The sequence below is a fragment of the Triticum dicoccoides genome, chromosome 4A, assembly GCF_002162155.2.
Source record: "Triticum dicoccoides isolate Atlit2015 ecotype Zavitan chromosome 4A, WEW_v2.0, whole genome shotgun sequence".
In the NCBI taxonomy this organism is placed as follows: Eukaryota; Viridiplantae; Streptophyta; class Magnoliopsida; order Poales; family Poaceae; genus Triticum; species Triticum dicoccoides.
The window spans coordinates 87,308,473-87,380,561 of NC_041386.1; the positions used below are offsets into that span (position 1 = coordinate 87,308,473).

At 47.3% G+C, this 72,089-nt stretch overlaps 2 protein-coding genes across 2 annotated transcripts; one reads left to right on the forward strand and one right to left on the reverse strand.

The window, feature by feature from the left end:
• The first annotated feature begins 10,179 nt into the window (after positions 1-10,179).
• LOC119285145 (type II inositol polyphosphate 5-phosphatase 15-like) lies at positions 10,180-25,627 on the forward strand. Its single transcript, XM_037564369.1, has 11 exons — positions 10,180-11,011; positions 18,451-18,703; positions 18,808-19,615; positions 20,366-20,487; positions 20,578-20,662; positions 22,569-22,734; positions 22,889-22,923; positions 23,025-23,274; positions 23,944-24,067; positions 24,676-25,006; positions 25,156-25,627. Exons 1-11 carry the CDS (start codon positions 10,180-10,182, stop codon positions 25,381-25,383), a joined length of 3,234 nt encoding a protein of 1,077 aa, XP_037420266.1. The 3' UTR covers positions 25,384-25,627.
• A 786-nt stretch (positions 25,628-26,413) lies between these two features.
• Positions 26,414-31,318, reverse strand: LOC119285146 (probable disease resistance protein At1g61300). Its single transcript, XM_037564370.1, has 2 exons — positions 29,961-31,318; positions 26,414-28,415 (listed from the first exon to the last, which is right to left on the reverse strand). The coding sequence occupies exons 1-2, from the start codon at positions 30,978-30,980 to the stop codon at positions 26,685-26,687; spliced, it is 2,751 nt and encodes a 916-aa protein (XP_037420267.1). The 5' UTR covers positions 30,981-31,318; the 3' UTR covers positions 26,414-26,684.
• Positions 31,319-72,089: the final 40,771 nt, after the last annotated feature.

The window sequence follows — 72,089 nt, forward strand, 5'->3', positions numbered from 1 at the left end:
GAGAAATAATATAGATGCACGTAGTTCTTCTAAAAGGAAGAAAAAGAAATATGATAGAACTTTGCATGCTTCTAGAGAACCTATTATTGACACACCTGAGAATCCAAATGATATTTCTATTTCTGATGCTGAAACACAATCTAGTAATGAACCTAAAACTAGTGATAATAATAATGTTCATGATGATGCTCAACCTAGTAATGATAATGATATAGAAATTGAACCTATTGTTGATCTTGATAACCCACAATCAAAGAATCAACGTTATGATAAGAAAGACTTTGTTGCTAGGAAACACGGTAAAGAAAGAGAACCATGGGTTCAGAAACCCATGCCTTTTCCTCCCAAACCATCCAAGAAAAAGCATGATGAGGATTTTGAGCGCTTCACTGAAATGATTAGACCTATCTTTTTGCGTATGCGATTAACTGATATGCTTAAAATGAATCCTTATGCTAAGTATATGAAAGAAATTGTTACAAATAAGAGAAAGATACCGGAAGCTGAAATTTCCACCATGCTTGCTAATTATACTTTTAAAGGTGGAATACAAAAGAAACTATGAGATCCCGGAGTACCAACTATACCATGCTCCATTAAAAGAAACTATGTTAAAACTGCTTTATGTGATCTTGGAGCCGGTGTTAGTGTTATGCCTCTCTCTTTATATCGTAGACTCGATTTGAATAAGTTGACACCCACTGAAATATCTTTGCAAATGGCTGATAAATTAACTGCTATACCTGTCGGTATTTGTGAGGATGTGCCTGTTGTAGTTGCAAATGTTACTATTTTAACGGACTTTGTTATTCTTGATATTCCCGAGGATGATAGTATGTCTATTATTCTTGGAAGACCCTTTTTGAATACTGCAGGGGCTGTTATTGATTGCACTAAAGGCAATGTCACTTTTCATGTTAATGCTAATGAGCATACAGTACACTTTCCGAGGAAACAACCTCAAGTTCATAGTAACAACTCTATTGGAAAAATTCCATCGATTATATTTGGAGGTTTTGAATTTCCTCTTCCTACTATCAAGAAGAAATATGATATTCTTATTGTTGGGGATGTGCATATCCCCGTTGAGGTAACATAGTGTTATTCAAAATTTCTCCGGTTTCATGTTATTCGGAATGAGTTCGTTAACAAGACTTGATCAACCTTGTTAGAGGATTCCTTTTGATGATCATGAGATGGATGAAACTAGAAGCCACAACTCTCTGTACCCTCCTTTTACTTTCTGTTATTTATATTAAATAAAATAAAAATAAGTATTTTCCGTCTGTTATCTGAATTATCCGTGCAATATAAAAATACCTCGAAAATAAAAGTTCTCCAAATGCCCTGAAATTTAAATATGATTTTTTCTGGAATATTTGAGAATATTTGGCACCAAGAACACAGCACGGGGGACATTCACCTGGCCACGAGGGTGGAGGGCGCGCCCTACCCCCTAGGCGTGCCCCCTACCTCGTGGGCCCACGGTGGCCCTCCTCCACTTATTCCTGCACCCACACACTTCTTCTTCCTCCCACAAACACGAATATCTAGCTCAAGCACGAGTTCAAGCTCATTTGCTGCCATTTTCGATCTCCTTGCTCAAAGCACCTCTCACAAAACTGCTTGGGGAGATTGTTCCTTGGTATGTGACTCCTCCATTGGTCCAATTAGTTTTTGTTCTAGTGCTTTATTCATTGCAAATTTGTGCTACCTAGGTGACCATGTTCTTGAGCTTGCATGTCAAATTTATATGGTCAAAAGTAGTTCTAATGCATGATATAGGCTCTAGGCACTTGTAGGAGTTGTTGCTATCAATTTTGTTGAGCTTGGTTCACTTTTGTTTGAAGTTACTAAAAATTTCAGATTTTTTCAGAAAATAATGAAGAGATTTTTGAGGGGCTCTTCGAGCCGAAGCTCGAAGGAAAAGCAAAATGAAAAGGCAGAGAGGCCCAAATATAATATGCCTCGCACCGCGGAGGTTCGGCCGTGTGAATGGCCTTCCGATGATTTCTTGAGAGCAGCCGGGATTTATGATGATTTTTATGAATTGGCTGAGAATGCATGCCTCACCGCCTTCCTCCACGACCGACGCGAACAGTATCTCTTACTCACCAATATCTTTGCGCAAAACTTTTATTTCCATGCTAGGAGCTCACCACCTACGATGGAGTTTTATTTATATGATGAGCATAAGGAGATGTCACTCTATGATTTTTGTCGGGTTTGTTTGATCCCTTTCGAGGGCACAATAGAGGAACCACATCACGGCGATGTGGATGGGTTTATTGATACCATTACTATAGGGGAAACGAGGAAGGTTTCCGACACACGAATCACTAGCATACATTTTCCTGTTTTACGCTACTTTGCAATATTTGCTAGTCGTTGCTTAATTGGTCGTGGAAACTATGGAAACCTTAGCGTTCCTGATATTATTATTTTGTTCCACGGTTTATTCAGTGATAACTTTGTTAGTATGGGCGGTATTATTGCTAAACGGTTAAGTCTGAACCATACAAAGGGCCCCATCTTTGGAGGCATCTATGCTTCACGCCTAGCTGCACATTTTAACATACCTATTAGGCATTATGAGAAGGAAGAAAAATTGCTGCCCACTATTTATTTAGATTATAAGAGTATGGTGGCACACGATTTTATTGTTAAGAATAGGGAAGGAGAGCTTAAATACAAATTGTTCTTTCATAAACATCATCTTGAGACTATTACGATGCCTGCTCCTTCCTTGTTTGATTTATCTTTAGGCCAGTACCTTGTTCCGTTAGAGGCTATTCATGCCTACCGGAACCCTACATCAGCCACAGAGCCAGAGTCGGAACCACAAGTTGATCCTCCACGACAGTCTTATTACCATTGGGATCCGGAGATGATTGCCAACCAGTGGCAATCAGAGTCTTCTTCATCGCAGTACGACCCCAACTATTATTATGGATATCCGCCAGGCCAACCGTGGCCTTAGGCCAAAAGCCTAAACTTGGGGGAGTACGTATTTCTCACTGACATTACATTTATGTTCACACACTCATTGCTATATGTCGGTGCTCATACTTTTTCATTATATCATCCATGCTAGTTTATTTTCCTTTTTATGCTTTCTTCTTGTGTGTTTAATAAACCTTAAGAAAAAACAAAAAATAGTTGTAGCTTTTAATTAGTTTACCTTCCATGCTTGTAGTAGTAATTAAAAAGAAAACCCAAAAAGATTTCCTGTTCTTATTTTGCTTGTTGGGAGCTTTCCCGTGTAAATAATTTTATTTTTTTCTTTTCTTTGGGGGTCGATAGGAGAAGACCATAATTAAATTGTTGAAGCGGCTCTTATATGCATTATTGTTGATCTAACAAAAGAGCCAATATTGCCTTGTCTTCTCCTGTTTATTGAATGCTTGCAGATTCCAGCTTAGTCCAATGCACGTGCACTCTTATTATTATCCACATCATTCGGTCGTGCAAGTGAAAGGCAATAATGATGATTATATGATGGACTGATTGAGATGAGAAAGCTGGTATGAACTCGACCTCTGTCGTGTTTTGTAAATATGATTAGTTCATCGTTCCTGATTCAGCCTATTATGAATAAACATGTTGGCAATGACAACTAGAGATCATAGTTTATTGTGCCATGCTTAATTAGCTAGGAGCTTATAATGGTTTACCTTGCATGCCGACATGCTATTAAAATGGTTGTGATGTGGTGTGATAGGGTGGTATCCTCCTCTGAATGATTTAAGTGACTTGACTTGGTGCATGTTCACGCATGTAGTTGAAACAAAATCAACATAGCCTTCACGATATTTATGTCCATGGTTGATTATATCCTACTCATGCTTGCATTCGGCGTTGATTAACTTCAATGCATGTTCATGACTGTTGTCGCTCTCTAGTTGGCCGCTTCCCAGTCTTTTGCTAGCCTTCACCTGTACTAAGCGGGAATACTGCTTGTGCATCCAACTCCATAAACCCCAAAGTTATTCCATATGAGTCCACCATACCTACCTATATACGGTATCTACCTGTCGTTCCAAGTAAATTTGTATGTGCCAAACTCTAAACCTTCAAATAAATATCCTGTTTTGTATGCTCGAATAGCTCATGTATCAACTAGGGTTGTCTGTATCTTCCATGTTAGGCGGGTTATTCTCAAGAGGAGTGGACTCCGATCCTCACTCACGAGAAAGTGGCTGGTCACCGGGATGCCCAGTCCCATGCTTTATGCAAACTAAATCAAAATAATTGCAAACAAGACTCCCCCTGGGACTCTTGTTGTTTCGAGCAAGCCATGGATTGATGCTTGTTGGTGGAGGGGGAGTATAAACTTTACCACTCTGTTTGGGAACCGCCTATAATGTGTGTAGCATGGAAGATATCGCCATCTCTTGGTTGTTATGTTGACAATGAAAGTATATCGCTCAAAATATTATTCACCTCTATTTAAAAACCGAGCTCTGGCACCTCTACAAATCCCTGCTTCCCTCTAAGAAGGGCCTATCTATTTACTTTTATGTTGAGTCATCATCCTCTTATTAAAAAGCACCAGTTGGAGAGCACCGCTGTCATTTGCATTCATTACTGTTAGTTTACATTGAGTATGACTTGACTGGATCTCTTTTACCATGAATTACAATGTCTAGTCAGCCCTTGATCTTTAAAGGTGCTCTGCATTTATATTTTGCAGTCTCAGAAAGGGCTAGCGAGATACCATCTTGTTATATCATATTATGATTGTTTTGAGAAAGTGTTGTCATCCGAGATTTATTATTATTGCTCGCTAGTTGATTATGCCATTGATATGAGTAAACACGAGACCTATGCGTTATTGTGAATATGGTTAGTTCATAATCTTTGCTGAAAACTTGAATGCTGGCTTTACATATTTACAACAATAAGAGCAAACAGAGTTTGTAAAAGTTTTCTTTATCACTTTCAGTTTATCAACTGAATTGCTTGAGGACAAGCAAATGTATAAGCTTGGGGGAGTTGATACGTCTCCGTCGTATCTACTTTTCCAAACACTTTTGCCCTTGTTTTGGACTCTAACTTGCACGATTTGAATGGAACTAACTCGGACTGACGCTGTTTTTAGCAGAATTACCATGGTGTTATTTATGTGCAGAAACAAAAGTTCTCGGAATGACCTGAAACTTCACGGAACGTCTTTTCGAAAATAATAAAAAATCCTTGCAAAAGATGAAGACCAGGGGGCCACACCCTAGCCACGAGGGTGGGGGCGCGCCCCCTACCTCGTGGGCCCCCTAGAGCTTCTCCGACCTCGACTCCAACTCTATATATTTGCTTTCAGGGAGAAAAAATAAAGGAGAAGGATTCATCGCGTTTTATGATATAGAGCCGCCGCCAAGCCCTAAAACCTCTCGGGAGGGCTGATCTGGAGTCCATTCGGGGCTCCGGAGAGGGGAATCCGTTGCCATCGTCATCATTAACCATCCTCCATCACCAATTTCATGATGCTCACCGCCGTGCGTGAGTAATTCCATCGTAGGCTTGCTGGACGGTGATGGGTTGGATGAGATTTATCATGTAATCGAATTAGTTTTGTTAGGGTTTGATCCCTAGTATCCACTATGTTCTGAGATTGATGTTGCTATGACTTTGCTATGCTTAATGCTTGTCACTAGGGCCCGAGTGCCATGATTTCAGATTTGGACCTATTATGTTTTCATCAATATATGAGAGTTCTTGATCATATCTTGCAAGTCTATAGTCACCTATTATGTGTTATGATCCGTTAACCCCGAAGTGACAATAATCGGGATACTTACCGGTGATGACCGTAGTTTGAGGAGTTCATGTATTCACTATGTGTTAATGCTTTGGTCCGGTACTCTATTAAAAGGAGGCCTTAATATCTCTTAGTTTCCGCTAGGACCCCGCTGCCACGGGAGGGTAGGACAAAAGATGTCATGCAAGTTCTTTTCCATAAGCACGTATGACTATATTCGGAATACATGCCTACATTACATTGATGAATTGGAGCTAGTTCTGTGTCACCCTAGGTTATGATTGTTACATGATGAACCACATCCGGCATAATTCTCTATCACTGATCCATTGCCTACGAGCTTTCCATATATTGTTCTTCGCTTATTTACTTTTCCGTTGCTATTGCTATCATCACTACAAAATACCAAAAACACTACTTTTGCCACTGTTACCTTTTGTTACCGTTACCACTACTATCATATTACTTTGCTACTAAACACTTTGCTGCAGATATTAAGTTTCTAGGTGTGGTTGAATTGACAACTCAGCTGCTAATACTTGAGAATATTCTTTGGCTCCCCTTGTGTCGAATCAATAAATTTGGGTTGAATACTCTACCCTCGAAAACTGTTGCGATCCCCTATACTTGTGGGTTATCAATGGCCGGGATGCATGGAGAAGCGCCATGACATCTTGCGGAAAAAGCTTCACCCAGGCTCAAAGAGACGGAAGAATACTTCATGCCCGGAAGCTTACCTATGCAACCGCAAGTCACTATGGGCTCTGGCTTGGTTGACCTTAGTGGTGACTCTGGCTGGGACGGTGCTAGCAGATGTAGAACTATGGTAGGACTGGATGAGCATCGGACAGTGGTCAGAGGAACTCTTTGGAAGACCATGTTTCGGTCATCTTGTTCTCAAACACCCTGAAGTGCGAGAATGTAAAGAAAGGGATCGAATCTTGCGGTAAAGTGTACAAACCTCTATGATATAATGTAGAAAACCCTTTAGGTAAGGGGATAGAAATTTAATGACATTACCCATACAATGGTGTTTGGATAATTGACCAAGAAACATTTAGCATTGGGCTTAAAATGTTCTTGTTGAAAATCGGAGAACCACAGACATGCTTCGAGATAGCATTGACATGCTCTTCAAGCAAGGTCGGACTTTGGATACTCAAAGGATTCATCAGGAACAACTTACAGAATAATACTTACAATTTCCTCATGGAAGAATGGTTAACTTTGCTAAAAGGGGAGAACTATATCAACAGGTTCTCCGGCCAGGGGTGCTAGGCACGACATCACCTTACTAGGCTATACAAAGACCAATGTTATGGCTTTTGGAAAATGTTCCAACCATCATATTTGACCGAGATTCGGTTCTAATTGGTGTCAAGATACCTTGGACTCAGGATGCCTGAGAAGAAAAAGGTGCGGCACAAATTGACGAGATGACATTGTAAGATTCTCGGAAGATGAACTGTGGAAGTGAGTTTCTAAACAAGAGTTCATCATTAAACCAATGAGAGGATGAGGAGGTGGCTGATGATCTCAGCGACAATTCATTGGGATTTCCAAAAGATGGATTTCCACAATTATGTGAACAAGGAGATAACATTTGTCGGATCAAATGATATAATGAGGTATGCTCGAGGAAAACATACACAATTAAACATTGGTTAAAAAGGGCACCCGAAATATGGGCTTAGGTAGTACGATCAATGTTAGAATGGTGATTCGATAACCAATGGCCTAAGAATGTAATGTTGACCATTAACTTCAAAGCAATAGGGTTGCTAGAACTTTTGAATTCGCACATCATAGTGTCGGTTTTCCGGCTAGAAACAACACGGGGACCAAGGAATGAACGGAAATGGCAAGAAGTATCACTTGTACCAAGAATTCATAAGAGGTGGTGAAATTCTCACAACATTCTTGACATAAACGATGGTAATACTCCAAGGTAAAGAAGAACAATTGCTGGATAGCAAGGATCTCCAGGTATAACACAAAATACAAACAAGTTTGTGTTGGAGGGAAAGCAATAATGTTGTCGACGATAACACAAATCATTGAGGGGAAAGGATGGTATTGCTCATCAAGAATTCGTTAGATTTCTTGGGAGAGCTCAGAATGTTGGTGATGATCATGACACATTTGTTACGATATTTCATAAAGATGTAATCGATCGGCGACGACATCAAGGCAAAATGATACTACAAGGAAAATCGACGTAAGATTAGCTCACCATCGAAATTTGTGCTCCGGGAAGAAGGAACAGGTAGCACACAGCTAAAAAGTTGCACGATATTGATATAACTGATCAGGCTAGGAATGACTTGAAGGATTATTAAACTCACAAGCAACAAAAAATACTTAGAGTTATTTAATCGGAGTGCGGAATCGATTCACTTATCGGTGTTCTCGAGTGAAATAACTCAGAACCCGGGGGAAATCTGGAATCGGTGAGAAGCAATACTAGATGAAGACTCATAGGAAGCAACACAATTCTTTGATATTCTCGAGATACTGGAGGGTATTACACGAAGGAAGATCGACATAGGGATTGCGGAGATGTATTAATCTGCAGAAGACAAGTGTTTTCACTTGCCTGAAAAATGGAATCAGGGAGAAAATATGGTCGGAACCACGATTGCAAAGGATCAGTTCACATATACCAGATGATATTATCACTGGTGCGCGTCGGTCCTAAACAAATGTTTTTAACCCCTTTCTGCGACGACATTTGGAACCGTCGCCAAGTGAGTGTGGGTGATAGGGGGTCCTTCCCACACGACCCAGAAACCGTCGGGGACAGGGCCCCTACAGTACTCCTACTCGTTTCTGCTCGCATTGCCATCGTAGTCGGTATTCTGTGGTGCTACGTTAACGATGTGCGACCCATCACAAACAGTTCACTATTATAGAACGTGTATGATGGGCAGCTCATCACAAACGGTTCATCGTTAAGATACCGCGGGGATGCACCTTGAGATACCGCGGGAATCAACTGCACGTAAACATAAAAAATGCCCTGACAAACATACCCAAAACTTCTGCCCCCCGATACTCCAGGGGTAGGGTCCGCGCGTGGTTCCATGAAACTCAAAAGGTTTGTAATTTGTTGCAAACCTTCTGGCAAACCCCGAAACCTTCCTCAAAATTGTTCCAAAACTTGCAGTGTAGAGTCCGGGCAGCTTCGGGGAATTGCTAACCTTATGTAGAACTCGAAACCTACTAGGAACTTTGCCGAAACTTTAGGGGGGGGGGGGGGAACTTCAGGGCCACGCAGAAAATGTATGATGACGAATGGATTTGGGGGCTGGCTATAAATAGCCTCCTTCCGCGCGAAGAAAGGTGACGACTCCATTCTATCTTCTCCATTGTTCTAGCTTGACTTTCTTGAAGATCTCCCTTTGCTTCCACTCAAACTTCTTAATATTTTGGGAAGTGAGAGGGAAGTTCCCGATCCACACTTCAACCTAAGAAAACATTGATTCCCCTTGTTGTTTCCTTGGCGAATCTTGTTATTTTTTGAGGTTGGAGACTCTTAGGCAGTAGGAGTCCTCAGTGAGAAATTGAGTTGTGATTTCCTCATCGTCTGTGAAGGTTTGAAGGCCGCCTCCAGGTTTCTGGGAATCGCCTTGGTGGTGATATCTCAAAGAGAACATGTTGATCTTTTGTGGTGTTGGTGTGACTTTGTAGTAACATTCATCTCTCCAACAGTAACTTGGTTCTCTCCAAGGAAGTGAACATCGAAATACATTCTCGTCACTTGTGTATTCATTTATCCCGAACCCTGCTTCTTTATCTGTGGTCTATTTTGATCGTTAACCTAGCAGGCACCATATAGCTTGTGTATCTCACGATGATTCGTCTCATATTTATATTCTGCATGGGCTAAACTTACTGATAATCAAAGTAAATTTTGCAGATAGCGGGCTGACGTGGGTACATGAGTTGCAATAGAATCTTGCCTGCACAGATCGATTCGGTGTACGCGAGATTCCGGCGAAAACATAATAATAATCTCACGCGACGGCAGTGATTCAACCAGATAAGGCCACGATATGGCATAGTTCGCAACGGACTCGGAGGCAACCGACGACAGAAGGAGAGTTCAGAGCAGACGAGTACACGCAGATGATTGAATGACAAGATGATCGTATGACCTGACTCTTGATGCCAATGTTGAAAATTGTGGGCTATGCGGTCATAATAAACTCAAAACGTGCTATGCTAGCAAGGATTTGTGTGTGTGTGTGTGTGTGTTTCTTTTGGCTGAAAAAAAAAAGACGTGGGAGGAGAACCGTGGGATGAAGAATGAGCGGGCGGGAGCACGGATGGGACATGGGAGCACGTCCAGGGGAGTCAAGCCGCGTCCGCGCAAGTCCTTTCTCCCTCACCAACTTGTCAGGCTGTCGCCCCCGATCTCCGCAATGGCGGATCCCGGCGATACCGCGACACCCGCCGCCGCCGTCTCATCCCCGTGGGACGACGTCCCCGACGACTTCTTCCTCTCCGCCTCCATCTCGCCCCCTACCCCTCCACCAGCCCCTGCTCCCATCCCTTCCACCTCCCCTCCCGCTGCATCGGCTCTCCGCTCAGCATCCCTCCCGGTCACCTCCATCCCTCCTGCATCCGCCTCCGCTTCCTTCTCCGGTTCCCTCCACCGCGCTATTGCCCCTCAGCCCATCCACCCCAGCCACTCCCTCCCGGCCTTCTCGGCCGCTTCTCTCCCCGCGGCAGCCGACGTCTGCCCTCCGCCCCCGGGCCCCCACCATTCCAACTCGCTCTCGGAGTTCGCCGCTTCCGCATCCCAATCCCGCGTCCACCGCCCTCCCACTCGCGCCGCGGTGCGCGCGGACCGCCCGCCCCCGCTGGAGCTGCGCCCGAGGCCATCGAGGGAGTCACAGTCTGGCATCGCCCTCTGTGCTCTCGCCTGCTGTGCTGCTCCTGGTGCCGGGACCTCCACTCACCTCTGGGCGGCGGGCGAGGCTGGCGTCAGGGTTTGGGACCTCGCGGATGCCTTCCGATCACCCACGCCTCCGCGGCGGTGGGGAGACGAGGCGAGCGCGCCCTTTCGGGAGTCGCGCAAGACACCGCCTGCAATCTGCCTCGTGGCTGATCCCGGCCGCGGTTTGGTGTGGAGCGGGCACACCAACGGGCGGATCATGGGTTGGGGTGCTGACCCAGGTCCGGAGGCCGGGGAGCGCATTGGGTGGGATGCACACCGTGGACCAGTATTTGCGATGGCCATCTCTCCCTATGGTAATTCCCCTTGGCTCAGTTTCATGTCAATCAGTATGATTTTCATGCAACTTTCTGACATTGTACATTGCAATTGATCACCGTGGTTAATGACATTCGTGCTTACACTATCACCATCTGTAAACCAGTGGCTGAAACATATCTATTCAAGGTAGTCGAAAATATGAGCAGGAACACACAGTTTATTAATTTATCAACATAGAAGGGACTCTGAATAGCTTAGTTTATTGTAGAATATAGTAGTGTCTATGATGCCCAACACTGCTGTAGTTTATCTTTTACCTGAAATATTGCAGTTAAATCTAGAAATGTTGAAGCAAATAGCTATCCGACTTAAAGCCCTGTCCGAGCAATGCAATGTATCCTGTGAAATCAGTTATCTACATCCAGCTATCTAGCCACAAGGACTGCAGACCTCTCCATGTGGTATAATGTAATCAAGTTATCCACCTAATTGGTTTAGAGAATTGTTTCTATGCTCTCCCACTTAAAATTTGCATGAATCAAGAAGTACCCAGTGTTACTAATCTGTGAGAGCAGACTACTAAGACCCATGGATCCAAGTCCAAACCCATGCCCTCCCTGTGTTGATGCCGTTATCCTCTGACCCACATCACGACCAACCACCACTTCAACATGATCTGCCTCGAGCTCTGACTTCACAACATACTTTTATCACCAGCCCCATGGATCTGTGTGCTGCACGCCACTGCAAGCAGCCTCCAACACATCACTTCTGTTAGGAATATGCAACTTGTATTCCCATGAGGTATCATGGTCTGATTACGAGATTCAACATGGAAGCAAGGTCGAGACAAGAATATGCAGAGATGTAGCTACTTTGCTCCATTGTTAATTAAGATAAGCTTAACAAGAGCAAATAGGGGCCGGACGTCGAACAGAGGCGGCTAGGGTTTAACGCAAAGTGAACAAGATGGTTTCTAGGGTTTTCCTTCCTTGTTTATATAGTCTGGAAAGTAGGTAAAGTGAAAAGTCGGTAAATGCAAGGGATGGTAAAGCAGCTTGTCTGACAGCACGTTCATCCCAGAAGTAGTATTTTTGACGGGAGACGTTGGATCAAAGATAGTGTTGATCAAGATGGGCGCGAAACAGTAAGTGAGTTGCAGATAAAGTAGCTGGCGTTAGATGAGGTATTCAAAGGGAACGCTTTGCGCATGACTAATTCCCCCTACTGAAGTTCAGACTTGTCCCTTAAGTCTGAAATGCTTCCGGATAAATGTGGAGTGCTCCCAGGTTGCCATTTCCAGCAGTATGTTCCTCCTTTTGACGCGCCACTGAATCACGGGAATAATGATGTTGCCCTGGACATGCGGGATGAGTCTGCTCTCCAGTAGTTCTTCTGGTTCCACCAATATCGGGCCATGGACATGCGGGATGAGCTTGCTCTCCAGTAGTTCTTCTGGTTCCAGTGTTCCACCAATATCGGGCCATCTGGTAGGAACTTGTACCCTACCAGGCCTGGGGCGTAAGCAGTAGGGGAAGGAGGGAGCTGGGCGAGGCGATGAGCGGCCGCGCCGGCGGTTGAGCGCCGTCGCGGAAGAGGAGGGAGATGGCGGCGGCGGCTAGGGTTAAAGGCGGCTAGGGTTCCGGCTCCTCTGGGAGCCGGGCAATAGAGATAATAATCTTCTTATTGCTTAATTCCAAAAAGAGTCTTACAACCTATATTTATAACCTAGATAACTTGCAGAAGAATTAACCTAAGATAACTTGTGGGCTAAGATTGCCCGGTGGGCCTAGCTAAACCGGCCATAACACTTCTCCCCGCCTGCACAAACAGCTCGTCCTCGAGCTGTAAGGTGGGGAAGCGCTTGCGGAACTCCTTTAGGTGATCAACCAGCGTCAAACACCTTCTCGACAGCTGGGGCGGCCAGGTCGGCGGCGACGGCGTTCTCCGGAATGTAGTCTGCAACCTCCAGGTAGAAGAGTCACGGGCAAGCATGGCCGGGCGTGTAGGGCTCGTCGCAGTTGAAGCACAACCCTTGGCGGCGACGCTCGAGTAGCTCGGCTGAGGTGAGCCGGCGGAATGGGCGCGCCGCGGTCACGGCGAGGGGTGCCGCAGTAGCCTGTGCAGGCCGACCCTGTGCGGAATCCGGCCTGGGTAGCGACCCAGCGGTCCGGGATGGTGATTCCTGCTGGATGGCCATCGCGCGGCGCTCGAAAGCGCGGGCGTAGTACATGGCCGACTGGAGATCCTGGGGTCCCCGAAGCTCCACGTCCACGCCGATGTGATCCAGAAGTCCACCGACAAAGAGGTCGGCCCGCTGCTGCGCCGTCACACCCGACGCATGGCATGCCAAGGCCTGGAAACGATCGGCGTAGTCCTGCACCGTGGAGGTGAAGGGAAGGCGGCCGAGCTCCGCTAGGCGACTCCCGCGAACCGGAGGCCCAAAGCGAAGGAGGCAGAGCTCGCGGAAGCGCTCCCAAGGGGGCATGGCGCCCTCGTCCTGCTCGAGGGCGTAATACCAGGTCTGTGCCGCGCCGCGGAGGTGATACGAGGCGAGCCAGGTACGCTCTGATGCGAGAGTGCGCTGCCCGCGAAAGAACTGGTCGCATTGGTTGAGCCAGTTGAGGGGGTCCTTCGTGCCGTCATAGGTGGCGAAGTCGATCTTGGCAAATCGTGGCGGTGTCTGGGTCGGAGCGCCGTGTCGAGCTGGCTCAGAGGTGCGAAGCAGCGAGGCGGGTGGCGCCTGGTCGGAGTACTCCGGGTAGGGACCCGCGGAGCTGGATGGCCCGCCGAACTGCGGAAACGGGGTCGGTTGCTCCGGAGCCGTGGTGTAGACCGGCAATGGCGAAGACCCAGCCGCCCATGCTGGAAGTGGCGACGGGGAGGGCGGGAACCGGAACTGATGAATCGGGAGGCCGGTCGGTGAGGGTGCCCCTGAGCTAGGCAGGGTCGGTGCCGGTGGTTGGAGCGTTGGTGGCGGGGGGTGCACGGGGGCGTCGGTGGCCGCGGGAGGGGGTGGCTGCAAGTACCACAGAGGGGCCGCGGCCGGCTAGTCCCGCCGGGGTGTCCCGCTGGAAACGGCAGCAGGGGCTGCCCAGTGCAAGTCGGCGCGGAGAACGGCTGCAGCGGTCCGGTGGCCGCCGCCTGCGGCATCTGCTGTAGCGGCCAGGGGCCCGAGGACGGCGTCGGCGCCAAGGGCCAGAGGGGCGCGCCGTACGGAGAGATGCCCTGGAGCGGCCACGGCGTGTGGCCGTAGGCGGCAGGGGGCGCCGTCGGCAGGGGCATGTAGGGCCCGGTCGTGTACTGCTGCTGTTGCAAGTAGAGGCTCTGGACGGCGGTGACGAGGTCCCGCAGGGTGGCCGTGACCTGCTCCGGTGTGAAGACGGCGGACGGCGGCGGCGCAGGAGGAATTGTGGAGGACGGCGCGGCCGGGGTCGTGGTGGAGACGGGGCCCGCCAGCGTGGTTGATCCGGCGGCGGACGTCGTCGGCGCGGTGAGGGACGGCGCCGGCAGCATCGGCGCGGTGAGGGACGGCGCCGTCGTCATAGGCGCGGTGGATCCGCTGGAAAGCGCCGGCGGCGGTGGTGGCAGGGACATGATCAGAACTTGGTCTCTGATTACCAAGTGGTGCTACGTGGTGCGTTGTTGTCGGTGACACCATGCCTTCTTCCTGCCAGACGGCTGTTGGTCTGCACCGCACAGGGAAGAGTGGGGGGCTTGCGATGGAGAATGACGAGGAGGGGTGCGCCCCCCCAACCGCCAATGTCGCAGACTTGGAGGTCGCTGCCCGTGGGGAAAACAGCATGCCCGCTGCCTGTGGGGGAAACCGCATGCCCAAGATCCCCGGCGGAGCGGATGAGATCGAGGTCCTTTGCGCAGCGAAGGGCAACTTGGAGGAGCGGCAGCTGCAGACCACGCATCTCCCGCACACGCCGACGCGCTAGCAGGCCGCACGCAGTAGCCTGCAGCCTCACCGCCGCCGACACGTGGCGGGTAGCGATCCAAGACGTAAGCGGTGACGGCGACGGCGGGGACTGGACTTGGTGGAGCGGGACTCCCGCCGGCGCGGTCGATGCGGGGCCGGAGCTAACCGGCGGTGGCAGCGGCTGTTGCGGCGGAGCGCCGGGCGCGGCGGAGGCCGGCGGGAGCGGCGGCTGCCAGTGCAGCCAGGGCTGAGCGGTGGTGGCGATGGATGGCAGCTGCAGTGGCCCGGCAAGCGCGGCGAAGGCCGCCTGGTGCGGCGGCTGCCACGACAGCCAGGACGGGGCGATGGATGGCAGCTGCAGCGGCTGCTGCAGCAGCCCGGCGAGCGCGGCGGGGGCCGCTTGGTGCGGCGGCTGCCACGGCAGCCACGGCGGCGCGGTGCGGTGATGGGCGGCGCAGCCGGGTGCGGCCCATAGGACCCGGCCAAGAACAGGTGGATCTCCTGGACCGCCTGTGTTAGGTCCCGCAGCGCCCCGGACACCTCCGGGGTGAGGACGACGGGGGCGGGCGCGACGGAGGATCCCGACGCGGGCAGGAGCGGGGCGACGGTCGTGACCGGCAGCGGAAGAGACGGGTTGGGCGGCGGTGAAGACATGATCGAACCGAAGCTAGCTGATACCAAATTGGTAGGAACTTGTACCCTACCAGGCCTGGGGCGTAAGCAGTAGGGGAAGGAGGGAGCTGGGCGAGGCGATGAGCGGCCGCGCCGGCGGTTGAGCGCCGTCGCGGAAGAGGAGGGAGATGGCGGCGGCTAGGGTTAAAGGCGGCTAGGGTTCCGGCTCCTCTGGGAGCCGGGCAATAGAGATAATAATCTTCTTATTGCTTAATTCCAAAAAGAGTCTTACAACCTATATTTATAACCTAGATAACTTGCAGAAGAATTAACCTAAGATAACTTGTGGGCTAAGATTGCCCGGTGGGCCTAGCTAAACCGGCCATAACACCATCAACATTCAGTAAAAGTAAAGTTGGGTTTGGAATTGCTTTGGGACCTAGGTGTTTCTTCAGCTAGCTAACATGAAATGTTGGATGCAACTGGCAGCCCTCAGGAAGTACCAACTTGTAGGAAACAGAGCCCACTTCCGCCAGCACTGAAAATGGCCTATAGTATTTGGAATGCCTGTGGATGCGGCGGCTGGAACTTGAAGGGGAAGAGCGCCTCTAGGCAGCAGCAACGCCGGTGGCAACTCTGCTGACACGGACCATGACAAATGCCGCTACTGCGGCAAGGCGGGCTAGTGGACCCGCGACTGTCGAGAGAAGAAATGTGAAGAGGCTCACATCGTGCAGGTGGACGACGAAGGTCTTGCGCTGCTGATGATCGAGGAGATGTCGCTTACGTTTATCACTGAGCCGTCCGAAATCCCTGCCATGGCAGGGGTTTTGGGCCAGATCGTTGCCACGGCAACAGAAAATGCTGTCACGGCAGCCCCTTCCACGCCAACGGAATACGCTGCCATGGCAACTGGGAGGAGGGCGTCTACCTTAACGAGGAGCACGCGTGGGTGGTCCTGATGCAATCACCTGAGGATGCTGACGCCGTCTTGTACCTCGACACTGGGGTGGCGGATCACATGAACAGCGACATGGTGACGTGCGGAGCCGAACCAGACGGTGCCCGGCACCTTCAAGTTCGGCAATGGCTCCACCGTTGTGATCAAGGTCGTTGAGGGCAACTCGAGAGTCCAATAAGACATGCAAACAGAGAAGTTCAAGGTCGTGGAGGGCAACTCAAGAGTCCACGACCTTGAACTTTTCTTTGGGAGGGGGTAGGTTAATTCACGAAATTTGTTATGATTGGACTTACTTGGGATTATATTTTCACAGCAACTGAAATATTACCTGTCAGTCTGATCCAAATGGACTTGTATTACGCTTGCTGTAAAATGGGATATTTCATTTCTCGCGAAGACATGCAAACAGTACACCTGCCAAAGACAGTTTCACACATTGTTCAGTGCACTAGTTTCTGCACTAGATTCACAGAATTGTTTTCACACAGTTACAGCAGACTAGCTTGCTAACAGCTTACGAGAAGTTTCTTTTTTGTTAAAAGGGGCCTGGCAGCATATTGGCAGCAGTGGGCATGCAACTACTCATGCAAACCAACTCCCAGAGTTCACCCTCTAGTATCAACATCCCCAGGACAATCTGTTCTGGAGAGATTTTAATTTTGGTCAACGAAGTACCAGTACTTGTCCTGACATGCTTCCATTCTTCTTTTTCCGAATTGCTAGAAGATTAACAACAAGTCCTGAACTATATTGCTAGAAGATTAACAACAAGTCCTATACTTATTGTGCTATGCTAATAAAACTCTGCCATCCATCTTAACACAACCAAATATTGATAGTGAAATCTACAAGGCAGATAAGGCATGCAACTATTAGATCCGCAGCATGAGCTGCTGAAATTTGTTGTTCAGGTAGCCTATGGGTGTGTTTAGTTGAGGAACCAAGTGGAACGGAATGGAATGGTTCCATTCCATGGGAACGGGTCCGTTCCATTCCTGTGTTTGGTACCAACAAAAATACGAAACGGGTTGGTTCCGTTCTTGTGTTCGGTTGGATAGATGGAATGAAAAATGGAACCCCATAAAATCTGAAATTTTGGCAGTATTTCATTTGTATTTCGAAGACAAACAACATAACAATATATCCATACATGCATACATGCCAAGTTCCACTGCCATACATGAGTTCACAATACCAAATCATCCAGCAACAAGTGCATCTGTACATGCCAAGTTCACTGCTAGCAGCCAATTGCTGCCTTCACTCCTCATTCGCTGCTAGCAGGAAAACCAGACGTACCATCCCTTCACTGCTAGCAGCAGAACCAGACGCAGCAGCCGCACCGGTCGTTCCTTGCACTCCGGCCGTCCCGCTGCAAGTCGCCACTCCTGCTAGTTCGCCGCCGCGCCGCCAGTTGCCGCCCCGCTGAAGGTGGCCGCCCCTGCCAGTCCTCCGCCCCGCCGCCAGTTGCCGCCCCGCTGAAGGTCGCCGCCAAGATCCTGATGCGCGCCATGACGGAGGAGAGACGATGGGGGCGAGAGGGATTGCGGCGCCGGAGAGGGGGCAGATCGAGATGTGGGGGCGACGCGGGAGGGTTGGCGGCGCTGAGAGAGGGAGTCGCGAGAGGATAGGGCTGGGTGCGTGCGAGGGGCTCGTTCCTTGTCGTCCGCCCGAATCGGAGGTATCCCTCGGTTCCGCATATAGTGCGAATATTCCGTTTTTTGGGATTGGTGGGTTCCGGTCCGTTCGAGTAACTAAACATGGAAATGGGCTATAGGAACCGGACGGACCCATGACGTTCCACCTGATGACAGCAACTGAACACACCCTATATGTTTAAGATGGTGGCTTGCTGCTTGCAACTTTATGATTCTTCTTCATAGCTATACTATTTTCAGCAGTTAGAATTCATATTGTTGAACAAGCTAACTGCAGTTGGACTAGTTCAATTCTGATCTTGTTTGCATCAATCATAGGTGATTTATGGTCTGGATCTGAAGGTGGAATAATTAAAGTATGGAATGGAGAAGCAATTGAGAAATCTCTTGCTTTAGAACGAGAAGAAAAGTGTAAGGCCTCCCTTTTAGTTGAAAGATCATTCATTGACCTTTGGACCATGGTCAGTGACGGAGGGGCCTGCCCCTTACCTTCCGTAGATGTAAAACTTCTATTGTCTGACAATTCCAGATCGAAAGTATGGAGTGCTGGTTACCTCTCATTTGCACTCTGGTACACTTCATGTGTCCATTCACCTGTTACTGTTGCATTTTGCTTACACTAGTCCAGCTGTTCGTATATTTGTGTTTATTCTTGTTCCCTATTTTGCCGTATAGGGATTCTCGCACCAAGGAGCTCCTGAAAGTGGTAAATGTGGATGGCCAAGTTGATACTCGTTTTGACGTCTTATCTGCTCAGGATCCATATGGCTATGAAACAAAACAAAACCTTTTCTCCTCTCCGAAGAAAGAGAAAGCTCGTAGTCCTGTTAATTTTTTCCAGAGATCACGGAATGCTTTGATGGGAGCAGCTGATGCAGTTCGGCGAGTTGCTGCTAAAGCAGGATTTGGAGATGATACTCGAAGAACAGAAGCATTAGTAATGTCAATGGATGGGATGATCTGGACAGGATCTGCAAATGGCTCAGTTGCTCAATGGGATGGTAGTGGTAATCGTTTGCAAGAGTTTCAGCATCATTCATCTTCTGTTCAAAGTATTTTCAACTTTGGCACAAGATTGTGGGTGGGGTACATGGATGGCAACATCCAGCTCTTGGACCTGGATGGCAACTTGCTGGGGGGCTGGATTGCACATAGTAGTCCAATTCTGAGTATGGCTGTCGGAAGTTCATATATATTTACATTAGCTGGTCATGGGGGAGTCCGTGGATGGAATTTATCATCTCCAGGGCCTGCTGACAGCATTTTGCGTTCTGAATTGACGGAGAAAGAGACATCATACAAAAACATTGAATACATGAAGGTGTTAGTATGTTCTTGGAATGTTGGGCAAGAAAAAGCATCTTATGAGTCACTAAGAGCTTGGCTGAAATTCCCAACTCAAGAGGTTGGGGTAGTAGTAGTTGGACTGCAAGAGGTGGAGATGGGCGCTGGTTTTCTTGCAATGTCGGCAGCTAAAGAAACGGTAAAAACGATGAGTTAAAAAATTTAGGTTTTCGTCGTTTATTACATCATTGTTGTTACACATAATTATCTATTATCATGATATGTGCTGTGTTACTGAGGGCTAGTCAGATTGTTGCAACGTGCACAAAACCAGAATGTTGGAGCATTTTGTGATCAACTGGTTAGTTGGCAATTTCTGTGGCATGAATAGTTTTTTTTCTTTGCGGGTAACTGTGGCATGAATAGTTGAATATATTGCCTTGTTGTGCAATCTTTTGAGCTTGAATAAAAATTTACTCGCAATCCTATTTTATGAGCTGCTATTCTATATCAAATGACTTGCTTTCAATTGGAGGCATGCAAGCCCTGTGCCACAAAGCCACTGGGACAAGGTGGCTTGTTTACCACTCCATCTGTTCCAAAATATAGTGTTTTGTGTGTGCCAAAAAGTAACTTCCATCAAGATTTACCAAGTTTATAGAGAAAAATATCAACGTCAATAATACCAAATAAATACAGTATACAAATATATTTCACGATGTATCTGATAATATTTGTTTGGTATTGTAGATGTAGATATTTTTCTCTATAAACTTTGCAAAGCTTGACTTCTGAAAATCTATATGCCGTATATTTTGGAACGGAGGGAGTACCTGTTAAGAGTTAATTCTCATGTTAATTTTTTAGAATATTAATAAACATAAATATAGAAAAAATATATGCTATTTTTTGCTAGCTGTAATCCTGATATATTTTCCACTGGCTTTAGGTAGGGCTAGAGGGAAGCCCAAACGGGGAGTGGTGGTTGGATGCAATTGGGCAAATCTTGAAAGGCCACTCTTTTGAGCGTGTTGGTTCAAGGCAGATGGCTGGGTTACTTACTGCTGTATGGTAATCTGTCTAGGACTATTTTTCGGTATTTATCCTTCTGTTTTTTTTTCTTCGTAATTGTAGAAGTTATTGAGTTTTTTCTTTCCTCAGGGTAAGAACAAATCTGAAGCATTTTGTCAGTGATATCGACAATGCTGCAGTAGCATGTGGATTAGGACGCGCTATTGGCAACAAGGTACTTTTGTTGTCTTGTTAATGTATTCTTTTTGGCAACAAGGTACTTTTGTTGTCCTATTAATATATTATTTCTTATTCATAGCAGGTAACTTAGACATGTTGTTTGTGACTTGATGTCAAATGTCAATATAGTTTTTATTTCAGCTCACCATTTTGCCATCATACTTCATCAGCCATTTATTTTTAAGTAGTGTTTGATTTAAGTGAATGTTCTCTGCTGGTTGTTATATATGCCCAACTCCTTTGTTGTGTAAATACAACTTGATCTAGATATTAGACGTGAAGCCCCAAAATCTTGCTGTGAACTATGTGTTCCCTATACCATGTCAAACCCGCCTAATGGGATCACATAGAGATCGTGGCGATTGCTTCACGACGATGAAGAGATTAGGGTGCTAATATAAAGGCTGGTGCAAGCCATTTACTTGCTGTTGACCATTGGGACGCTTAAGCCTTTGCGCTGGATTGGCCCCCGCCGCGTGCTGGCACGAAATTCACGGTGCAGTTGTGGACCATAGCATGTGGTGCAGTGATTGTAGTTTTTGCACCTCCCATGACAGGCGAATTGCCCAGCTTGGCAGCGGGTTGTTTTTCGATGACTATTGCTTACCAGACGGGAGCCCGCTGCAGCAGGCTTGGCAATCAGGTTGACATGTACGGCAGCCTTATGACCATTTCTAAAGTTCTGGTGCTTGTACCTCGATATCTGTTCACAGCGGCTCCTGTGATCTGATGAAGAGTTGGATCTGCTTCTTTTCTGTCAGAGGATCTGCCGTGTAGCAGTGTCAGAAATTGCTCCTGGAACTGACACAGCGAGCCACTTCGTCATAGAGACACCAATGCCATGAGGGAATTGCTAGTAGGGACGGCCTGAAACTGGTGTTGAAAAGCTAGGTGAAGTGCTTCCAGTTTGGACACTGTCATGTCAATCCATGTGGTGCTACCATGTTTGTGCAGCCCCTGTCACGTGATAGGACACTAGCCATACCTTCCTGTCCATCATCTCCTAAAGGTTGTTTGTAGCAGTTCAGCTAGGGTAACAATCTTCCTTGCCATCAAACGTTGAGAAGTACTTGTAGATGTGGTATCCAGTCTGCAGTGTGTTCTATGGAGGTGGCAGCAGTGGCTGTTATCAAAGAGAAGCCATGCACAGCTTTTGGATCTGCCAGGATGCCCCCAGGGGAACAAGTTTTGAGTGAGAGGACACCACTACGGTGATCTCGGCATGTGCCTTCTATTCAGTTAATAGCAGCTGTGTGGACTGCTGCTGATCCACCCTGCTGATCTTGGTATTGATCTGTTAGTCTGATTCAGCCTCTCCGATAGCAGCCATCTGGCTAGCGAGATTGTCGCTGCCATCCATACCTTGATCTGACAAGGAGCTGCCACGGCTGTATCAGGGGCTGCGCCTGTTACCAAATTGTCATGAGCATAGCTTTTCAGTGATGGAAGAAGGCCGAGGCCAAGGTCCTCTACATGCAGGTGTAACAAGATCTGTGTAGAAGAGATGATAGGGGTATGGAGAGTACTTATAGGCACCTTATATATAGATGAGGCAGCCCTATTAGCACACTGATTTCATCTCTACTTCTAACAGATGCAATTAACTAAAACTAGGGATATAATCTTGCGATACCTGATGTAAACTTAACTGTAACCAAAGCGAGTCATATATCCTCCTACTGTGATGTATCCCTCCTGGACAGGACTGTGCACATTGCTCATGCTTCCTGGTTGGGCATGGCTGCCTTTGGGCAGTTATTACGGGATGCCGAGTAGGCATGGCACAATTCTGCTTAAATATTCGCGTCATTTAGTTGTGGGGGAGTATAGAAGCAGCATTATGGCTTCATTTTAGTTCAGCTTAGTTTACTAACATTTTGTAATGTACTTCACTGTCTCAGGGAGCAGTCGGATTGAGGATGAGAATACATGATAGAAGCATTTGCTTTGTAAATTGTCATTTCGCTGCACATATGGAAGCTGTGAGCCGGCGAAATGAAGACTTTGACCATGTCTTTAGAACAATGACCTTTGCCACCCCTTCAAGTGGATTATTGACAACATCAAGTAATTGTTCAATCTTCTTGTTAATTTTTCTGCATGATGACGTTCAAATTTGTAAATGTCTGGCCAACCTTGCTAATCACAATGAAGAATCGTGCCAAGAATTCAGAACTTTTTAATCTTACACACTGTTACTCAACTTCTTTTCATGTTGCAGTTTCTGGTTCTGCCGGTCAGCTTTTTCAAGCAAATGTATGTTGTTGCTTCCCTTCATTTTAATTTTGCAGTGGATAGAGTTGTTTCTAGATCCATTATCTGAGATTGTAAACATTACCAAAATGTTGCTATGATAGGGATCAAGAATGCCTGAGTTGTCAGATACGGACATGATTGTCTTTCTTGGTGACTTCAATTACCGGCTTTACGATATTTCGTATGAAGAGGCGATGGGGCTGGTTTCCCGGAGACGCTTTGACTGGCTGAGGAAGAATGACCAGCTGCGAGCAGAAATGAGATCCGGGAGAGTCTTCCAGGGATTACGTGAAGGAGATTTCCAATTCCCACCTACTTACAAATTCGAGAAACACAAAGCTGGCTTATCAGGTATAGTTATTCTGATGATAGTTGCGTGAGGCCTGCTTCAGTAACCCCCACCCTGCCCTTCTCTAAAAAACTTCGAAAATGCATTTTCGTTCAATAGAAGATTACATGGTATCCTTATTTTTTTGTGCATCCGGTCTTCATGGTTAGAGGTGCTGATTTGCATGGAGAGGATTTCCTTTTGCGACGTTGTAGACAACTTTATGTACTAACGTTATATAACATGTACTCCCTCCGTCTGAAAATACTTGTCATCAAAATGGATAAAAAGAGATGTATCTAGAACTAAATACTTGTCATCAAAATGGATAAAAAGAGATGTATCTAGAACTAAATGTAGATGAATGAGAATGCTAAAGTAAAATTTCTAGAAGGGTATGAGACTGTAATCTGGTAACAACCGGAGGAAGTTGATGTAAAGATAAGAAGTGAGGCTAGCTCACTTGGTTAGGGAGTGAATGTATAACCAAGCCACTGGTGTATCATTGATCTGCATCAAAAGTAGTACACTCTTTGGGGGGTGTACCATGGCAAACCTCTAGTTATATTAGTGTGTGCTTATCACAGCAATAATGTTTCATATGGTACCAATTTGATCCTTATGAGTTGATAATACTCCTGAACTCCTGATTTCTGAACACTTCGTTTGAACAAACTTTTCTCTTATTGTAGGGTATGATTGTAGTGAGAAGAAACGCATTCCTGCCTGGTGTGACCGAGTTCTATACCGTGACAGCCGAGCTAGTTCAGGAACTGAGTGTTCTTTGGATTGTCCTGTGGTTTGTTCAGTATCACTGTAAGTCATTTGTTGTTTGATTATCTCACTGGATAAAGAATATTAGTAGGCACAAATAACGCGCGAACATGTGCTCGATTGTCCTAGAGCACGATGTTTCCTCCACCAGTCCATCTCTCATTTTGCTATTTGCATGCATGTAACTTGAAAGTTAAAACATTCTAACTTTTAAATATAAAGCCGGTTTATGATCTGTCTTCACCGTTGGCTTTGTTTTGACGAGAGCTCAAAAACCAGACCCCATGTTGGTATGTTTCGATGTTACCACCTGACAATTTATAAAGTTGCCACTGGATTAGTCTAAAGTTGCCATGTGGTGACTTGTTACAAAATAGGGTGGCAACTAATGCATTACTGCCTGGCAACAAAAGAGTCCAAATAGGTTTCTCGAAACATAGTCAACTGAGATCTTATTTTAAAGCACTTGTCTTTACGAAATCAGTGGTGAAAACAGATGTCCAATCAGACAGATGGTTTGAACTATACAATATTTTTTATTTCCGAAATCAGGTTTTATTTGTACTAGTCTTTTTGTCCTGTGTACCTAGCATCCATTTTTCTGTTAGTAGATAGAAACCTTATGGAACTGTATTGTTCTATATTTCAAGGTATGACTCTTGCATGGAAGCAACGGACAGTGATCACAAACCTGTAAAATGCCTGTTCAATTTGGATGTTGCACGTGTCGACAAACAGACAATGAGGCAGAAATATGGGGAGATAATGAGTTCGAATAAGAAAGTGTTGCACTTGCTTCAGGGGCTAAAAGCATTCCCTGAAGCAAATGTGAGCACCAATGACATCATTCTGCAAGACCAAACTCCCTATCTTTTGAAGCTACAAAACAGAAGTCCAGAAGACAGGGCTTGTTTTGAGATAACTGGCCAAGCACCAAGTTCCTCTGGCTCAGATTCTGCTGGTTTCCCTACTTGGCTCAAGGTTGGGTTAATGCCTTGTTCTGACTCTCCTTGTATCGGTTCACTTCATTTTAGAACAGTCTAATTACTGTAAGATGGTTCTGCTTATTGATGCTTATTCAACACCGAGCTTAATGCTTGAGCACTGAGTGAAACATGTCTTCAACACAGGTTTCTCCAGCAGCTGGTATAATCTGCCCTGGACAGACGGTAGAGGTCACTTTGCAGCATGGAGACCTGCGTGGAACATCGTGGAATAATTTGTCTGGGGCTAACCAAGAAAAGGCAGCACAGTTATCGGTGAAAATAACTGGGGCGTGTTCTACCGTTGCCAAATGTTACGGAGTACGTGTGCAATGCCAGAAGGGCCGGAGCACATTTCCTTTCAAAAGGTTCTAAATTTGTTGATTGTTCTTTTTTGTTGTGCGGTCGTGAGTTGTGAGGTTAGCTTTTAGTTTGATTAAAGTGTGCATAGAAAATGTTGTGGCAAATGTTCTTATTTGTGGTACCGAAGTACAAAACCAAGGCTTTTGTACTCTCGATATTCCAGGACATTTTGTACAGGAAATTATTGAAATCATGTAATACCACTGAGAGGAGATCTAATTTTTTACCCCGGGGTTGTGATGCGGGCATGCGGTTACGAAGTTGCGTGTTTACTGTATGCATGATTTTGATTCTAAGTAGGGAAATATGTGTGTGCGTGACATTCTTTGTTTCGAAGCGTATCCGAAGTGATATACTCCCTCTGTCTCATATAAGAAGTTAGTATATCCCATATACTCACATATTGAATGTAATAACATCTTACATAAGGTTTCATATAGTTAGCATTTTGGCAGTTTCCAATGTGGTACTCTCGTTTTCTTAAAGCGTCTTAAGTTCTTCGTAAACTGGATGTTAGGGTCATTGGCATAAGTCCCGTGCATTGTCACGAAACCAAGGAGAAAAAAACAAGGAGTTAGGCCACCACCTAGCCTTCTTTGGTTTGTAGGATATTTATAGGAATTGTATAAGGTAAGAAAAAAAAATCTCTGAACCCCTTTGGTTCGTAGGAATTGATTCCCATTGTAGGATAGGAACCAGTTCTACACATTTTCAACAACAACAACAACAATAACAACTGTTTCAAATAAGTTAGGGTAGGATATACTTGAAAACCACAAGATCTCAAAACTAACTTATTGCTCTAACACGTGGACATCTAACTTCCACACCTCCCTGTCCATCGCTAGTTTTTTTTATGATATTCCAGTCCTAATACCTCTGGAAAATTAAATATATTATTGTGCAACTAGCAACAAGTTTCACTCAAATATGACATTATCCCTCTCATTTGCCAAAGGCCATTGTGCTAGCTTTTTGAAAAGAAAAGAAAGACATGCCAGGACAGGTTTTAGAAGAAAAGAAAATGCATACACATCAGCCGTGAGGCTACTACTGCCAACATACAGTAGTATTGATTCTTTACTTCAATTGATTGATAGCGGAATACAAGAAAACCAAAACTAAGAAAAGAAAGCCCAAACCAATCTCCTTGTCTTCTCAAAATAAACTCCAAAAAATTACATGTATGCTTTGTTCGTTGTTCCTGGCCATCCTACCGGCTACCGGGGTACCACCCAGACTTATTTAGCACCCACCATCAAACAGGCCAAGGACGCGCCAAAACTCCAATTCGGTGAGCGCGCGCGAGAGGCTCAGAGCAGCACCGGGACGAAGCAGGCCTTGACGTCGTCGCTCGCCCACTGCAGCCCGTTCCACCAGTGCTTGTCGCCCTCCACCCTCACCCTGCCCTGCCCGCCGGCCACCGGCCGCATCGGTATGTGCCTCAGCCGCGAGCACCCCCTGGTCTGCAGCCTCCGCAGCTCCGGGAACGCGCACTCCCCGCCGCCGCCGCGGATGTCCTCCAGCCTCGGCAGCCCCAGCAGCGCCAGCAGCCTCAGCCGCGGGAACGTCACCACCTCCTCCGCCTCGCTGCCCCCCTCCGCGGCGCCGCCGACCAGCCTCGTCATCCCGTTGCAGCCGCTGAGGTTGAGCGACTCGAGGCACGGGAGGTGCTGCACCCAGGTCATGTGCGTCAGCGCGTGGCACGCGCCGATGGCCACCTCCCGGAGGTTGGACGCCGCGCCGTGGGACCACTCCATGACGCGGAGCCTCGCGAGGAACCCGAACTTGACCACCTCCAGCCTCGGCGCGTGCGCGTCCGCCACGATCTCCTCGATGTCGGACGAGTACACCGCCAGCTCCCGCAGGCCCTCCTGCACGCCCCCCAGCTCCGCCGCGTGCTGCGCCGACAGCAGCTCCAGGGTCCGCGCCCCGTCCAGCTTCCGCAGGTGGATCGACCGGGCGCGCACGCCCGGCGCCAGGCGCGCCAGCCTCCGCGCGTCGCCGGTGTTGTCCATCGAGATGCCGAGCCACGGCATGCGCGCGCCGCTGCTCTCTAGGTCGTCGATGACCGGCGCCACGTAGTCGTCCGCGACGGAGACGATGCTCGCGGTGAACAGGTCCAGCACCTGCAGCCTCGCGAGCCGCGAGATCAGGCCCGGAGGCACCGTGATCTGGATGTAGTAGTTGTCGCGCAGGTGGAGGTACTTGAGCCGGCTCAGGTTGCCCAGCTCCATGGGCAGCGACAGGATCCTGTTCCTGGACAGGTTGAGGAACTCCAGGTTGACGAGGCAGCAGATCTCCATCGGGAACGCGTCCAGTATGCCGGTGTCCTCCAGGTCCAGGTACGTCAGCCTGGTGAACTGCTGGATCGCCTGCAGCATCCTCCGCGGCAGGGCGCGGTTGCACTGCAGCATCAGCGACGCCGGCTGCGCGTCCGAGAGCGCGCCGCCGGCCTTGGCGGGGGCCTCCTCGATGACGTTGTGCATCAGCGAGACGCGCTCCGCGTCGCGCCACAGCGCCTCGTCGCGGGGCGGCTCCCGGAGCCCGACGCCCGCGCGGACCAGCCACTTGCCGGGCGCGAGCTGGAGCGCCGCGTCGCGGACGGCGTCGTGGAGCCGGACGTGCGTGTCGGACGGGCACATGTTGTGCCGGTGGTTGTCGCCCTGCTCCAGGAGGCGCGCGGCCTCCAGGATGGTGACTACCGTGTGCCCGAACCGGAGCGACTCGTCGACGTCGTCGTACTTGGGGAGGAGGCCCAGGCCGATCCAGCACTGCACGAGCTCGTCCCTGGAGATGTTGTGGTCCTCCGGCCAGAGCGCGCAGGTCAGGAGGCACTCCCTCACCGTGTCGCTCTCGAGGCTGTCGAAGCAGAACTTGACGAGAGCGTGCGCGTGCTTGTCCTGGCCGGGCGCGGTGCTCGTGAGCTGCGGCGTCTTGAGCTTGTCGAGTGCATCGCCCCACTCCTCTGCTGTACGTTTGTTGGACATGGCACGGCCGACAGTGGCGAGGAAGAGAGGCAGGCCCTTGCATTCTGCAGCCACCTGTTTAGCAGTAGAGCAAAGCTATTAGAGATTTAAGTAAAAATGTTTATGAAGAAATCAAATGCTCATCTGAACATCTCAGACGCAAGAAATTACATGTAGTATTTAGCAAGGTGCAGAACGATTGACAAGGTCACGATTTTGTAGATTGTGTCACTACAATTGTCATTCGGGAGTCATAGAATAGTTTTATCTTAGCCACCCACACCCAATCAATATATTATCATCTTTTTCTACTCGCACCAGCAATATCCATGAAATATCATATATGTTCTGAGAACTTCTTAAACACCAAAGGCAAATCCGAAACCTCGGCCCATGCCGTTCCTTGGCATAACCTCGCAGCTAGAGGTGCAATCGCCATTCTTGATGCAAATTCAGAGCTTATGATAAGAGCTAAGTCATACAGTCACTCCAGCTCAGATATGGATTCCATTTGTATCTGATATTTTTGTTCGTGCTATCTGATTATCTTGTAATCATATTCATCGTACACTAGTGCTTGGTACATTCAACGATAGCCCAGGAGCCGCCCTACCAAATTATTTGCTAACATGATAGCCCAGGAGCCGCCCTACCAAATTATTGGCTAACCTGGGGTTTGATCCTTGGTGCCGTCCTAACCATCCAACCACAAGTTGGTTTTCTGCTACCGATAGGTTGGAGATACATTTGGACAACAACCAATTTTGTGTTGGCATGCTGTTGATCCCTTGGTGACAGAGGAAATTCCTCTGTCACTAATGCGCGGCCATGTTTGGTAGGGCTGGTGCAGACGCAATCTAAACAACCTCCATAACTTCAGCCAGTTCCCCTCTGCCTAACACACAAGGGTCGGGTGATGAATTCCTTTGTTCCTTCCTTGGGAGTTCTTGACTTTTGGATGTGTTTCTTTGGAGGTCTTTTGGAGCCAAGACTTTGCAATGAAGATGGCAATGTGTTTTGGAGCATTATTACTTTGTTGGAAAATAAAATGTGTGCACGCGCCCTTATCAAGCTTCTACATATTTTCATGTTGATTGTTGGGGAATTTGTATACTAATCCTTGAGTAATCCCTATCGGGAATAAGCTCGTTCACCACCAAGTAATTCTCAAGGTATTATCAAAATGGATTCATATAACTAATATTTCAAAGTAATAAAGCTAGCTAACAACACCGAAGTCCGTTGGATAAGGTCTGTTCATGTTATTCCTTTTGGGGTGAATTTCTAACTTAGAACCAGCATCACTATTGGTTGATAAAGTGGAGGGAAAGCATGACGCACATCGATAAATTGGTGTATAAAGTGTGGATCTGTACATTTTGGTCAAAATTCACAACTAACTCTTCATCTGACAATTTTTCATCGAAATTTTGTTTGAAAATTTCAGGACATTTTAAACTGCCTTTTTGAATTTCTCAAATCAAACGAGTGTGCGTGCCACACGTCCATGACCACAAAATCTGCACTGCTGTTTCAGGAGAAAGCCGCTAACAGACAGAAAAAAAGAGAGCAAATCCGAGTTTTCCAAAGTAGGCAAAGATGGATCGAGTGACTGATTACCTGTCTTGCAAGTGTGGAAATTTGGGCGTCGCCGCGGATGGCCTCCTCGCCGGCGTTCGCTTCGAACAGGCTCCACGCATCGTCTTCGTTCAAGCTCTCCATCTTGATCTTCTTGCGGCAGCCCATGTCCGCGCACACCGCCTCGCTCCTGGACGCCACGACCACCTTCCTCACCCGGCCGGCCACCACCCCCAAGGGCTGCGGGATGCCGACCCTCTCCAGGTCCAGCCGCTCCCACACGCCGTCCAGCAGGAGCAGGAAGCTCTTGTCCCTCAGGAAGCTCAGGATCCCGGCGGCCTGCGCCTGCTCGGTTGGCGCGTCGCGGAGGCCGAGCACGGCCACGACCTCCTTCAGGAGTTTCGCCACCGTGCAGTCCCTGGAGGCTGCCAGCAGGAGGACGTGGTCGAAGAATGGCGCGACGCGGCCGCACACGTCGCGCACCCGCCTCAGCACCGTGGTCTTGCCCACGCCGCCGGCGCCCCAGACGCCGAGCGCCGCGTCGCAGTCGCCGAGGAAGCGGAGCGCCTCGTTGAGGTAGGGCCTGGCGGACCCCGTCTCGGGCGGGAGCTCCAGCTCCTCGGGCTGGAGGGGCAGCGGCGGCGGCGCCTGCGGCGCGGCCAGCGCGGCCTCCAGCAGCGCCGCGCCCTGCTCCTGGATGGCGCGCACGATCTTGAGCTGCTTCTCGGCCAGCCCGGCGACGGGGCCCGTGGTGAGAAAGTAGTGCAGGAGGCGGACGACGTAGAGCTGCCCCGCGTCGTGCCGCGCCTTGACGGACGCCACCTCGTCCTGCGCGTCCTGCACGCGCCGCAGCCACGCGCGCGGCTGCTCCGGCTCCGGCGCGCCGTCCAGCTGCCTGAGCACGTCGGCCCGCAGCTGCAGCAGGGCCTCGACGGCGTCGTCGAGCTCCTTGACGCGCTTGTCGCCGTCGGCCAGCGGCTGCCACCACTTGCCGAAGAAGAGCACGACGAGCGCGCCGCCGAGAGCGAGCGTGGCGAGCACGGCCGCGAGCTGCATCTCCATCGCCGATCAGCAAAGGCCAAGCGCGAGCGCGGTCCGGTCGATCTTCTCCGGCACGTTGCGGATCTAGGTAAGAAGGTCGTGGAAGGCTGCTGGCTAGGCTGGCAACGGCACCGGTGCGCGGTGGGAGGGACGGGGATGAGAGGAGGCCGGAGGGGGGTTTAAGTGGGGGAGCGGGGAGTGAGTGAGCGAGCGAGTAGTTGAGGTGGTGAGGCGTAGTTAATGGCGCAATGAAGGCGTGAGAGAAATCGGTTGGAAGAGCTGTGCTGCAGCTTCGTTTCGCCGGTGGGACTCGGTCACGGAAAAGGTCTCCACGCCCACGCTGGCCATGCAGCCGCGTTGCACTCTCCACATGGCATTCACGGCGCCATGGCCGCATATCCGCTGCCCGCTCAGCTGCTATCATCAGTGAGGGAAGACAAACGGGGGGCGCGCCCATTGATTTTGCTGTCTCTTGTAGGGAGGGGTCGCCTGGCTAGGGGTTGGGTTAGGGTTAGGGACTGGAAGCATACAAGTGGCGTGCGATAACCACTCATCGCGTTCACACATTTTTCTCTTCGTTCGATCGCTGGAGTCGATTGTATCAACTCCGAGTGGGCACCGGTGAAAGCAGGGCCACCGTGCGGGAAGAAGAAGAAGAATGGAGGGTGATTCAAGGATTGAGAAACTGATGGTTCGTTGGTTGGGAAATTGACGAGGCTACGATCGTTTCCCAATCCCATTTTCTCTTGTTCTGTATTAATACCATGTAGCCTTATATTTTAGGGCGTCGACCAGCAACGTGAAGATCCAAATACGAAGAGTCTAGTATGAAAACGACGAGTCAAAATGTGTACTCGCTGCATCCACAGGCAGTGATATCGACCGTAAGTGAAGATGATCCAACTGCCGACTGAGATGAAAATTTATTTAGAGAAAGTAGCACTCCTGATTTCATCTTGAAACACATGTACTCGGTGAGAAAGTCTTGGATTAAGGGGTCTTCGGGCGTCCGGCCTGTTATTTATGGGCCGGATTGATGGGCTGTGAAGACATAAAGGCCGAAGACTGTACATGTGTCCGGATTGGACCCTTCTTGCGTGGAAGGCAAACTTGGCGACCGAAGATGAAGATCCCTTCTTATGTAACCGACTCTATGTAAACCCTAGATCCCCCGATGTCTATATAAACCGAAGGGGTTAGTCTGTAAAACATATACTCATTACCATAGTCATACAGGCTAGGCTTCTAGGGTTTAGCCATTACGATCTCATGGTAGATCAACTCTTATAATACTCATATTCATCAAGATCAATCAAGTAGGAAGTAGGGTATTACCTTCATAGAGATGGCCCGAACCTGGGTAAACATCGTGTCCCCCGTCTCCTGTTACCATCGATCCTAAACGCACAGTTCGGGACTCCCTACCCGAGATTCGTCGGTTTTGACACCAACATTGGTGCTTTCATTAAGAGTTCCACTATGCTGTCAACGAAAGGTTCGATGGCCCCTTCAATCGTCTATAGTGACGCTGTCCAAGGAGAAACCGTCCTCGCCGGATAGATTTTCGTGTTCAGCGGCTTCGCACTGTGGGCCAACTCGCTTGGCCATCTGGAGCAGATCGATAGCTACGCCTCTGGCCACCAGGTCAGATTCGAAAGCTTGAACTACATCGCGGATATCTATGGAGACTTGATCTTCAATGGATTTGGGACCGCAGCGATCGCCCCCCTCGCCCCGATGAACATGACTTAAATCTGTCATCGGATCACATCCAGGAGATTGTCCCTGTTGCTGCAACGGCCTTAGAACCGGAGCAGATCGTGCCATCCGGGGCCACCGAGTCCGCGGCGTTGGAGCCGCACACGGACTCGGCACCCCACAATATTTGCGTCAATGGAACTCCGGACTCGTCTCCGGCTATAAGTCTCGGACCGGGTACGCATGCGGACACCGAGATGGATCGGTTATCGATTTTCAAATTTAGCGCCGCAGACATCTTCTAGCACCCACCTTTGGGTGATGTGCTAAACTCTTTAAAGAACTTGTCCTTGGAGAAGGACTCACAGCCGAACTATGTTCGGTTCGAGCCAGAGGCTGATGATGGGAAATTTCGCTTCCCACCCGCCACCCACTTCATAGCCACCATTGATGACTTAACCGACGTGCTTGATTACGGCTCCGAAGACATCGACGGTATGGACGACGATGCCGACCAGGAGCAAAGCCAAGACCCGCCATTTACTGGACGTTGGACGGCCACCTCTTTCGTACGATGTGTACATGGTCGACACACCTAAAAAAGCTAGCGATGATGACAAAGGAGATCCAGTTGCGAATAAACCTTCTGAGACATAGTCCAAGCGCCGGCGCCCTAAACACCGCTATAAGCCTCATCGCTCAAAAGATGACGACACTGGCACCGGAGAAAATAGTACTCCGGGCGACGCCGAAAACAATGAAGACCCTGTCGGGGCTGCATCCGAACAGGAGGAATAAGACAACGGGCAAGATAACCCTGATAAACATGCCATGCCCAATGATCCAGATGATGATAGTTATCGTCTAGTCTCCGAGGATGATGAGAGCCTCGGCAATGAGGACTTCATCGTGCCTGAGGCACCCCTCGAGCAGGAGCGCTTCAAGCGCCAGCTAATAGTCACTGCAAGAAGCCTGAAGAAAAAGCAGCAGCAACTCCAATCTGATCAAGACCTGCTCATTGGCAGGTGGACGGATGTCCTGGCAACCGAAGAATACGGCCTCGAGCGCCCAGCCAAGAGTTACCCAGAGCGCAGACTGCTACCTCAGTCCAATGAGGAAGCACCAGATCTCATACCTCCCTCACGCAATGCGGACCGACCACCACGTGGTCGGGATAGTGCGGCAGACGGACCACCCCGCGGTCGGGATAAAACGGCAACTCAGGCTGAACAACAGCCTGCCCCACCGCCTCGCAAAAACAGGGACAGAACAGCTCGGGACCATACCTATGACCTTCGGCAGGATCTGGACAGTAGAGCATGACACACCAGATCAATCTACGGATCGTGAGGACGCTTCCCGACCCGGGATGACGGCTACCTATTCGGACATGACAAACCTAGTCACACCCGGGCCGATAACCGCAGACGGACTTCATCGGAGGTGCACCGTGACGCGGCCCGATATAGAGGCTCCACACACCCTCTCTGCTTCACAGATGAGGTGCTGGATCACGAATTCCCCGAGGGGTTCAAGCCCATCAACATTGAATCATACGATGGAACAACCGATCCCGCAGTATGGATTGAGGACTTTATTCTCCACATCCACATGGCCCGTGGAGACGACCTCCACGCTATCAAATACCTCTCACTGAAACTCAAAGGGCCAGCTCGACACTGGCTAAATAGCCTGCCCGAGAATTTGATCGGCAGCTGGGAGGAATTGGAAGAGGCCTTCCTTGACAACTTCCAAGGTACATATGTCCGGCCACCCGATGCCGATGACTTAAGCCACATAGTTCAACAACCTGGAGAATCAACCAGAAAATTCTGGACTAGGTTCCTAACCAAAAAGAACCAGATCGTTGACTGTCCGGATGCCGAAGCCCTAGCGGCCTTTAAACACAGCATCCATGACGAATGGCCAGCACGCCACCTTGGCCAAGAAAAGCCGAAGTCCATGGCAGCCCTTACGGCACTCATGACCCGCTTTTGCGCGGCTGAGGACAGCTGGCTGGCTCGTAGAAAAAACACAGCCAGCAAGACAGGCCCCTTCGAGGCCAAGAACAGCTCCGGCAAGCTCCGGCGCAACAGACACAAATGCCGAAGCAATGGCGACAACACCGATGACACCACCGTTAATGCCGGATTCAGCGACTCCAAGTCCGGCCAGCGAAAGAAGCCCTACAAAAGGAACAGTGAGGGACCATCCAGCCTGGATCGCATACTCGATCGTCCATGCCAGATACATGGTACCCCAGATAAACAAGCCAATCACACCAACAGAGACTGTTGGGTTTTCAAACAAGCTGGCAAGTTAAATGCTGAAAACAAAGAAAAGGGATCACAAAGTGAGGACGAGGACGAAGAGCCCCGACAGCCGAACACTGGGGGGCAGAAGAAATTTCCCCTTCAAGTCAAAACGGTGAACATGATATACGCTACACACATCCCCAAAAGGGAGCGCAAGTGAGCACTTAGGGACGTCTATGCGGTAGAGCCAGTCACCCAAAAATTCAATCCGTGGTCGTCATTCCCGATCACCTTCGATCGCCGAGATCACCCAACTAGTATCCGCCATGGCGGTTCAGCCGCACTAGTCCTCGACCCAATTATCGACGAGTTTCACCTAACACGTGTCCCGATGGACGGTGGTAGCAGTCTCAACCTGCTTTATCAGGACACAGTGCGGAAGATGGGCATTAACCCCTCACGAATCAAACCAACAAAGACTACCTTTAAAGGAGTCATACCAGGCGTAGAGGCCCACTGTACGGGCTCAATCACGCTGGAGGTGGTCTTCGATTCTCCGGACAACTTCCGAAGAGGAGAGTTAATCTTTGATATCGTCCCCTTCCACAGCGATTACCACGCACTTCTCGGATGAACCACGTTTGCTAGATTCAACGCAGTACCACGCTATGCTTATCTCAAGCTCAAGATGCCCGGTCCACGCGGTGTCATAACAGTCAATGGCAATACTGAACGCTCCCTCCGAATAGAGGAGCACACCACCGCCCTAGCAGCAGAGGTACAGAGCGGCCTTCTCAAGTAGCACCATAGTATGGCTGCCGAGCCCCTGGACATCATTAAGAGGTTCCGGACAACACTGCAACAGGACAGCGCGGCTCGTCAAGAGCTCGATTAGCAGTTCGGCCTCCATCCCAGTCCAGATGAAGTAGTGGCATTCGTATCACGCGTACATAATTACACACTCAAAATTCCATGGGCATCGACGGAGGCACAAGCCAGCCCGGGATCTACAGTTCGGTTAGACCGATCCCGGACACACATATAACTTTACTATCTCCTTTTCCCTTTTTTTCAGGTTTCTCTTATGCGGGCCTCCTTCGACGGCCTGATTAATGGTCCTGTCAAAGGATAAGCACACCGGATTGACACATAGCACAGGCGTACATGGGAAGCCCTAGAGGCTAACTAAATGATTACTCTATCCGTTTTCAGGACCCACACGCAGCTCGCCTTTGGTCACGGCATGTCAAATAGCCGGTTTCTTATTGCATTATTTTGTACCAATGTGCTTGGACGCATTAACCCAACTATAATGAAAACAATTCATGATCCAAGTTTAAGGGCCCCAGATCCTATATCTGTTCTCCCTCTATTTTCCTTTAAAATTACTTATTTCCTAGCAACCGTACACTCTGGTACGTTTCATATTTGCCAGGGGCTCCCCATCGCCCAACAATATGGAAACAAAGTCCGAACAATCCTTAAAGATAAGTTCGGCACCCCGAACTTAGCATTATATGCATTGGCTCCGAATCATGTCTTTGGTCAATAGTTGGGTTGCCCAGCTCCTGTGCTTGCTACACTATGTTCCGCTAAATCGGCTAGGGTAGTAAAGGGAGAACTACTGCGATTGTGCCCTGCCTTGACCAGATGAGTGCCTCAGTAGAGAAAGCCGAAAACTGACTGTCATGATACGGCGAGAGCCGGTTAGCTGTTCGAGGGTTACAAATCGTTGGAGATTTTTTCCGCATTATGTGAAAGATCGGCACTTCCCGATCAGATGCTGACAACACTCTGGTTCGAACCAGGGGCTGCACCCACGCTTTATTATAAAACTCCTATGGCTAAGTGAGGGCGTTTAATCCATACAGTCTGATTGCCTTGTTCGTTGTGCTAAACAACTCCTTCAAGGACCATATAATTGGATCAAGATTGTTTAGATTCCATCCCGAACACCTCCATACAACCTACGTGAGGGCAGAAAACGACGACTGGCCAACCCTCAGATTACATACAAGATACAACATGGCCGCACAGGAGGAAACAATTAAAAGCATAACAAAATTACATTACAAAATAGGCTTTGTTTTCATAATACAAGGCAAAGGCAACATGAATACATTTATTCAAATACAATGTCGTGCGAACATTGTGCTGCCGCAAGGCGAGCCCCCTCCAGGACATCCGCAAAATACCGTTCGGGTGTGCGGTGCTCCTTGCCCTCCGGTGGCCCTCTGGTCACCTCGACGGCGTCCATCTTCGCTCACCACATCTTGCAACGGGTGAAGGCCATGCACGCACCTTCAATGCAGGTCGAGCGCTTGACGACGTCCAGCCGAGGACATGCGTTCACCATCCGCCTCATGAGTCCGAAGTAGCTGCCTGGCATAGCTTCGGCTGGCCATAGCCGGATTATCAAATCCTTAATGGCTAGTTCGACCACCCTATGCAGCTCCACCAGCTGTTTCAGCTGATCGGTGAAGGACACGGGATGCTCTGGCGCTGCATACTGCGACCAGAATAGCTTCTCCGTAGAACCCCCTCCTTCGGCTCGATAGAACTCCACGGCGTATGATACACTGCGTGGTAAATCCGCAAAAGCCCCTGGGGAACTCCGAACCCGGGTTAGTAAAAGGTACTGCTTCTTCGCATACTTGCTTTGCATCTTAAATGCCTTACCCGCCGTGATCTTCTTGGCCTCCTGGATCTCCTGGAGGGCGGCCTGGGCCTCATTCCGTGCGGTCTCCATGCTCTGACGAGCATTGGCGAGTTCGGTCCCTTAAACCGACGCATCATGCTCCAAGGCTTCACATTTCTTGACCGCATCCTGGAGCTCCTGCTGGACTTCTTTGACCCGGGCCTTGAGCTTCTTATGGGTGGCTTGCTGCTGGACAGCCTTCTCCTCGGCCTCGCCCAGGGCCTTCCTTAGGGCCTCAACCTCGGTCGCGGCTCCTGCACATATCACGACACCGCGGTTAATATGCAGCACCTATCCTTTCCGAACACACAACAAGTCGTCACTCACTTTGCTTCTCCTGGAGCCGAACCTTAACCTTGCCGAGCTCATTCTCGGTCCGCTCCAGCCTCTGCCTCAGTTCAGAGACTTAGGTAGCATGCGAGGTTGCGCCCAACAACGACGCCTGCTTATTCATACATATTACGTTAGTCTCCTATAACAAAAGATTGATCCTCTGTTCGGTTCTTCTTGCCGAACACCGGACAGTGTCTCAGGGGCTACTGTCTACATGGGGTTTTTTCTCTTTCTTACCTCGAAACCCGTCAACAGGCTGCTACAGGCTTCATTCAGTCCACTCTTGGCGGACTGAACCTTCTCGATCACCGCACCCATAAGGACACAGTGCTCGTCCACGACGGAGGCGCCTCGTAGCACCTCCATCAGGTTATCCGGCGCCCCTGGATGAACAGGGGCCACCGGTGGAAGCGGCGCACCCCCCTCCTTTAAAGGGGGCTACTCGCCCGACTCCGGAGCCATATGAGTCTTCGGAATCGTATTCGGCTGAGGGCCGAACTAGATGCGGCCCTCTTCGCCAGTCTCCATGGGGATCGGCTCCCTCATGTGTCCGACAGTGGAGGTCTCGCCTTGTGGCGCCTCCCGGACAACGTCCTGGGTTCCTTCCCGGTTTGGAGCGGTCCTCCGAGATAACACTTCGGTGTCGTCCCTGGCCCCGGGGGAATAAGCAGGCAGTGGCGACATGCTCGCCATCTTCGACGGAGCCAACGAACCTCCAGATGAGGATCGCTGGATAAGGTCGCAGGCCGGACTGCAATAGTACCATTAACTATGTCAAGATAATGAAGAGAAAGGGCCGGATGCGTGCATGAGCGAGCCATGTCACTTACGATGCGGCCTGGGGCTTAGTGCGGGGGCGTCATTCCGGACTGCTGTCGATGTCCCACACGGTGTTGACCGCTGGGACGCCCTTCCCCTTCTTGGGCATTTCCGCCTCCGGATGCGCCGAAGCCGCCCTCTTCTTCTTCCTCTCCTCAAGGGGAGGGTTGTTTTCCTCCTCCTCCCCCTCCTCTTCCTTGCCATTGTCCTCAGGGACAGAGGAATGAGCTTCGTCATCTTCGGACGTCACGTCCGAAGTGCCCTTGCGACAGGGGCCACTCTTGGCCCCCTTGGCCTTCTTCTTGGCCTTCTTCTCCGGCGCCTTATAAGGCGCCGACTAGCATCTTCGCTAGACACAGGATGACCAGTTCTTCAGGCAGCGGAGCCGGACACTGGATCCGCTTCGCCCTCTCCATCCAGTCCTGAAAAAGCAACAATAAAAGCTCAGGCATCATCCTTAAAAAAACAAGTGGAGAATGCATCAAAAAAGACATACCTCACTAGCGAGGTGTTTAGCGTTGTGCCCGCGATCTGAATCTACGGCTGTCGGTTTCTCGTTGCCCTTAAAGAGAAACTTCCATGCACCTTCATGAGTAGTCTCAAAGAGCCTCACCAGGGTCTGGTGCTTCTTCGGGTTGAACTCCCACAGAGGATGGCTTCGGCGCTGGCACGGAAGGATCCGGCGAACTAGCATCACCTGGATCACATCAATGAGCTTGACGTTCTTGGTTACCATGCGTTGAACGCGCGTCTGCAGTGCTATCAGCTCGTTAGGTGAACACCAGTCTGGACTCTTCTCGACACAGGAGGTGAGTCGCATGGGAGCGCCGGAGCGGAATTCGGCAGCTGCGGCCCAGGTGGTGCCATGAGGTTCTGTGATGTAGAACCACTGCTTCTGCCACTCCTTTACCATGTCCACAAAAGTACCTTTGGGCCAGGATACATTGGACAGCTTGCTCACCATGGCTCCTCCGCACTCCGCGTGCTGTCCATCCACCACCTTCGGCTTCACGTTAAAGATTTTGAGCCATAGCCTGAAGTGGGGTTTGATGCGGAGGAAGGCCTCACACACGACAATAAACGCCGAGATGTCGAGGAAGGAATTCGGGGACAGGTCATGGAAATCTATCCCGTAATAATGCATCAGCCCATAGACGAAAGGGTGGAGTGGAAACCCTAGCCCGTGAAAGAAATGGGAGATGACCACTACCCTCTCGGTGGGCTTCGGTGTGGGGACGACTTGTCCCTCGGTCGGCAGGCGGTGAGTGATCTCCTTCGCCAAGTATCCGGCCGCTCGAAGCTCAGTAATGTCCTCCTCCTTGACGGAGGAGACCATCCACTTGCTTTGACCTCCGGATCTGGACATGGTTGCTTGAGTGGAAAGGAGATGAGAACTTGGGCGCTGGATCTCGAGATTGGAAAGACGGAGACAGAGAGAGGGCGTGAGAGAGGAAGAGGGAATCCTTATCCCCTTATAAAGGCAACAAATATTAAACGCCTCCACACTCGCCTTAAGATTTGCCTATTCCCAAGGGTTGTATAAATGGCACGGTTGGGTTACCCATGCCCGCATTGATGAGAATCCCACGATAAGGGGACACGATCTCTGCTTTGACAATATGTGCCAATGGCAACCGTGTCTCGGGATGTGGGGCGTCGAAACATGAAAGCGGTTTGGAATTATGGCCGGTCAGACATAATATCATGCTGCGAAAAAGTTGTTAGTGGACAGAACTCGTGTAAGAATATATTCTCTCTGCGGTTGTGTATGGTGTGTGTGACAGATCCGGATACTATCATCGCATCCGAAGACTATCTTGAAGTTCGGATAGAAGGGAACCCGCCTTGCAATGCCGAAGACAATCTGCGCGCCGGACTCCTCGTCATTGAAGCTAGGTTAGGGGCTACTGAGGGAGTCCTGGACTAAGGGGTCCTCGGGCGTCCGGCCTGTTATCCATGGGCCGGACTGATGGGTTGTGAAGACATGAAGGCTGAAGATTGTACCCGTTTCCGGATTGGACTCTCCTTGGCGTGGAAGGCAAGCTTGGCGACCAAAGATGAAGATCCCTTCTTATGTAACCGACTCTGTGTAAACCCTAGACCCCCCCCCCCCGGTGTCTATATAAACCTGAGGGGTTAGTTCGGAAAGCATATACTCATTACCATAGTCATACATGCTAGGCTTCTAGGGTTTAGCCATTACGATCTCGTGGTAGATCAACTCTTGTAATATTCATATTCATCAAGATCAATCAATAAGGAAGTAGGGTATTACCTCCATAGAGAGGGCCCGAACCTGGGTAAACATCGTGTCCCCCGTCTCCTGTTACCATCGATCCTAGACGCACAGTTCGGGACCCCCTACCCGAGATCCGCCGGTTTTGACACCGACACTCGGTGCAATCCAAGATGAGTTTTTTGGTTTCTAAGTGTTGGGATATCCTACATGTCTGGTGAGGGAGTCCTGGATTAGGGGGTGTTCAGGTAGCCAGACTATACCTTCAGCCGGACTCCAGGACTATGAAGATATAAGATTGAAGACTTCGTCCCGTGTCTGGATGGGACTTTCCTTGGCGTGGAAGGCAAGCTTGGCGATGCAGATATTCAAGATCTCCTACCATTGTAACCGACTTTGTGTAACCCTAACCCTCTCCGGTGTCTATATAAACCGGAGGGTTTTAGTCCATAGGACAACTTCATCATACAGCAATCATACCATAGGCTAGCTTCTAGGGTTTAGCCTCCTTGATCTCATGGTAGATCTACTCTTGTACTACCCATATCATTAATATTAATCAAGCAGGACGTAGGGTTTTACCTCCATCAAGAGGGCCCAAACCTGGGTAAAACATTGTGTCCCTTGTCTCCTGTTACCATCCGCCTAGACGCACAGTTCGGGACCCCCTACCCGAGATCCGCCGGTTTTGACACCGACATTGGTGCTTTCATTGAGAGTTCCTCTGTGTCATTGCTTTTAGGCCCGATGGCTCCTTCGATCATCAACAACGATGCAGTCCAGGGTGAGACTTTTCTCCCCGGACAGATCTTCGTCTTCGGCGGCTTCGCACTGTGGGCCAATTCGCTTGGCCACCTTGAGCAGATCGAAAGCTACACCCCTGGCCATCAGGTCAGGTTTGGAAGCCTAAACTACACGGCTGACATCCGCGGGGACTTGATCTTCGACAGATTCGAGCCACAGCCAAGCGCGCCGCACTGTCTCGATGGGCATGATATAGCTCTGCCGCCTAATAGCGCCTTGGAGGCCGCACATGCATCGGTTCCGAACATTGATTCGGAGCCTGCTGCGCCGATCGAGGATCAGCGGTTGGACGCTGCCTCAAGGGCTGCGATCTCAGAGGCGATCAAGCCGAACTCTAGCCCCGCACTCCGCATGGCCCGTGACTTCGAGGAGCCGGATTCCTCTCCGAACTCCGAGCCCCCCGCGCCCCTGCCGATCGAATCCGATTGGGCGCCGATAATGGAGTTCACCGCCACGGACATCTTTCAGCACTCGCCCTTCGGTGACATCCTGAATTCTCTAAAGTCTCTCTCTTTATCAGGAGAGCCCTGGCCGGACTACGGTCAGCAAGGTTGGGATACGGACGATGAAGAAATTCAAAACCCACCCACCACCCACTTCATAGCCACTGTCGACGACTTAACCGACATGCTTGACTTTGACTCCGAAGACATCGACGGCATGGACGACGATGCAGGAGACGAACAAGAACCAACACCTGTAGGGCGCTGGAAGGCCACCTCGTCATATGACATATATATGGTGGACACTCCAAAGGATGGAGATGGCGATGGAACAGCGGGGGACGATACCTCTAAGAAACAGCCCAACCGCCGGCGTCAGCGGCGCCGCTCTAAATCCCGCCAAAGCAAAAACGGTGATTCTGGCACGGGAGATAATACTACTCCGGATAACGCCGAGGAACACCCCTCCAGCAAGATTCAGCACAGGAGGACAGAGAAGCCAGCCCTCACGAGAGGGTGGCGGACCAAGAGCTTGAGGACGATAATTATACGCCTCCCTACGAAGACGAGGCAAGCCTCAACGACGACGAGTTCGTCGTGCCAGAGGATCTCGCCGAACAAGAGCGTTTTAAATGCAGGCTTATGGCCACGGCAAGCAGCCTCAAGAAAAAGCAGCAACAACTTAGAGCTGATCAGGATTTGCTAGCTGACAGATGGACTGAAGTCCTTGCGGCCGAAGAATTACCCAAAGCGCAGGCTGCTACCCCGACTAGAGGAGGAAGCACCTGCATCACCAGCACATGACATGGCCGACCGGCCACCTCATGGCCGCGACAGAGAGGCCTCTTGGCCCTCCACTCAAACCATGCCCCGACGTCGCGTCAAGCATACTAAGGCACGGGAAAATGCGCCCGACCTGCGCGACATACTGGAGGACAAGGCAAGGCAAACAAGATCGATCTATGGATCGCGTAGGCACCCCACGACACATGACGGTGATCGTCACTCCGGATGCAATAAATCCGGCCGGGCCGAACTCAACAGACAAAGCTCCTTCGAGCTGTGTCATGATATAGCCCAATACAGAGGCGCCGCACACCCACTATGCTTCACAGATGAAGTAATGGATCATAAAATCCCCGAGGGCTTCAAACTCGTAAACATCGAATCGTACGATGGCACAACAGATCCTGCGGTATGGATCGAGGATTATCACCTTCATATCCACATGGCCCGCGGTGATGATCTACACGCCATCAAATACCTCCCACTCAAACTTAAGGGACCGGCCCGGCATTGGCTTAACAGCTTGCCAGCAGACTCAATCGGTTCTTGGGAGGACCTGGAAGCCGCATTCCTTGACAACTTCCAGGGCACTTATGTGCGACCACCGGACGCCGATGACCTAAGCCACATAATTCAGCAGCCAGAGGAATCAGCCAGGCAATTCCGGACACGGTTCCTAACAAAGAAAAACCAGATAGTCGACTGTCCGGATGCAGAGGCCTTAGCGGCCTTCAAGCATAATATCCGTGACGAGTGGCTCGCCCGGCACCTGGGACAGGAAAAGCCGAAATCTATGGCAGCCCTCACGACACTCATGACCCGCTTTTGCGCGGGAGAAGACAGCTGGCTAGCTTGCAGCAACAGTTTAACCAAGAACCCTGGTAATTCGAATACCAAGGACAAAAGCGACAGGTCGCGTCGGAACAAACAAAAAGCCGCGTTAACAGCGACAACAACGAGGATACGGCAGTTAATGCCGGATTCCGAGGCTACAAATCCGGTCAACGGAAAAAGCCATTCAAAAGAAATACTCAGGGCCCGTCCAGTTTGGACCAAATACTCGACCGCTTGTGCCAGATACATGGCACCCCCAAAAAGCCAGCCAATCACACCAACAGGGATTGTTGGGTGTTCAAGCAGGCAGGCAAGTTAAGAGCCGAAAACAAAGACAAGGGGCTACATAGCGACGACGAGGAGGAGCCCAGGCTACCGAACAATAGTGGACAGAAGGGATTTCCCCCGCAAGTGCGGACGATGAACATGATATACGCAACCCACATCCCCAAGAGGGAGCGGAAGCGTGCGTTATGGGACGTATATGCGATAGAGCCAGTCGCCCCAAAGTTCAACCCATGGTCCTCCTGCCCGATCACCTTTGATCGAAGGGACCACCCCACTAGCATCCGCCACGGCGGCTTCGCCGAATTGGTTCTAGACCCAATCATTGACGGATTTCATCTCACAAGAGTCCTCATGGACGGCGGTAGCAGCCTGAACCTGCTTTACCAGGATACAGTGCGAAAAATGGGCATAGATCCCTCGAGGATCAAGCCCACCAAAACGACCTTTAAAGGCGTCATACCAGGTGTAGAAGCCAACTGTACATGCTCAGTCACACTGGAAGTGGTCTTTGGATCTCCGGATAACTTCCGAAGCGAGGAGTTAATCTTCGACATAGTCCCGTTCCGTAGTGGCTATCACGCACTGCTCGGGCGAACCGCATTCGCAAAATTCAACACGGTACCGCACTATGCATACCTCAAGCTCAAGATGCCAGGCCCTATAGGAGTAATCACGGTCAATGGGAACACTGAACGCTCCCTCCGAACGGAGGAGCACACGGCAACGCTCGCAGCAGAAGTACAAAGCAGTCTCTCTAGGCAGTTCTCCAGTGCGGCCTTCAAAAAGCCAGACACTGTCAAGCGCGCCTGGAGTACCCTACAACAAGACCGCCTGGCACGTTCTGAGCTAGCGTAGCAATGTGGCCTCAACCCTAGCCCTCGCGATATAGCGAAACCAGTGCTTCGCGTACATAACTACGCTCTTGAAATACCATGGGCACAGGGGAAGGGGCACTATCACGGCATGCCCGAAATACGGCTTAAACCACACCAGGGGCTGCCGGATTCCTTTTTTTTCTTACTCTCAGGACTCCATACTTCGGACGACCCGTTCGGCAATTCAACTTTCGCACAAACGATGCAAGATCCAGGAACACAGACAAGCCACGCCGCATTATGGAACTTCCAGGTGGTCTCTGTTGTGAGCAGTATACCTGTTTTTTAATACAATTCCACGGCCTGCCCCTGGCCAGGACATGTTAAATAGTCCAATTTCTTTTGCTTATCGCACTATTTGTATCGTTCCGCTTTCATAGCAGCCTTTCTATAAACAATGCACAGCTTTTTGTCTATTTTTTGCATTATCCTCTTTTTATATATATGTTTATCAATAACATGTTGCATCCGTACACTGTGGTACGGCAAAAATACGACAGGGGCTTCAGTACCCATCAATATGGCGTGAGAAGTCCGTACACTTTCACAAGTGCGGCACCCCGAACTTATAGCACTATATGCATCGGCTCCGAATCATGATTTGGGTCAATAGTTGGGTTTGCCCGGCTCCTATGTTTTGGTGCCTTACATTCCGCTATATCGGCTAAGGTAGCACTAGGAGAACTACTGTGATTGTGCCCCAGTTGAGCTGGGCTGAGCACCTCAGTAGAGAAAGGTAAAACTGACTGTCATGATGAGGCGAGAGACCGGTCGCTGTTCGAGAGGTTTTTTGAGTCCTTAAAGACTTATGCCGCTTCGAGCGAGGAACCGGCTTTGTCCGGCCAAGGTGTGGATAGCGCCCCGAACTCGGTCTTCCGAATACTAGGGGCTTCGCCGAAATTTAAAATTATAGAGTTCTATGGCTAAGTGAGAGTGTTCAAGCATTATAGTCCGATTGCCTTGTTCGTTGTGCTGAGCGCCTCCCTCAACGGACCCAATCATGGGAAAAAGAGCGCTCAGGTTTATCCCGAACACCCCAGCACTAGTGGCATGGGGGCAGAAGCCGACGACTGGCCATCTCTCAATTTTTTGATAAACGGCCACACAGAAAGTAATATTTTAAATTCAAGCATTGCTTAGCGCATATGAACAAGTTTTCAGCGCACAGGATAACACGAGCGAGTTCATTCAAAAATTACATCCTTGGTGCATTCATCCGCTATAAGGTGGGCACCAGCCAGAACATCCTTGTAATAGTTCTCGGGCTTGCGATGCTCCTTCCCCGGCGGCGGCCCGTCCCTCACTAGCTTCTCACCGTCCAGCTTACCCCAGTGGACCTTTGCACGGGCAAGGGCCCTACGGGCTCCTTCGATGCAGATGGAGCGCTTGATGACCTCGAGCCTGGGACAAGCCTCCACCAGCCGCCGCACCAGTCCAAAGTAGCTCCCAGGCAGGGCCTCTCCAGGCCACAGCCGAACTATGAAGCCCTTCAGGGCCTGTTCGGCCGCCTTGTGGAGCTCGACCAGCTGCTTCAGCTGGTCGCTCAAGGGCACAGGGTGTCCGGCCTCAATGTACTGAGACCAGAACACCTTCTCCGTCGAGCTGCCTTCCTTGGCTCGGTAGAATGCGGTGGCATCGGATACGCTGCGGGGAAGATCTGCGAATGCCCCTGGAGAGCTCTGGATTCGGGTAAGTAACAAGTAGTTTACTTTTATATGTCTGCTTTGCATAGAGAATGCCTTACCCGCCGCTATCTTTTTCACCGCATCCAATTCCTGGAGGGCCTTCTAGGCTTCGGCCTTGGCAGACTTGGCAGTTTTAAGGGCCGCAGCAAGCTCGGACGCTCGCGTCTTTGAGTCAAGCTCCAAACTCTCATGTTTTTTCATGAGAGCCTGAAGCTCTTGCTGCACCTCGCCGACCTGCGCCTCAAATTTCTCCCGCTCGGTGCGCTCCGTGGCCGCTTTCTTCTCGGCCTCGGACAGTGCCTGCTTGAGGGTCGCCACCTCAGTTGTGGCCCCTACAAATAAGCAGTATACTCCTGTCATTTTTTGCAATTGCGTCTTCTTATAGGCATTTTTTCTATAAGGTATCTCTTACCTTCTTTCTCCTCGAGCTGCCATTTGGCAAGGCCGAGCTCTTGCTCGGTCCGCTCGAGGCCCTGCTTCAGGGCACCCACCTCCGCAGTCAGTGCGGCGGTGGCCAGCAGCGAAGCCTGCATACGTATATTGACTCCTTTTTAGTTAGACTCCTGCGATATTTAATAGATCCTCTATTCGGCTTTTCTTTCCGAACGCCAAACAGAGCATCAGGGGCTACTGTCTATGCGGTAATATTTTTACTTACCTCGAAGCCTGTTAGAAGGCTAGCACAAGCTTCAGTCAGTCCGCTTTTGGCGGACCGAACCTTCTGGACCACCGTACTCATAATGGTATAGTGCTCCTCGTTGATGGAGGCGCCCTTAAGCACCTCCAGCAGATTATCCGGCGCCTCCGGTTGGGCGGAGCACGCCGGCTCAATAGGCTTGCTCCTCTTGGCAGGAGTTCGCCTGCCGCTGTCCGAAACCGTTGATGATTCCGGCGCGGTGTCCGGCTTAAAGCCGGACTTGGAGCCCTGGGGGGTCTTGTCCCCTTTACTCCTGGAGTCCGGGAGGTCGCCTCGCGGCTCCTCCTGGACCACCTCCTCTTGCCCCGGAGCTTGTCGTGACGCCACTTCAGCGTCATCCGCAGCACAGGGGGAGGCAGCAGGCGGAACTGAATTCACGTCCGATGAATCCAGGGAGCCGCTCGACGGCTCGTCGAGCCCGTCCTTGGGAGGGCTGCATGATTATATTCGACATTAGGGAAAGATGTGCAACAAAAGGAATATCATGAGTTACTCTGGTATCCGAACACTTACGATTTCGCCGGACGCTTGGCCCTGTCCGGCCACTCCTCTTCGTCCTTGTCGGCATCGGGGGCATAGTCCGGCGGAGGGGTTTTCCTCTTCTTGGACCCCTCGGCCTCCCCTACTGGGGTGGCCTTCCTCTTCTTTCCTCCCCCGCTGGAGGGGGAGAGGTTTCTTCTTCCTCCTCCTCGTCTTCATGGGAGGAGTGCGTCTCGGACTCGTCGGACGACGAGTCCGACACCACCATATGCCGGGAACTCTTTTGAGTCCCCGTGGCCTTCTTCTCTGGCACCACATAAGGTACCGGAACCAGCAACTTCATTAGGAGAGCAGGGGCTGGGTCTTCGGGCAAGGGAGCCGGATAGTTAATCAGTCCGGACTTCGCTTGCCAATCCTGTCAAAGGTGAGGGAGTTTAGATCCTGCATAGAGTCAAACTATGAAAAAAACTCAACATCCTGTAAAAGATGAAAATATCTGACCTCGCCAGCAGGACGCTGCGAGCTGAATCCGCGGTCTTCGGAGGCGGATGTGGGAGCCTCGGCGCCTTTGGTTAGCCCCTTCCAGGCATCTTCGTACATCGTGTCGAAGAGCCTGCTCAGAGTTTGGTGCTGCACCGGGTTGAACTCCCACAAATTGAAGTCCCGTTCTTGACACGGAAGGATCCGGCGGATGAGCATGACCTGGACTATGTTGACAAGCTTGAGCTGCTTGTTCACCAGAGACTGGATGCATTTTTGCAGTCCGGTCACCTCTTCTTCGTTGCCCCACGACAAGCCCGTCTCCTTCCAGGACGTGAGCCGCGTAGGGGGTCCGGATCGGAATCCAGGGGCTGCGATCCACTTCGGATCGTGTGGCTCGGTGATGTAAAACCACCCTGACTGCCACCCCTTCAAGGTCTCCACAAAGGAGCCCTCGAGCCATAGGACGTTGGCTATTTTGCCCGCCATGGCACCTCCGCACTCCGCCTGGTTGCCGCGCACCACCTTTGGCTTGACGTTGAAGGTCTTGAGCCAGAGGCCGAAATGGGGGCGGATGCAGAGGAAAGCCTCACACACGACGATAAACGCCGAGATATTGAGGATGAAGTTCGGGGCCAGATCGTGGAAATCTAGGCCATAATAGAACATGAGCCCGCGGACAAATGGGTGGAGAGGAAAACCAAGTCCGCGGAGGAAGTGGGGAAGAAATACTACCCTCTCATGGGGCCTTGGGGTGGGGAGAGGCTGCCCCTCCTCAGGAAGCCGGTGCGTGATGTCTTTGGACAAGTATCGGACCTTCCTTAGCTTTTTGACATGGCCCTCCGTGACGGAGGAGACCATCCACTTGCCTCCCGCTCCGAACATTGTTGGAGAAGGTTGAGGTAGGAAGTGCGGGCTTGGGCGCTGGAGCTCGGGTGCGCAAAAGATGGATAGGCAAAGGAGGAAGAAGGCGTAGGTAAAAAGGTGGATCCTTATCCCCTTATATGGGCGGATGCGACTATGCATCTCCACCAGCCTAGTAAAACTCGCTTGCCTCCCAAGCGCCATGATAAATGGCGCGGTTGGGTTACCCACGTCCGTATTGATGAGAATCCCGTAAATGGGGGACACGATCTCTGCTTTAACAAGACGTGCCAAGGAAACCGCCTCGCAAAACACGCTGAGGTGGAAAAGTGAAAACGATTCGAATAAAGGCTTGGCTGTAGTGTGATGTCACGCTGCGGAATACGTCAGCAGATTAGATTTGTGTTAATATTATTCTCTCTATGGCAATACGTGGAAACTTATTTTGTAGAGCCGGACACTACTCTTGGTGTTTACAAACTTTTATGAAGAATTTGGAGGAGGAACCCGCCTTGCAATGCCGAAGACAATCTGCGCGCCGGACTCGTCGTCATTGAAGCCTGGTTCAGGGGCTACTGAGGGAGTCCTGGATTAGGGGGTGTTCGGGTAGCCGGACTATACCTTCAGCCGGACTCCAGGACTATGAAGATATAAGATTGAAGACTTCGTCCCGTGTCCGGATGGGACTTTCCTTGGCGTGGAAGGCAAGCTTGGCGATGTGGATATTCAAGATCTCTTACCATTGTAACCGACTTTGTGTAACCCTAACCCTCTCTGGTGTCTATATAAACCGGAGGGTTTTAGTCCGTAGGACAACTTCATCATACAACAATCATACCATAGGCTAGCTTCTAGGGTTTAGCCTCCTTGATCTTGTGGTAGATCTACTCTTGTACTACCCATATCATTAATATTAATCAAGCAGGACGTAGGGTTTTACCTCCATCAAGAGGGCCCGAACCTGGGTAAAACATTGTGTCCCTTGTCTCCTGTTACCATCCGCCTAGACGCACAGTTCGGGACCCCCTACCCGAGATCCGCCGGTTTTGACACCGACATCTGGGTTATAAGGAAACGTAACAAAGCCATCTTTCAACGCCGACCTCAAACCGTCCACATCCGTCTGAACCACGCTGTCTGAACAATGGAAGCCATCCAACGCGGACCTGTATCGGTCTGCAGGATGGTCCGAAACGTTTTCTCCTGCAAACCGGAGACAAATGTGGGGGACTTTGAGGAAGTCCGGACCGCTGCCACGGCCGCTTCTGACCCACCCAACCCCCCCTCACCCACGCACGTTCCTGCCCAACGCCAGCTGCCCGCATTCATATCGCTGTAGAGCGCGCCGCTCCACATTGAAGACGGCTCAGGGCGGACGCGACCTCTCACTGCCTCCGCCATTGAAGCGGTGCACCAGCCAAGGGCGCCGCATGCTGCATGCCTAACTAAACACGCCTCCTCGCCGCATTCAAACGTCTCCATTAAACCCACATGGAAGCTGAGGAACCTACTCCAGCCACACGTCCATTCACGAGTGGACCAACATTAAACACAACACCGGGCAAGCTCCTCCCGTCCATCCTCTATTTAAAGGAGGCCAAACACCGGGCAAGAACCGCACCACTCCGCTGCTCCCCATCTCCTCCTTCCACCATTTTCTCCACCTTTCGATGGCATCCGATGAGCAGGAAGAGCAGTTCTCCTCATAAAAGCTGGTTTGGGTGGCCCGCTGAGCTCGCAGATATGACCAAGGCAGCTTGCTGTTCCACCTCCCTCGCCTAGCCCGATGGAGCAAGTTGCTGCCCAAGGCGGCGCGTGGTTCAGCAACTCACCGCTGCAAGCCAGATCGTGGAGGAGTGGCGAGTTGCTCCGGGATGGCACAACGGGCGTCAACGCATGCGTAACCACGCCCTGCCGACAGAGAAAGAACCGACTGCACGAAGATTGATGAGTCGGTGGCCAACGCGTCTGCCTCCACCGCCAACATCGAGGAGAAGTGAAACACAGGAGGCCACCACCGCTTGGGTCCCAGGAAGGCCACCACCGAGCCTACTCTAGCACACACAGTCGTGTCAGCCGCAGCCTTCCCGGATGGGAATGACTATTTTGGACACAAGGTCTAGCCAATGGCTAACCAACATATTCTCAGTGGTCGAATTTTGAGCACAACGGTAACATCACTTGAGGAACAAGTGATGCTAACTCCTTGGTCCGAATGAAATCTCTCATAGCGAAGAAGAACTTTCTCTGGCTAGCGAGTATTCGTTCGGAACACAAAGAGATTTATCTCAACTCACATGGAATTTGGGTTTGGCATCAAAGAATCATAAGCTTTGAAGACTATACCCCTCTTAATAATACGATGGTCCTATGTGAAAGTGCAACTAATCCCCGGGTGGTTTTGGTAATTAAGAACAACATATAAGTCATTGATCTAATGCTTATTGATAATAGATTTTCAGAGAAGATCAATGATTGGCATGGCAAAGACTAGTTAGTGTGGACCCCTCAAAATACTAAGGATAAGGATTGGCAAAGCTCCAAGACTCTTCATTTTTGGTTAAGTGATCCAAGATAAGATTGAGTCCATAGGAAAGCCAATACTATTAAAAGGGATGATGTTTTGATCATGACTCAATTGCTCAAATGCTTAGTGGTATTGCTCTAAAACCATCAAACACTTCTCCACATCACTTTCATCCAAAAACCTAAAAGTCCATCTCGATCCCACCGAGTAGTTCCCATTCAGACCGACCGAGATGACCTATAAATTTCCACATGCCAAACCCTAACGTTTTGGTATAGCCGAAATGGATCTTGGTCTCACCAAGATGGCATGACCAAGTTTTTGTGATGAAGTCGCTTCATTTCGGAATCACCGAGATGAACCGATCGTAATTTCCGAAATGAGGTCTTGCCCTAGCCATTGCACTTCGATCACAGCGAGTCATTATGTTCGGTTTCACCGAAAAGCATAACAGTCAAGTCTTTTACACTAGTCGGTCTCACCGAGATTTTCATGTTGGTGTCACCGAGTTGGGTCAAAGATTTGTAATAGTTGGATTTTTGGTGTTTCCTATATATACCCCTTCACCACCACCTACTCTCTAAGATAGCCATCAGAACGAATCACCACTCCTACTACTCATTTTCTGAGAGAGGACCACCTACTCATGTGTTGAGATCAAGAGATTCGAATCCTACCATTTGAATCCTGATTTCTAGCCTTCCCCAAGTTGCTTTCCATTCAATCCCCTCTTCCACCAAAGCCAAATCTGTGAGAGAGTGATTGATTGTTGGGGAGACTATCATTTGAAGCGCAAGAGCAAGGAGCTCATCATCAACGTCTATTACCTTTTGGAGAGTGGCGTCTCCTAGATTGGTTAGGTGTCACTTGGGAGCCTCCAAGATTGTGGAGTTGAACCAAGGAGTTTGTAAGGGCAAGGAGATCGCCTACTTCGTGAAGATCTACCCGAGTGAGGCTAGTCCTTCATGGACGTAAGCCATGGTGGAATAGGCAAGCACTACTTCAAGATGTTGGAAACGCGACACTATAATCAGAGACCCTTCGACAAAACTGTGTGCGATGCATTAATCATAGACATTGTCCTAATAAACCATATCAAGCATCCCCAAGCTTAATTCCCATCGTCATCGAGTAGGTAAATGATAAAAACAGAATTTTTGATGTGGAATGCTGATACATCTCCAGCGTATCTATAATTTTTTTATTGTTCCATGCTATTATATTATCTATTTTGGATGTTTAATGGGTTTTATTATGCACTTTTATATTGTTTTTGGGACTAACCTATTAACCGAAGGCCCAGTGCAAATTGCTATTTTTTTTGCCTATTTTAGTGTTTCACAGAAAAGGAATATCAAACGGAATCCAAACGGAATGAAACCTTTGCGAGGATCTTTTTTTGAAACAAATGTGATCCAGGAGACTTGGAGTGGACGTCAAGGAAGCAGCGAGGTGGCCACGAGGTAGGAGGGCGCGCCCAGGGGGGCCAGGCGCGCTCCCCACCCTCGTGGGCCCCTTGCAGCTCCACCGACCTACTTCTTTCGCCTATATATACCCATATACCCTGAAAACATCCAGGAGCACCACAAAACCCTATTTCCATCGTCGAAACCTTCTGTTCCCGTGAGATCCCATCTTGGGGCCTTTTCCGGCGCTCCACCGGAGGGGGAATCGATCACAAAGGGCTTCTACATCAGCACCATAGCCTCTCCGATGATGTGTGAGTAGTTTACCATAGACCTTCGGGTCCATAGTTATTATCTAGATGGCTTCTTCTCTCTCTTTGGATCTCAATACAAAGTTCTCCTTGATTCTCTTGGAGATCTATTCGATGTAATTATTTTTGCGTTGTGTTTGTCGAGAACCGATGAATTGTGGGTTTATGATCAAGATTATCTATGGACAATATTTGGTTCTTCTCTGAATTCTTATATGCATGATTTCAATATCTTTGTAAGTCTCTTCGAATTATCAGTTTGGTTTAGCCTACTAGATTGATCTTTCTTGCAACGGGAGAAGTGCTTAGCTTTGGGCTCAATCTTGCAGTGTCCTTTCCCAGTGACAGCAGGGGCAACAAGGCACGTATTGTATTGTTGCCATCGGGGATAAAAAGATGGGGTTTATATCATATTGCTTGAGTTTACCCCTCTACATCATGTCATCTTACCTAATGCATTACTCTGTTCTTATGAACTTAATACTCTAGATGCATGCTGGATAGCGGTCAATGTGTGGAGTAATAGTAGTAGATGCAGAATCGTTTTGGTCTACTTGTCACAGACGTGATGCCTATATACATGATCATGCCTAGATATTCTCATAACTATTCGCTTTTCTATCAATTGCTCCATAGTAATTTGTTTACCCACCGTAGATTATGCTATCTTGAGACAAGCCACCAGTGAAACCTATGGCCCTCGGGTCTATTCTCCATTATATTATTTTCCTGTCAACTAGTTATTTCTATCACCGTTTATTTTGCAATCTTTACTTTCAATCTATACAAAAAAATACCAAAAATACTTATCTTATTATATTTATCAGATCTCACTTTTGCAAGTGGCCGTGAAGGGATTGACAACCCCTTTATCATGTTGGTTGCAAGGTTCTTGATTGTTTGTGCAGGTACGAGGGACTTGCGTGTAGTCTCCTATTGGATTAATACCTTGGTGATAACCCACAAGTATAGGGGATCGCAACAGTTTTCGAGGGTAAAGTATTCAACCCAAATTTATTGATTTGACACAAGTGGAGCCAAAGAATATTCTCAAGTATTAGCAGCTGAGTTGTCAATTCAACCACACCTGGAAACTTAATATCTGCAGCAAAGTGTTTAGTAGCAAAGTAATATTATAGTGGTGATAACGGTAGCGAAAGGTAACAGTAGTAAAATTAATGTTTTTTGGTATTTTGTAGTGATGATAGCAATAGCAACGGGAAAGTAAATAAACGAAGAACAATATATGGAAAGCTCGTAGGCAATGGATCGGTGATGGAGAATTATGCCGGATGCGGTTCATCATGTAACAGTCATAACCTAGGGTGACACAGAACTAGCTCTAGTTCATTGATATAATGCTGGCATGTATTCCGAATATAGTCATACGTGCTTATAGAAAAGAACTTGCATGACATCTTTTGTCCTACCCTCCCATGGCAGCGAGGTCCTTACGGAAACTAAGGGATATTAAGGCCTCCTTTTAATAGAGAACCGGAACAAAGCATTAACACATAGTGAATACATGAACTCCTCAAACTACGGTCATCACCGGTAAGTATCCCGATTATTGTCACTTCAGGGTTAACGGATCATAACACATAATAGGTGACTATAGACTTGCAAGATAGGATCAAGAACACTCATATATTGATGAAAACATAATAGGTTCAGATCTGAAATCATGGCACTCGGGCCCTAGTGACAAGCATTAAGCATAGCAAAGTCATAGCAACATCAATCTCAGAACATAGTGGATACTAGGGATCAAACCCTAACAAAACTAACTCGATTACATGATAGATCCCATCCAACCCATCACCGTCCAGCAAGCCTACGATGAAATTACTCACGCACGGCGGTGAGCATCATGAAATTGGTGATGGAGGATGGTTGATGATGACGATGGCGACGGATTCCCCTCTCCGGAGCCCCGAACAGACTCCAGATCAGCCCTCCCGAGAGGTTTTAGGGCTTGGCGGCGGCTCCGTATCGTAAAACGCGATGATTTCTTTTCTCTGACTTTTTTCTCCCCGAAACTCAATATATGGAGGTGGAGTTGGAGTCGGAGAGGCAACAGGGGGCCCACGAGGTTGGGGGCGCGCCCCCACCCTCGTGGGGAGGTGGTGGGCCCCCTGGCCTTCATCTTTTGCAGGTATTTTTCTTATTTTCTCAAAAGTGGCTCCGTGAAGTTTCAGGTCATTCCGAGAACATTTGCTCCTGGACATAAATAACACCATGGTAATTCTGCTGAAAACAGCGTCAGTTTGTGTTAGTTCCATTCAAATCATGCAAGTTAGGGTCCAAAACAAGGGCAAAAGTGTTTGGAAAAGTAGATATGTTGGAGACGTATCAACTCCCCCAAGCTTAAACCTTTGCTTGTCCTCAAGCAATTCAGTTGATAAACTGAAAGTGGTAAAGAAAAACTTTTACAAACTCTGTTTGCTCTTGTTGTTGTAAATATGTAAAGCCAGCATTCAAGTTTTCAGCAAAGATTATAACTAATCACATTCACAATAACGCATAGTTCTCAAGTTTACTCATATCAATGGCATAATCAACTAGCGAGCCATAATAATAAATCTCAAATGACAACACTTTCTCAAAACAATCATAATACGATATAACAAGATGGTATCTCGCTAGCCCTTTCTGAGACCGCAAAACATAAATGTAGAGCACCTTTAAAGACCAAGGACTGACTAGACATTGTAATTCATGGTAAAAGATATCCAGTCAAGTCATACTCAGTGTAAACTAATAGTAATGAATGCAAATGACAGCGGTGCTCTCCAACTGGTGCTTTTTAATATGAGGATGACGACTCAGCATAAAAGTAAATAGATAGGCTCTTCGCAGAGGGAAGCAGGGATTTGTAGAGGTGCCAGACCTTGGTTTTGAAACAGGGGTGAATAATATTTTGAGCGGTATGCTTTCATTGTCAACATAACAACCGATAGATGGTGATATCTTCCATGCTACACACATTATAGGCGGTTCCCAAACAGAATGGTAAAGTTTATACTCCCCCTTTCCACCAACAAGCATCAATCCATGGCTTGCTCGAAACAACGAGTGCCTCCAACTAACAAGAGTCCCAGGGGGAGTTTTGTTTGCAATTATTTTGATTTAGTTTGCATAAAGCATGGGACTGGGCATCCTGGTGACCAGCCATTTATCTCGTGAGTGAGGAGCGGAGTCTACTCCTCTTGAGAATAACCCGCCTAACATGGAAGATACAGACAACCCTAGTTGATACATGAGCTATTCGAGCATACAAAACAGGATATTTATTTGAAGGTTTAGAGTTTGGCACATACAAATTTACTTGGGACGGCAGGTAGATACCGTATATAGGTAGGTATAGTGGACTCATGTGGAATAACTTTGGGGTTTAAGGGATTTGGATGCACAAGCAGTATTCCCGCTTAGTACAGGTGAAGGCTAGCAAAATACTGGGAAGCGACCAGCTAGAGAGCGACAACAGTCATGAACATGCATTAAAATTAATCAACACCGAATGCAAGCATGAGTAGGATATAATCCACCATGAACATAAATATCGTGAAGGCTATGTTAATTTTGTTTCAACTACATGCGTGAACATGTGCCAAGTCAAGTCTCTTAAATCATTTAGAGGAGGATACCACCATATCATACCACATCATAACCATTTTAATAGCATGTTGGCACGCAAGGTAAATCATTATAACCCATAGCTAATCAAGCATGGCACAAGAAACTATGATCTCTAGTTGTCATTGCAAACATGTTTATTCATAATAGGCTGAATCAGGAACGATGAACTAATCATATTTACAAAAACAAAAGAGGTCGAGTTCATACCAGCTTTTCTCATCTCAGCCAGTCCATCATATAACATCATAATTGCCTTTCACTTGCACGACTGAACGATGTGAATAATAATAATAGTGCGAGTGCATTGGACTAAGCTGTAATCTGCAAGCATTCAATAAACAGGAGAAGACAAGGAAATATGGGCTCTTTTGTCAGATCAACAATAATGCATATAAGAGCCACTTCAACAATTCAATTATGGTATTCTCCTATCGACCCCCAAAGAAAAGAAAAGAAATAAAACTATTTACACCGGAGATCTCCCAACAAGCAGAAGAAGAACAAGAAATATTTTTGGGTTTTATTTTTAATTACTACTACAAGCATGGAAAGTAAATTAATTAAAAGCTACAACTAATTTTTTTTGGTTTTTCTTAAGGTTTATTAAACACACAAGAAGAAAGCATAAAAAGGAAAGTAAACTAGCATGGATGATACAATGAAAAAGTATGGCACGGACATCTAGCAATGAGTGTGTGAACATAAATGTAATGTCGGTGGGAAATACGTACTCCCCCAAGCTTAGGCTTTTGGCCTAAGTTGGTCTATGGCCACGGCTGGCCTGGCGGATATCCATAATAGTAGTTGGGGTCATACTGCGATGCAGCGGCTATCGCCTGCTGAGTTGCAGCATGACGACGAGCGGCCTCCTCTCTCCTCTCGTACTCATCTGCCTCCTCTCTGGTAATAGTATATCCTCCTCTTGCCTGATAATCAAAGAAGGCAGGAGCAGGGAGAGTAATACGGACAACACGGTGTCTGTCAAAGAATAGTCGATACTAGAGAGGTGATTCGTTCCTCTCGACAAACTGGTGGTGGACCATAGCATTAAAATCTAGATAAGCGGGAGGTAATTCAATATCATCTTTGCGTATGGCTATACCAAGAAAATTAGCTATGCGGGTTGCATAAATTCCACCAAAGAAATCTCCATTAAGTCTATTAAGATGCAACCTATGTGCAACAATGGCTCCCAAATTATATGATTTGTCTCCTAACATAGCACTCCTAAGAATACTAAGATCGGGGACACACATGTGACATGCCTCATCTTTACCATTAATGCATCTACCTATGAAGAGAGCAAAATAATGTATAGCAGGAAAGTGAATGCTCCCTATGGTAGCTTGTGTAATATCTCTAGATTCTCCCACAGTTATTCTAGCAAGAAAATCTCTAAATTAAGATTTGCGAGGATCCCTTATACTACCCATTGTGGAAGTTTGCAAGCAGTGGTAAAATCCTCTAAGTCCATAGTGTAAGATTTATCATAAAGATCAAACAGGACAGTTGGAGAATTATGTGAAGTTGAAAATTCAAACCTCCTCACAAAGGTACTGGTGAGATAGTGATACCGGCTGCACTTCTCTTCCTCGAAGCTCACAAGATCAGCGTTACACAAATATGCGTTGAATTCTTCCTTAATTCCCGCTCGACCCATAAAGTTCTCAGACGGCCATTCACAAGGACACACTGGAGCGTCTCTTGGTGGCTCTTCATCAGCATCACGTATTGCAAGTCTGGGTCCTTGCTTCCTTGAAGAACCACCTTGGAACATTTTCCTAAGCATATTTCTTCCTCTGAAAAATTCTGAATTTTTTAGTAACTTCAAAATAAAAGTAAACCAAACTCAATAATATTGATAGCAACTACTCCTACAAGTGCCTAGAGCCTATATCGTGCATCAAAACTACTTGGAACCATATAAATTTGACATGCAAGCTGTAGCGACTTGACCTCAAATGGTCCAATCTCTGTGCTCAGGTGTCATCCCTGGATCAGTAATGCTGACACCACACAATACGCGAAGGATTTATAACAGAGTAGCAATCACACACTTATTACATTGAGTGTCTCAAAAAGAGAACTTATTACAATAAATATGGCTTAAGGCCATCTAATAGCGATAACATCGGAAGGCTTGGAAGATAAGTGAGTCCATCAAATCCAACGGCATCACTGAGTATAGAACCACGACCTAAAGGCACCTTGCTCATCGTCTGAAAAGTCTGCAACGTGAACATTGCAGCCCGAAACGGGTCAGCACATGGAATATGCTGGCAATGTAACACATAGAGAGCAATGAAAGAATAAGACTATACTATATGCATATTTGGCTGGTGGAAAGCTCTATGGTTACAGTTTTGCGTAAAGCTAATTTTTCCCTACTGCAAAGGAATAAATTTTATTTAACTATCATGGTAGTTGTTAAACATTGAGAATGGTTGACAGCATTCTCAATCCCAATTAAGAAACAACATTAAAACCCAAAAAAATTAATTTAGAGTAACATGATGAGATTCACATGATAATCCAAGTACTAGATACTCAAGATGTCCATAATCGGGGACACGGCTAACCATGATTAGTTTATACACTCTGCAGAGGTTTGCGCACTTTTCCCCACAAGACTCGATCTCCTCCATTGGGATTCTCGCACTACATGGTGTTTGAGAAACGGATGACCGAGACATAGTTTTTCAGAAGCGCTAGCACCTTACGATCGGGTAGACCGTTACACCTACTTTCCCCTACATCTGCTAGTCTACCACTGTAAGAGTTCGCACGACTTACTCAACTATGTTAGAGCCCATAGTAGCTTGTGGTTGCACACGGAAGTTTCTAGCATGAATAATCTCATGATCCCTTTGAGCCTGGGTGGCGGTCCAAAAAAAACAACAGGTAATCGCTGGAATACCCAGGTGCCTCAATCCACCCAGATGTGTATTTAAGTTGCCACCTTAGATAAACCATTAATTTAACAATCTCACATCTGTCATGGATACACTCACCCAATCCACGTCTACTAGCATAGCATGGCATAACAAGCAAACGTAGAAGTAACTCCCAAAGGTTTGACAATAAAACAGGTGATAGGTACTACCTCATCTACTTCCCAGAACCCACAATTTAATTAGATCCTAAACATGCAATGTGTGAGGATTGATCTAATGCAATAAAAACTGGGTAAAAGGAAGTATGATCAAAGTGTTACTTGCCTTGCTGATGATCCGGGAAACCTAGTGATTCGAAGTAGCAAGCGACGCACTCTGGGTACTCTATCGCAAACAAACAAGCATACAATAAGTACTCAACTAATGCACAGGTAAAACTCAAATAAGAGATCTAACCAGAAAGTTCAACTTAAGAACTCCGGTTGGCAAAAAGAACCAAATCGAACGAAGCAACAAAAGACAAACGACAAAAGAAACAGGCTTCGTTTACTATTCTGGATCTAGGGCAATTTTTATAGAGGCAAAAACTTGTTTGAGTTGGTTAAACAGAAATAGGGTTTCGAGGCGAAACTCCAGGCGCTTGAATCGCCTGATTCCGATAAATGAGCGAAAAGTTATACTAGAATGAAAATCGGATCAGGAATCGCGATCGGAAAAATCACGGATTTAATCCGAGAAAAAGAAAAACGACGAACAGATTAACGAACGAACGTTCGTTATCTGGATCTAAACGATCAACGCGTTCGTTAAAACAAACGAGCGAGCGAACACTCGCTAATTAACTAAACCGAAAAAACGATCTAACGAAAAAAACAGATCTAAGTTTTTTTAAACCGATCGGTTTTCTTTGCGAAAACCGAGGCAACAGCGGCAACAGCGGGGGCGGGTGGCGGCGGCGGGTGGCGCGGCGCGGCTAGGGTTAGGGTTTGGGGCGGGGCACGGTTGGGCTGTTCGGGCCTCGGGGCGGCGCTATTTAAAGGCCTCGGCCAGGGAGTCTTGGCCGGATACGGCCCGTAGGTCGGTTCGGACTTTTTTTAAATAATTACGCTCAGAAAAAAGGAATAATAAACGGACACCAAAAATCCCAAAATAAATTTTCCCCGGCTTCTAAAATCAAGCCGCACAGGATGAACATTTATTTGGGGCCTAAATGCAATTTTGAAAAACGCGCATTTTTCCTAAATTCAAATAAAATAGAAAATAAAACCAAAATAAAATCTTATTTGATTTTATTATTAAATCCTCAATATTTCTTTATTTTGGGAAAATCATTTTATTCCCTCTCTCATACTTTTATAATAGAAATAATGGAAGATAAAATAAATAAAATCAAATGATCCTATTTTCAAAATTTGAGAAAACTCAAATATGAAAATAACGAAATCCCCAACTCTCTCTGAGGGTCCTTGAGTTGCGTGAAATTTCTAGGATCAACAAAATGCAATAAAATATGATATGCAATGATGATCTATTGTATAACATTCCAAATTGAAAATTTGGGATCTTACACAAGCTCAAGAACAGGGTCACCTAAGCAACAAAAAATTGCAATGAATAAAGCACTAGAACAAAAACTAATTGGACCAATGGAGGAGTCACATATGAAGGAACAATCTCCCCAAGCAGTTTTGTGAGAGGTGCTTTGAGCAAGGAGATCGAAAATGGCAGCAAGATGAGCTAGAACTCGTGCTTGAGCTGGATATTCGTGTTTGTGGGAGGAAGATGAAGTGTGTGGGTGCAGGAATAAGTGGAGGAGGGCCACCGCGGGCCCACGAGGCAGGGGGCGCGCCCTCCACCCTCGTGGGCAGGTGGTTGACCCCCTGGTGTTCTCAGTTCCATAAATCCTCAAATATTCTAGAAAAATCATATTTAAATTTCAGGGCATTTGGAGAACTTTTATTTTCGAGGTATTTTTATATTGCACGGATAATCAGATAACAGACAGAAAATATTTATATTTATTTTATTTAATATAAATAACAGAAAGTAAAAGGAGGGTACAGAAGGTTGTGCCTTCTAGTTTCATCCATCTCATGATCATCAAAAGTAATCCACTAACAAGGTTGATCAAGTCTTGTTAACGAACTCATTCGGAATAACATGGAACTGGAGAAATTTTGAATAACACTATGTTACCTCAACGGGGATATGCACATCCCCAATAATAAGAATATCATATTTCTTCTTGACAGTAGGAAGAGGAAATTCAAAATCTCCAAATATAATTGATGGCATTTTTCCAATATAGTAGATACTATGAACTTGAGGTTGTTTCCTCGGAAAGTGTACCGTATGCTCATTACCATTAACATGAAAAGTGACATTGCCTTTAGTGCAATCAATAACAGCCCCTGTAGTATTCAAAAAGGGTCTTCCAAGAATAATAGACATACTATCGTCCTCGGGAATATCAAGGATAACAAAGTCCGTTAAAATAGTAACGTTTGCAACTACAACAGGCACATCCTCACAAATACCGACAGGTATAGCAGTTGATTTATCAGCCATTTGCAAAGATATTTCAGTAGGTGTCAACTTATTCAAATCAAGTCTACGATATAAAGAGAGAGGCATAACACTAACACTGGCTCCAGGATCACATAAAGCAGTTTTAACATAGTTTCTTTTAATGGAGCATGGTATAGTGGGTACTCCTGGATCTCCAAGTTTCTTTGGTATTCTACCCTTAAAAGTATAATTAACAAGCATGGTGAAAATTTCAGCTTCCAATATCTTTGTTTTATTTGTAATAATATCTTTCATGTACTTAGCATAAGGATTGGTTTTGAGCATATCAGTTAATCGCATACGCAAAAAGATAGGTCTAATCATTTCAGCAAAGCGCTCAAAATCCTCATCATCCTTTTTCTTGGATGGTTTGGGAGGAAAAGGCATGGGTTTCTGAACCCGTGGTTCTCTTTCTTTACCATGTTTCCTAGCAACAAAGTCTTTTTTATCATAACATTGATTCTTTGATTGTGGGTTATCAAGATCAACAGCAGGTTCAATTTCCATGTCATTATCATTACTAGGTTGAGCATCATTATGAACATTATCATTAATATTATTACTAGTTTCAGGTTCATTACCAGATTGAGTTTCAACATCAGAAATATAAATATCATTTGGATTCTCAGGTGTTTCAACAATAGGATCACTAGAAGCATGCAAAGTCCTATCATTTTTCTTTTTTCTTCTTTTTAGAAGAACTAGGTACATATATTTTATTTCTGTGAGAATCTTGCTCAACTCTCTTAGGGTGGCCTTCAGGATACAAAGGTTCCTGAGTCATTCTACCAGTTCTAGTAGCCACTCTAACAGCATAATCATTATCTTTACTATTTAATTCATTGAGCAAATCATTTTGAGCTTTAAGTACTTGTTCTACTTGAGTGGTAACCATAGAAGCATGTTTACTAATAAGTTTAAGTTCACCTTTAACATTAGCCATATAATCACGCAAGTGTTCAAGCATATTTGAATTTTTTTTCAATTGTCTACCAAAATAAGCATTAAAATCTTCTTGCTTAGCTATAAATTTATCAAACTCATCTAAGCATGGGCTAGCAAATTTAGTAAATGGGATTACAGCTTTATCGTATCTATAGAGAGAATTTATCTTTACTACCCATGTCGGGTTATCAAGACCATGAGTTTCTTCAACAGGTAAAGGATTAAGATTATATGTTTCTTCAACAGGCGGTAAATTAAGACCATGTATTTCTTCAATAGGAGGTAAATTCTTAATATCTTCAGCTTTAAGATCTTTCTCTTTCATAGATTTCTTTGCCTCTTGCATATCTTCACAACTGAGAAATAGAATACCCCTCTTCTTCGGAGTTGGTTTAGGAATAGGCTCAGAAATTGGCTCCGGAGATGTCCAAATATTTTCATTTGTCAACATATTATTCAATAGAATTTCAGCTTCATCCGGTGTTCTTTCCCTGAAAATTGAACCAGCACAACTATCCAGGTAATCTATGGAGGCATCGGTTAGTCCATTATAAAAGATATCAAGTATTTCATTTTTCTTAAGAGGATGATCAGGCAAAGCATTAAGTAATTGGAGAAGCCTCCCCCAAGCTTGTGGGAGACTCTCTTCTTCAATTTGCACAAAATTATATATATCCCTTAAAGCAGCTTGTTTCTTATGAGCAGGGAAATATTTAGCAGAGAAGTAATAAATCATATCCTGGGGACTATGCACACAACCAGGATCAAGAGAATTAAACCATATCTTAGCATCACCCTTTAATGAGAACAGAAATATTTGAAGGATGTAAAAGTAGCGAGTTCTCTCATCTTTAGTAAACAGGGAAGCTATATCATTTAATTTAGTAAGATGTGCCACAACAGTTTCAGATTCATAACCATGAAAAGGATCAGATTCAACCAAAGTAATTATATCAGGATCAACTGAGAATTCATAATCCTTATCAGTAACAAAGATAGGTGAAGTAGCAAAAGCAGGGTCAGGTTTCATTCTAGCATTTAAAGATTGCTTACTCCATTCAGCCAATAATCTTTTGAGTTCAGTTCTATTTTGGCACGCTAAAATAGCTAAGGAAGGTTCTTGATCAAAGACATAACCCTTAGGAATAACAAGTGATTCTTCATCATCACTTTCATCAGTATCATCAGATTCAATATTTTCAATTTCTCTAGCTCTAGCAAGTTGTTCATCAAGAAAATCACTAAGTGGCATAGTAGTATCAGGCATAGAGGTAGTTTCATCATAAGTATCATGCATAGCAGAAGTGGCATCATCAATAACATACGACATATCAGAACGAATAGCAGAAGCAGGTGTAGGTGTCGCAAGCTTACTCAAAACAGAAGGTGAATCAAGTGCAGAGCTAGATGGCAGTTCCTTACCTCCCCTCGTAGTTGAGGGATAGATCTTGGTTTTTGGATATCTCAAGTTCTTCATAATGATAAGCAGATATATATCCCAAGTGACTCAAAGAATAGAGCTATGCTCCCCGGCAACGGCGCCAGAAAATAGTCTTGATAACCCACAAGTATAGGGGATTGCAACAGTTTTCGAGGGTAGAGTATTCATCCCAAATTTATTGATTCGACACAAGGGGAGCCAAATAATATTCTCAAGTCTTAGCAGCTGAGTTGTCAATTCAACCACACCTGGAAACTTAATATCTGCAGCAAAGTGTTTAGTAGCAAAGTAATATGATAGTGGTGATAACGGTAGCAAAAGGTAACAGTAGTAAAAGTAATGTTTTTGGTATTTTGTAGTGATGATAGCAATAGCAACGGGAAAGTAAATAAGCAAAGAACAATATATGGAAAGCTCATAGGCAATGGATTGGTGATGGAGAATTATGCCGGATGTGGTTCATCATGTAACAGTCATAACCTAGGGTGACACAGAACTAGCTCCAGTTCATTGATATAATGTAGGCATGTATTCCATATATATTCATACGTGCTTATAGAAAAGAACTTGCATGACATCTTTTGTCCTACCCTCCCATGGCAGCGAGGTCCTTACGGAAACTAAGGGATATTAAGGCCTCCTTTTAATAGAGAACCAGAACAAAGCATTAACACATAGTGAATACATGAACTCCTCAAACTACGGTCATCATCGGTAAGTATCCCGATTATTGTCACTTCGGGGTTAACGGATCATAACACATAATAGGTGACTATAGACTTGCAAGATTGGATCAAGAAATAAAAATTGCAGTGGGGGTTTCCCCTACTGTTTATAGTCGGAAAAAACATAGGATCAAGAACACTCATATATTGATGAAAACATAATAGGTTCAGATCTGAAATCATGGCACTCGGGCCCTAGTGACAAGCATTAAGCATAGCAAAGTCATAGCAACATCAATCTCAGAACATAGTGGATACTAGGGATCAAACCCTAACAAAACTAACTCGATTACATGATAGATCCCATCCAACCCATCACTGTCCAGCTAGCCTACGATGAAATTACTCACGCACGACGGTGAGCATCATGAAATTGGTGATGGAGGATGGTTGATGATGACGATGGCGACGGATTCCCCTCTCCGGAGCTCCAAACGGACTCTAGATCAGCCCTCCCGAGAGGTTTTAGGGCTTGGCGATGGCTCCGTATCGTAAAACGCGATGATTTCTTTTCTATGACATTTTTCTCCCCAAAACTCAATATATGGAGGTGGAGTTGGAGTCGGAGAGGCAACAGGGGGCCCATGAGGTAGGGGGAGCGCCCTAGGGGGGCAGGCGCGCCCCCCACCCTCGTGGGGAGGTGGTGGGCCCCCTGGTCTTCATCTTTTCCAGGTATTTTTCTTATTTTCTGAAAAGTGGCTCCGTGAAGTTTCAGGTCATTCTGAGAATGTTTGCTCTGCACATAAATAACACCATGGTAATTCTGCTGAAAACAACGTCAGTCCAGGTTAGTTCCATTCAAATCATGCAAGTTAGAGTCCAAAACAAGGGCAAAAGTGTTTGGAAAAGTAGATACGTTGGAGACATATCACTTGGTTCTCAAAAATTGAGGGAAATACTTACGCTACTTTGCTGCATCACCATGTCCTCTTCAAGGGAAAACCAACGCATGCTCAAGAGGTAGCAAGAAGGATTTCTGGCGCCGTTGCCGGGGAGGCTTACACCAAGTCAAGTCAAGATTTGATCTCCCAGCAACTAGCCATTTCTGGCGCCATTGCCGAGGAGATCTACGCACAAGTCAAGACATACCAAGTACACATCACAAACTCTTCTCCCTCGCATTTTGATAACCCACAAGTATAGGGGATCGCAACAGCTTTCGAGGGTAGAGTATTCAACCCAAATTTATTGATTTGACACAAGGGGAGCCAAAGAATATTCTCAAGTATTAGCAGCTGAGTTGTCAATTCAACCACACCTGGAAACTTAGTATCTGCAGCATAGTGTTTAGTAGCACAATAATATGATAGTGGTGGTAGCAGCAACAAAAGTAAAGACAACAAAAGTAATGTTTTTGGTATTTTGTAGTGATTGTAATAGTAGGAGCGGGAAAGTAAATAAGCGAGAACCAGTATATGGCAAACTCGTAGGCACCGGATCAGTGATGGATAATTATGCCGGATGCGGTTCATCATGTAACAGTCATAACATAGGGTGACACAGAACAAGCTCCAATTCATCAATGTAATGTAGGCATGTATTCCGTATATAGTCATACGTGCTTATGGAAAAGAACTTGCATGACATCTTTTGTCCTACCCTCCCGTGGCAGCGGGGTCCTATTGGAAACTAAGAGATATTAAGGCCTCCTTTTAATAGAGAACCAGAACAAAGCATTAGCACATAGTGAATACATGAACTCCTCAAACTATTGTCATCACCGGGAGTGGTCCCGATTATTGTCACTTCGGGGTTGCCGGATCATAACACATAGTAGGTGACTATAGACTTGCAAGATAGGATCAAGAACTCACATATATTCATGAAAACATAATAGGTTCAGATCTGAAATCATGGCACTCGGGCCCTAGTGACAAGCATTAAGCATAGCAAAGTCATAGCAACATCAATCTCAGAACATAGTGGATACTAGGGATCAAACCCTAACAAAACTAACTCGATTACATGATAAATCTCATCCAACCCATCACCGTCCAGCAAGCCTACGATGGAATTACTCACGCACGGCGGTGAACATCCTGAAATTGGTGATGGAGGATGGTTGATGATGACGACGGTGATGAATCCCCCTCTCCGGAGCCCCGAACGGACTCCAGATCAGCCCTCCCAAGAGGTTTTAGGGCTTGGCGGCGGCTCCGTATCGTAAAACGCGATGATTTCTTCTCTCTGATTTTTTTTCTCTCCGAAAGCAAATATATAGAGTTGGAGTTGGCGTCGGAGGGCATCCAGGGGGCCCACAAGGTAGGGGGCGCGCCCTAGGGGGGGCCCACCCTTGTGAGAAGGGTGTGGGCCCCCTGGTCTTCATCTTTGGCGAGGATTTTTTATTATTTTTTCTAAGATGTTCCGTGGAGTTTTAGGCCATTCCGAGAATATTTGTTTTCTGCACATAAAACAACACCATGGCAATTCTGCTGAAAACAACGTCAGTCCGGGTTAGTTCCATTCAAATCATACAAGTTAGAGTCTAAAACAAGGGCAAAAGTGTTTGGAAAAGTAGATACGACGGAGACATATCAACTCCCCCAAGCTTAAACCCTTGCTTGTCCTCAAGCAATTCAGTTGACAAACTGAAAGAAAGAAAGAAAAACTTTTACAAACTCTGTTTGCTCTTGTTGTTGTAATTATGTCAAGCCAGTATTCAAGTTTTCAGCATAGATCATAACTAACCACATTTGCAATAATTCTCAGGTCTCATAATTACTCATATCAATAGCATAATCAACTAGCAAGTCATAATAATAAATCTCGGATGACAACACTTTCTCGAAACAATCATAATATGATATAACAAGATGGTATCTCGCTAACCCTTTCTGAGACCGCAAAACATAAATGCAGAGCACCTTTAAAGATCAAGGACTGACTAGACATTGTAATTCATGGTAAAAGAGATCCAATCATAGTCATACCCAATATAAATTAATAGTGATGAATGCAAATGACGGTTGTGTTCTCCAGCTAGTGCTTTTTAATAAGAGGGTGATGACTCAACATAAAAGTAAATGGATAGGCCCTTCGCAGAGGGAAGCAAGGATTTGTAGAGGTCCCAGAGCTTGGTTTTGAAATAGAGATAAATTGTATTTTGAGCGGTATACTTTCATTGTCAACGTAACAACTAAGAGATGGCGATATCTTCCATGCTAAACACATTATAGGCGGTTCCCAAATAGAATGGTAAAGTTTATACCCCCCACCACCAACAAGCATCAATCCATGGCTTGCTCGAAACAATGAGTGCCTCCAACATACATCAGGTCCCAGGGGGAGTTTTGTTTGCAATTAATTTTGATTTAGTTTGCATAAAGCATGGGACTGGGCATCCCGGTGACCAGCCATTTTCTCGTGAGTGAGGAGCGGAGTCCACTCCTCTTGAGAATAACCGGCCTAACATGGAAGATAAGGATAGCCTTGGTTGATACATGAGCTATTCGAGCATACAAAACAGAATGTTTATTTGAAGGTTTAGAGTTTGGCACATACAAATTTACTTGGAACGGCAGGTAGATACCGCATATAGGAAGGTATAGTGGACTCATCTGGAATAACTTTGGGGTTTAAGGGATTGGATGCACAAGCAGTATTCCCGCTTAGTACAAAGTGAAGGCTAGCAAAAGACTGCGAAGCGACCAACTAGAGAGCGACAACAGCCATGTACATGCATTAAAATTAATAAACATTGGATGCAAGAATGAGTAGGATATAATCCACCATGAACATAAATATCGTGAAGGCTATGTTGATTTGTTTCAACTACATGCGTGAACATGTGCCAAGTCAAGTCACTTAAATCATTCAAAGGAGGATACCACCCCATCATACCACATCATAATCATCTCAATAGCATGCTGGCACACAAGGTAAACCATTATAACTCATAGCTAATCAAGCATGGCACAAGCAACTATGATCTCTAATTGTCATTGCAAACATGTTTATTCATAATAAGATGAATCAAGAACGAGGGACTCATCATATTTACAAAAACAAAAGAGGTCGAGTTCATACCAGCTTTTCTCATCTCAGTCAGTCAATCATATATCATCATAATTGCCTTTCACTTGCACGACCGAATGGTGTGAATAATAATAAGAGTGCACGTGCATTGGACTAAGCTGGAATCTGCGAGCATTCAATAAACAGGAGAAGACAAGGCAATATGGGCTCTTGGTTAAATCAACAATAATGCATATAAGAGCCACTTCAACAATTTAATTATGGTCTTATCCTACTGACCCCCAAAGAAAAGAAAAGAAATAAAACTATTTACACGGGAAAGCTCCCAACAAGCAAAAGAAGAACGGGAAATATTTTTGGGTTTTCTTTTTAATTATTACTACTACAGCAGAAAAATAAACTACTACTAATTTTTTTTGTTTTTCTTAAGGTTTAACAGACACACAAGAAGAAAGCAGGAAAAAGAAAACAAACTAGCATGGATATTACAGTGAAAAAGTATGAGCACCGACATCTACTAATGAGTGTGTGTGAACATAAATGTAATGTCGGTGAGAAATACGTACTCCCCAAGCTTAGGCTTTTGGCCTAAGTTGGTCTATGGCCACGGCTGGCCTGGCGGATATCCATAATAATAGTTGTTGGGGTCGTACTGTGACGAGGAAGAAGAAGGCTCCGATTGCCACTGGCTGGCAATCATCTCCGGATCCCACTGATAGTTAGACTGCCGTGAAGGATCAAATTGTGGTTCCGGTTCTGGCTCCTCGGATGGTGCAGGGTTCTGGTAGGCGTGAATAGCCATCAACGGAACAAGGTACGTTCCTACTGTCAAATCAAACAAAGAAGGAGCAGGTAGGATAATAGTCTCGGGATGATGTTTGTTAAAGAACAATTGATATTTAAGCTCTCCTGTCCTATTCTTAACAATAAAATCGTGTGCCACCATACTTTTATGATCTAGATAAACATGCCTTCTCAGCATGCCTAATAGGTATGTTAAAATGTACGGCTAGGCGTGTAGCATAGATGCCTCCAAAGATGGGGCCTTTGGTATGGTTCATACTTAACCGTCTAGCAATAATACCGCCCATACTAAAAGTGTTATCATTGTATAAACTGTGGAGCAGAATAATTATATCAGGGATACTAAGGTTTCCATAGTTTCCACGTCCAATTAAACAACGACTAGCAAATAATGCAAAGTAACGTAAAACAGGAAAATGTATGCTAGTAATTCGTGCATCAGAAACCTTCCTAGTTTCTCCTACAGTGTTAGTATCAATAAACCCAGCCACATCATCATGATGTGGTTCTTCTGTCTTGCCCTCAAAAGGGACTAAACAAATCCGACAGAAATCATAAAGTGACATCTCCTTATGCTCATCATATAAATGAAACTCCACCGTAGGTGGTGAGTTCCTAGAATGAAAATGAAAGTTTTGCACAAAGGTATTTGTGAGTAAGAGATACTGATCGCATTGGTCGTGGAGGAAAGCGGTGAGGCCTGCATTGTGAGCCAATTCATGAAAATCTTCATAGATACCAGCTGCTCTCAAGAAATCATCAGAAGGCCATTCACACGCCCGAATCTCCGCGGTGCGCGGCAAATTATACTTAGGCTTCGGTGCCTTTTCCTTCGAGCTTTGGCTCGATGAGCCCCTCAAAAATCTCCTCATTATTTTCCTGAAATAATCTGAAATTTTTAGTAACTTCAAATAAAAGTGAACCAACTTCAATAAAAACGATAGCAACTACTCCTACAAGTGCCTAGAGCCTATATCAAGCATTAGAACTACTTAGAACCATATAAATTTGACATGCAAGCTCAAGAACATGGTCACCTATGCAGCACAAATTTGCAAAGAATAAAGCACTAGAACAAAAACTAATTGGACCACTGGAGGAGTCACATACCAAGGAACAATCTACCCAAGCAGTTTTGCGAGAGGTGCTTTGAGCAAGGAGATCAAAAATCACAGCAAAAGTGGTTGGAACTCGTGCTTGAGTTGGTTTTTCGGATTTGTGTGAGACAGAGGAAGAAGATGGGTGCTAGGATAAGTGGAGGAGGGCCACCATGGGCCCACGAGGTAGGGGGGCGCGCCCTAGAGGGGGGGGCGCCCACCACCCTCGTGGCCAGGTGGCAGCTCCTCCCGCGGTAATTTTTGCATAGTAAATCCTCAAATATTCCCGAAAAAATCGTATTAAATTGGCATGTCATTCTGAGGACTTTTATTTTCGGGATATTTTTATATTGCACGGATAAATCAGGAAACAGACAAAAAATACTATTTTTACTTTATTTCTACTAATTAACAGAAAGTATAGAGAGGGTACAGAAGTTTGTGCTTCTAGTTTCATCCATCTCATGCTCATCAAAAATAATCCACTAACAAGGTTGATCAAGTCTTGTTAACAAACTCATTC

Excerpts from the sequence above, each read along its gene's own strand:
- LOC119285146 (XM_037564370.1), bottom strand. The coding sequence starts at position 30,980 with ATGGAGATGCAGCTCGCGGCCGTGCTCGCCACGCTCGCTCTCGGCGGC. Across the intron at positions 28,416-29,960 it reads TTTCCACACTTGCAAGACAG|GTGGCTGCAGAATGCAAGGG; the intron begins GTAATCAGTCAC and ends ACTGCTAAACAG.
- LOC119285145 (XM_037564369.1), top strand. The coding sequence starts at position 10,180 with ATGGCGGATCCCGGCGATACCGCGACACCCGCCGCCGCCGTCTCATCC. Across the intron at positions 20,663-22,568 it reads GACGCGCTATTGGCAACAAG|GGAGCAGTCGGATTGAGGAT; the intron begins GTACTTTTGTTG and ends TCACTGTCTCAG. Across the intron at positions 23,275-23,943 it reads ACACAAAGCTGGCTTATCAG|GGTATGATTGTAGTGAGAAG; the intron begins GTATAGTTATTC and ends CTCTTATTGTAG.